Source organism: Vespula vulgaris, chromosome 20 (assembly GCF_905475345.1).
Source record: "Vespula vulgaris chromosome 20, iyVesVulg1.1, whole genome shotgun sequence".
NCBI lineage: Eukaryota > Metazoa > Arthropoda > Insecta > Hymenoptera > Vespidae > Vespula > Vespula vulgaris.
The window spans coordinates 1,966,482-2,027,500 of NC_066605.1; the positions used below are offsets into that span (position 1 = coordinate 1,966,482).

Consider the following 61,019-nt stretch of genomic DNA (forward strand, 5'->3'; position numbering starts at 1 on the left):
CTTTTGTTTCTTTTAAAATGTCTTTAGGATATATATATATATATATATATATATATATATATATATATATAAAACTAAAAATAAATTTACTGTTTAATTTTTCTTTCTTTCTTTCTCTCTCTCTCTCTCTTCTCTCGCTCTCTCTTGCTTTCGTTCTCTATTTCTATCTCTTTCTCACGACCTTTTCTATTCTTTTTCTTTCACTCTACGCACGCGCACTAACGCTACTTTACCGGCGTCGTTTAGTTCGGATTATCTTTTTTCTCTATTCACTTTAATTATATTAATCGATCGTAATTAAGACGAAATAAATCCAAGGAGAAATTAACCTCACGAAAATTGTTGATCGGCCAACAGTAAATTAACAATAAATGGTGACTTTCTTTCTTCCTTGCTTGCTTGGCTGCTTTCTTTCTTGCTTTCTTCTCGAAAAGAACATTTGAAAGAACTATAGACGAATTATTATATATGTACGTAAGATATATGTATCGAAGATAAGAACGATCCTTCTCAGTCGGTTGTCGAAGTGATACTAACGTATACGCCAGTATGAAACATGATTTATCTGTGACTTTGCTCTTGTTGATAATGAATATGAATCGGATGACTAATAACATGGATCGTTTATGTAATTGTCATTATTATACGAGTATATATCCAAGGATTTTAGAAACCATTTACGTACAACACGTATTATTTACTTTTTTTTTTCTTTTCTTACGATCCATCTCATAACACGATAATGTTTATTTTGAATGTTATTCATTTCTTTGTTCTTGTAAAATATTGGACCTTGAGTTTAGATAAACTAATCTTTTTCTTCTACGTTCTTAAGATTTCTTGGATATTTTCACGAGGAATTATATATCAATTTTTTACGTTTAATCTTTCTTTAAATTTTTTTTATCTTTATTTGATTTTACTGTTAAACAAATGTTACTGGAGTATCGATTTTAACAGTAGAGAAAAAGAATTTTTATGCCCAAGATCGATCCGCTTTTTCGACCATTTAAATTTCAACAAATTTATTGTAAATCTATTAATAATCTTTATTAAAAATAATGAAAAAAAAGAAAGACACGAATTGTTTCTCAAAAATTCTTCGTTCATTTTTTTCAAATTTTTCAGAAAAAAGATCTATTATTAGGTGTATATATTAAATTTAAATGAATATACATTTTTATATTATTTTAAGAAATATGCTTTATGACAATCGTTTAAAATTCGTAAAGAAGAAAGAAAAGAAAAGAAAAAAATAGAAAATGGAGACTTTTCATAGAGAGGCATTTTTAAAAAAACGTTACGCCGATCATCTTCTCCGATTAAAGCAGGTAATTACAGTTCATAGTAATCCTCTTCTATGGTTCGAGGCTCACGCTTTACGATAGTTGTTACGGTTTTGATAGTCTTCCGTGCTAGTTTTAAGGATGATAAAAAGTAACGACACGACGTTGCTACTTTTTTCAAAATGGCTCAAGCGTTAGCCAGCTCTTTTTTCTGATTTACAATAAAGAGAATTAATAGCCGAATTACTTCGACTAAGTGCAACTAACGTCTCTCTGATGTTCCTAATAACTAGCCAAATAATTTTACATTTTATTACTATTTTCAACACATACCCATATACACACACACGCGCAAGTACGCATGCACACACACATATATATATATAATATATATACAAATGCACATTATATATAATGTACAATATTCCCTTTTATTTTTTTAAAACTTTGTTCAGAAATTTATTAATTCATAAAACTTATTTTTAATTTTGAAGAAATTATAATTATTTTCTTTTCTCGTAATACAACAATAAATGATAATGCAATTATTTTGGTTTTTCTATAATTTTTTATAATAACATATACATATATATTCAAAGAATATTATTCAATATAATAATTATTTTTCCTTTCTTTTTTATGAGAAAAAAGAAAAAAGAAGAGAAGAAAAATAATCTCCATAATCAATTATTTGATTATAGGTAATCATTCTGTCTGAACGAATCTTTAAAATTTAATTATAAATTAATTAAAACAAAACAAAAAGAAACAGAATAATCGTTTGAAGATCGATATAAAAAACTTGTGAAAAAATCAAACAACAGATAAGATACTTTTCTCATAACGAATAATACCGCTTAATTTACATAAATAAATCTTTCGATGTTTCAACTTAGTAATGCCGAAGCATAGCACGTAGTCTATTTCCAAGAGATACTAGTATACTATACTGCAGTTTGTCGTCTCGATCGAGTATTCGGAGACAGAGAGACGGAGAGACAGAGACAGAGCGAGAGAAAGAGAGAGAGAGAGAGAGAGAGAGAAAGTGATAGAGTATGTGTCGATGAGAGAGAAGACCGACTCAAAGTTTATCGAGCTATCCGTTAGCAGAGTGTCAACGTTTCCGAACGTCACGTAGTCTGTTCAGGATCGTTTCCCGTTTTCGGTTTCGTGTCTCGACGGTCACGTTCCACACGCGAGTTTATTTCCCCAAAAGAAAGAAAAGAAAGAAGAAAAAAGAAATGCGAGAGAAAAATAAAAGAAAAAAAAAAGAATTGAAAAGAAAAAAAAAAAAAAAAGAAACAGAGAAAAAAAATAGAAAATAAATTAACAGATATGACCACTATAATTAATAATAGGGAATAATTCGAGCAAGTGACGTTACTCGAAACGATAAGAAAAAAAATGTGCCCTTTCGTAAAGTTCCTTCGTGAAATCCCTTTATGACTACAACCAAGGATATTTCTTGTTCGCGTTTACACGGACGAGTTTATTTCCTCGTAAGAAAAGAAAGATAAAAAAAGAAGAAAAAGAGAAATGAATGAAAGAATGAAAAAAGGAAGTCGATAGGTATGATCACGAGCAAGTAACCAATAATTTGACCAAGTGATGTTACTCGAAATGATCGAGAGAAAATATCCTCTTTAGTAAAGTCGCTTCGTGAAATTCCTTTATGACCATAACCAAAGATATTTCCTGTTCGACGTTACACTATATACATATAGATACATACATATATATAATATATGTATGTACGTACGTATATATGTATGTATGCAATTACACGTCACCATATTCTTTCTCTCTCTCTTTTTCTCAATGTCTCTCTATTTCTTTTTCCTTCTTTTTATCATCCTCCCATCCCCTATCCTGTTTCAACCCCCGTTTTTCTACAGAAGACATTTACACGCGATATACGAAATAAAAGTTCGTTGAATTCGAACCGATGTCGCCGTTTGGTTTCGATGTCTACACGTAAAACGAGTGTCCAACATCACGTACGTGGTACATATATATAAATATACATATATGTATGTATTTATATATATATATATATATTTTTTCCAGAATGATTTTTCGGAAAGGGCAACGCATATCGCGAACGTGTATATGTATGGATGTGTATGTACGTGTCTGTGAACGTGTATTCACGATATATATCCATAATTTGGGAGGAAAATTTAGAGGAAAATTTTGAAACGCCGTTGAAACGCGACGTAAACGACGCAGACGACGGAAGGAACACACGTTACGGTACTAATATTTCAAACTGGAGTTGGTACTTCAGGCGGGACGCCAACGTTTCACTAATGTTACGTGTAACGTTTTGGTATGACATAGAAAATGTTCGTGTGCCAACTTATCGCGAAGAATCAAATATGTATATATATATATATATATAAAACTGTATATATTTATTTAGTATATATAAACAAATTATATAATATGAATAATAAGATTAGTTGAAGTATTAGTACAAGTTACACTTATAATTAATATTAATATAATACTAGTATTATCATACATACTAGTAAGAACAAGTAATAATACAATATATCATAATATCATTTTTATTTTCTTAGTTTTATTTTTATAAAATAACCATGACATATAGACATACATACATACATACATACATATATATATATATATATATATATATATATATATATCACAAGAAATATCTCAAATTGGTTCTCTCTCTCTCTCTCTTCCTCTTTATCTTTCTATGTGTCTCTCTTATAGAAGAGATAATATTATATATATATATATATTTTTGAAATAAGGACGTACACAGACACACACACACATACATATATATATATAGATATACCGATCTGATTATGGTAATATTGTTCAAACAACGAGTCACGATATCGAATATGTATTTCACAGTACAGAGAGAGAGAGAGAGAGAGAGACAGAGAGAGACAGAAAGAGAGACAGAGACAGAGAGAGACAGAGAGATAGAGAGAGACAAGAGACGAGCGATATCATGTTGGGGCTGGACTGTTGTTGAATACGAAGCGCGGATCACCGCGGATCTAGTTGGTGACCGAATCCGCTCGAGGGCGGTTTACAGGACAACGGGCCAATAATCCGAGGATGAAGCCGAATAGACCAATATTGCTAAACTTTCGAAGCTACCTCTTGGAACGTTACTGCGAAAGAGAATTCGATCGTCTTTCTAAAACCATATTTGACGATACTAGAAAATTTTTATTCGACAACTTCGATAACTCGTCTCAAAAGTACTTACTTTCTTTTCTTTTTTTCTTTTTTTCTTTAATACTTCAAATCCGTCTTATATTACCAACGACAAGGGGAAAAAAAACATGTATAAAAGTAGCTAAATAAGTAATAATAATTAAGATCGAGATAATTGAAAAAGAAATCTTGATATATTTTCTTTTTCCTCTCTTCGCTTATTATAATTAATTAATTAATGAAATACCGATTAGACGCGTTCGATAAAACTTGTTCCGTTTTATTTCCTTTTTTTATACTTCGAATAAAAGTGAAAAAGAAAAAGAAATAAAGTGTCTGAATAATTAATGAGCTTGAGATCGAGATTGTTGAAGAGAAAAAGGAAAGGAAAAGAAAGAAAAAATATCTAACAAACAAGTAGATTAATTCTTTAGTTTCTTTTTTTTTTTTAACGATTCGATCATATTACGAAAATAATTGAAAAAGATATAATCGTGCTTTAAAACTTTCAATTATTCGCGATTGTTATTCGTACGTTCGTTACTTGTTCGACGTATTACTTTAATAAAAGATTTAAACGATCATTATCCTACGATCTACGAATTATCTAAATAATTAATGAACATATACGATTTAGATAATTAGAAAAAATTCTCAACACAATGTTTAATTAATCAATGTCGGTATTATAGTTGACGACAATACCAACAAGCTTGATACATATAAACTAGTATAGAGTTATTCAAAAGTTTTTAAGTGATTAATTACAAATCAATTATTTTTTCTTTTCTTTTTAAACTTTTCTTTCGAAGGATAATTTTCTTTCTTTCTTTTTTTTTTAATCTCTCTCTCTCTCTCTCTCTCTCTCTCTCTCTCTCTCTCTCTCTCTCTCTCTCTCTTTTTTTCAGATCTCATAAAACTACGAGAGTGGAAACTTTTGGTCGACTCTGTGGATTAATTCTTAAAACTTTTACATTGACTATATCACGTGAATGATCGTAATAGATGTAATCGGTTGTAAAACGTCCAAGTATCACCGATCGGACTTGAGAAAAGCTCGTAAAAATTCTCTTGATGAACCGCTTAACGTCGAGATAAAATAGTTCGTCGTCGAACGTGAAGAAAGAACAAGTTCGGATGAAAACTCAACGAGAGTAACGTTAACCCGCATCTATGTGGTCCTTGTCGTTGACCAAAGGCTATAAAAGAGAGCCCCTGTGAAAGGTACGACGAGGTTCGATAAAGGTCGTTAATGTGAATCCTACGGGTGTGAACTATCGAGTTAATAAAAAAAGAAAGAGAAGAAAGAAGAAGGCCTTGCGCTTTTCGGTCAGCGAACAATTTTTTTTGTTCTACTCTTTTCTTTCTCTTTCTTTTTTTTTTTTTCTTTTTATATCCTCCTCTCAGTCGTGTCAAATCTTACGTGAAACTTCTTTCCCATTCTTTGCGAAAGATCGAGCAAGTTTTCTTTTTTTCTTCATTGTCCTCTTTTTTTTTCTGAACCCTCATAATGCGATGTAAAAATTTTTCGTATGTACGTAAAAGTGTATGTGAGCGTGCGTATATATATATTTTTTCTTTTTTAATTTTTATTTCATTTCCTTGAGAGAAATTGTCAATCGAAGTATTTAATGATTTGCTAAATAACAGTCATACTTAGCCCTGTCCTAATACGTTAATATTAATTTGTATAGATATACTAGTAATATTATACTAATATAATTACACTATTAATACATAATAATCTTCGAAATTTATTCCAAACTATGCGTCTAAAGTATTTATCATTTTTATATGATGTATAATTTTCCTGTAAATACGAAAGAAGAAAAATATCGAGTTACATAAATTATTAAATAAATTAAAAACGATACCTTACTCTTGACATCCACCCTGAATATTAACTTCACTGATATATACATACATATATATATATATCCACACACACACATATATATTATCCGTTAAAATAATCGTAGTTTAAAGAAGGAGAGAGAAAAAAAGAGTAAAAAAGGTAGGGGAAAAATAACCCCTAAATAAAGAAATAAAAAAAAATATCGAAATGAATCGAGAAAGGGTAGCGAATCTGAATTGTGTCGAGAGAGAAAAAGAGAAAGAGAAAGAGAAAGAGAAAGAGAAAGAGAAAGAGAGAGAGAGACAGAGTTTCGAGGTATTTATACGTCAATTTCGCCCAGCGAAAAGTTTCAATGCGACCATTTATAATCGAGGCACGTACGTACCGCCCTTCTGCCGTTGCATGCATATACGTACGCAACGCAGACGTATATACTCGGTTCGGTTGTTTCCCCCGTGAAATTAATTCCTACCCACGGGACTAGAGTCGATGCTGGTGGTAAAGAGGTGAGGAGGAGATGAGAAGGGTTGTAGTAATAGCGATAGTGATAGTATGATAGTATTAGTAGCAGTAGCAGCAGCAGTGTAGTAGTAGTAGTAGTAGTAGTAGTAGTAGTAGTAACAGTAGTAGCAATAGTAGTGTTAGTGATAGCGATAGTAATGTTAGTAGCAATAGTGGTAGTGGTAGTAATAGTAATACCTCCAGCAGTAGTAGAGATGGTAGTGGTTGCGATAGTAATGGTAGTAGAAGGAAGTAAGAGTGATAGTAGTAGTAGTAGTAGTAGTAGTAGTAGTAGTAGTAGTAGTAGTAGTAGTAGTAGTAGTAATATCAGCAAAAGTAGAGTAGTGGTAGTAGTAATAGTAACACTAGCAAGAGTATTAGTAGTGGTAGTAATACTAATGGTACTAGAAGTAGTATATGTAGTAGTAGTAGTAGTAGTAGTAGTAGTAGTAGGAGGAGGAGGAGGAGGAGAAAAGGGCTGAGGGGAAAGTGAGAGAAGAGGCAAACAGGGTCCAGCACAGGGGTGATATTTCAAAGTGGTGAAAACCTGCCGATACAATGGCACCAACCGTTCTCCTGCCACAGAGGAACTTGTCTCTCCTTGTGGGCTACTAAATAAATTAACTTTGAGACACGCCCAATCGGGATCCACTGTTCGCAATTTTTTTTTTTATTCTATACTTCTTTCTTTCGCTTTCCATTTGTTTTTCTATTTTTCTTTTTTTTTTTTACTTTATTTTTTCCCTCTTTATTCTCCTGTCTTTCTAACAACAACAACAACAACAACAGCAACAACAACGACGACGACAAACCCCTCTTCGTTCTTATCCCCACCCCCAACGTTGGAAAAAAACGAAAAGAATAGAGAGATAAAAAAATCATAGCTTATCTATAGCTTTTATAGTGTGTTTGTATGTATATGTTGTACGTATATGTTATATATATATATATATAGTGTGTGTATTTGTATATATATATATGTATTCATACGCATTTATAGCTTTTCAACGTTCATTTACATAGCGAAAGAAAGAAAGAAAGAGAGTTCGATATCCGAATAGGAAGTGAAAAGTAAGCTCTTGTTGTCTATTCTCTTATTTAAGCTTTCGAAAGGTTAGATCACCTGTTTATTCCCCAATGGTACCGGAGTCAATGTTCCTTGCTTCCAAGTTACATAGATATCGATCGACGATACATACAAATTTTCTATACTTACACCCCCTCTTTCTCTTTCTTCTCCCTCCTCTATCCACCACCCTCCATCCACCCACAGCTTTATACCACAGGTACCACGAGTTCGCTTAGAGGGGCGTTCTCCTCTTTGTTCTTGGTCCCTTTCTCTCTTTCTTTTTCCCTCTTACTTCCTTTCTTTAGCTTTCTCAGGAATGTAACACAAAGATTACTACCATGTAGACTTGCAAGAAGCATTGGTAGGAGAAAACCGATCGAGGTGAACGAAAGGAAACACGAGGAGGATAGAGAGAAGAAAGGAGTATATCGAGGAAGAAGAGGAAAGTATCTTTTTTTCTATTTCTTTTTCGTTTTCCTTTTTTTTCCCTTTTTTCTTTTTTTTGTTGGATTCGTTCTACGAATCCGTACATACACTCGGAATACGTTCTTTCCATTTATCGTGAAACGATGTTATTTAGAATAAAAGAAAAAGGAAAATAAAAAATAAGAAAGAACAAAATATATATGCAAAAATAAAAATAATAAAATTGAATACATGTATGTACATATGTGTTACGTTTTGTGTTGCATATGTGTTCCATATATGTGTTATAAAATTGAATACACACACGTATATATATATGTGTCTGCGTGTTTACAGAAAAGAATAGTCCAGGCTAATCCATTGCTTCGAAGAACAGAAGGAGATCGGCTGTTTGCAGACCTTGCAAGGCTTAAGGAATTGCAATGGCGGGTTAGGAAGCTTGGCTCGAGAGTCTGAGAGTAACAGTAGCACCAGCACCAGTAGCACCAGCATCAGTAGCAGTAGCAGTAGCAGTAGCAGTAGCAGTAGGAACAGTAGCAGCAGCAGCAAAGGAGGAGGGTGCGGCTGCCTCGAGCATGATCCCCTAAGCCAAGGCTAAGAGGCTATTAGTTAGCTCTGCTAGCTGTGACATAACCCCCAAGACTAACACAGTACTTACACTTCCTCCTTCTCTTGGAATATCCAACAAACCATCGTTCCACGATGTTTGCTTCGTATGACGAATTTCTGGATCGACCTTCTGTTAAATCTCGACTATCATGATAATGATAATGATCATGATCATGATCATGATCAATTTTTATGGGGATCAAAAGTTATCTTATAATTCGTCATGGCAAAGAATATCAAATGAATTCTTGTTTAAAAAGTTAAAGGAAACATATATCTTTGATCGTGATCATGATCGTGATGATCATGATGATGAGGATGATAATGATGATGATGATGATTATTATTATTATTATTGTTGTTATTGTCGTTGTTGTTGTTGTTGCTGTTATTCTTGTTATTCTTGTTTTTGTTGTAAGAACGAGTAAATCTGATTAGTTCTTGATTTTCTGTTAATTAAATTCGATAAAAAAAATCAACGATATTGATACATAACAAGGTTTAAACTTAATAAAAAATTTCATTAAAGTGCTTACTTTGCGCTTACTTTGCATATTTGTTTCAAGTCTCTACGACTTTTCATTCCAAAGATATGCTCATGTAAATAAAAAATGTGACTATTAATGATGTAAAAAGAAATTATTTGTTTAATGAAAAATGCATTTGTTTATTAATTATTTATCGAATTAAGTAACATTACGAATCAATCGCAATCTGAATTTTATTTGTTGAAAAAATAACAAATTTAGTTGATCAGAATTTGTTTAAAAAAATTGTTTATAACAAATTGTTAATTAACAATTAACAATAGATTGAAAAAATATAAAAAATTCTACCTTTGAAAATGGTCTTTGAATCAAATTTCTACGACTTTTAGTTCCAGAGATATCCTCATTTAAATAAAAGCCGTAGTTATTAATAATGTAAAAAAAAAATTATTTGTTTAATGAAAAATGCATTTGTTTATTAATTATTTATCGAATTTAAGGAACATTAGGAATCAATCGCAATCTGAATTTTATTTGTTGAAAAAATAACAAATTTAGTTGATCAGAATTTGTTTAAAAAAATTGTTTATAACAAATTGTTAATTAACAATTAACAATAGATTGAAAAAATATAAAAAATTTCACCTTTGAAAATGGTCTTTGAATCAAATTTCTACGACTTTTAGTTCCGAAGATATTCTCGTTTAAATAAAGGACATTTAAATTGACCCACTGACCTATATAATTTCATTCAAATTACTACAATGACCCACTGACCTATATAAATTCTAAGAATTTACGCATGTCAGCTGAGCGATTTACTACTACTATACTATTACTACGAACAGATGTTTTATATGAATTATGAATGGAAATCTTTCGGAAGCGATATCTCCCGAACGAAAAGTCGTAGAAACTTGAAACCAAGACCATTTTCAAGGGTAATTTATTCCTTATTTATTTAAACAATGCAACAACATTGTTATAATAAAATCGATTTTGTTAATAATTATTAAAATCGAATTTTTTTTTTTCTTGCGCTATAAGTATATAATAGTAATGAAATCGTAAAAATTTGTATTATAATTATATAAATTGTATTTTTGTTTATTTAAAATAAAGTATAAAGATTCTATTAACAATCGTAATTTGTAAAACAAAGTTTTCTCACATTTCTAAAAAGGATGGAGATATTGCAGATGATCAAAGTTACTGCTCAATTTTTCTATAAAATTCTGCAATATCACACAATTCAATAAATACGAAACTTTTTAATCATCTTTATCATGATTATTAAACTAATTAAAAATATATTGCAAATAAATGTTTCAATAATTTCTAAGTCAACGCTGCACGATTAAATAAATACGTTATATTCTAATCATTTCGCATAACTATCAAATTAAAAATTAATTAAAAATTTATTTCAACATTAATTCTAATAATTTATGAATTTTCGAAATCAATAGAATAGAATCGATATCCCGATGAGAAATTTTCTATAAATTATAAATGCAATCGTAAATACGATTGAGAAATTTTATAACAATCTTGCGTAACTTTATTAAAAAACGTTTAGCGTAAACATCGAATTAATTAATAATTTATTCTAACGCTTAATGTTAATCATAATTTTAATTTACGAATATTTCAAATCAATGTACAACCATAGATAGAATGGATAGTGAACGTAATGGAAAATTTCTAATCAAAACACATGCATTTTCTTCGAGAATACAAACTGACCCCTTATCTTGTGAATGTTTGGAGAAGGGAAGATCCAACTAGCTTAGCAGATACTCGATCGCTTTTAGATACTCCTTAACAGCATCCATCGGAAGTATCTACTGTCTAACCATCCTCTCTCTCTCTCTCTCTTTCTCTCTCTCTCTCTCTTTCTTTCTCTCTCTCTCTCTTCTCTATCTATCTCTCTCCTTCATTCCTTTGGTTTAACCCGTACGCCAGTGTTAGAAAATCTTCTCGCCAAGTCGATTAGTAGTCCAAGCACGTTCGTTATTAGCTATTCGCCCGTATAACATCCGCGACCGCTAAAATCAAACTTACCCTATGCAAAGGACAAACTGTTCAAGATAATACACATAATTCACGCGTACCGTGTAATCGCGATCTATTACAAACGGGCATCGTCAAAGGAGAAATATCCAATATGAAATATCAGTTAATAAGGATCAAAATTATATCATGATAATATTTATGTTATATTTATTGTTATCATTTAAATTAATGATCAAGTAATTAATTAATTTATTAATAATTACTAATTAAGTAATTAATTAATTAATTAATTAATACAACGTTAAATATTTCCACAGATTTTTATTAACTTCCGTTTTTTGTTTATTCATTTTATTATTATTACTATTTCTCTTTATTCTCTTCTTCTTCTTTCTTTCTCTTTTTTTTTTTTTTAATTGAATCAATTAAATATGAGATGTGAATAAATTGTCTATCTGTATTTATATCCTTGTATGTGTGGTGTCTCTCTTTTTTTCTTTTAAATATCCATCAAATTCTTGATAATCCTTTTACCGTCTCGTTTTTCTCTCTGTTTATCATTCACGTATTTAAGTTTCACAATTCCGGCTTATTTACAGTTTGATTTACTAAAATTAAAAAACATTAATGTAATATACTATAAATACAAAGTACGTATTTATAGTGTAAAGCTCTAGAAAATTGAATACGAGCACTTAAAAAACGAACTCAAAATTATAATTACTATACCGTAATAAATGATTGATTAATATGATTCAGCTATTAAATTTAATTTTTTATTCAGCTGAAACTTTGAAAAAGACTAATTCAAAATATAATGCTAAATCTCAAATGATAACAACAAATAATAGGAATTAATAATAACAAATAAAAAAAGAAAGAATAGTAACGAATAAACTTGTCAAATATAGTTTTTATTTCTTTTCTTTCTAATTATCCATCAAATAGTAACTCGTCAATTTCTTCATTCATTCATTCTCTCTCTCTCTCTCTCTCTCTTTTTCTCTTTATCTCTCTATCTATCTCTCCTCTTTACCATTCACACACAGGTGCCCGCAATTTTGTCTTATTTACGTTAGTTCGAAACACTCGTTACGGAAACAAAAATAAAAAGAGAAACAACAACACAAAGCTAAAAGCTAAAACAAAAGGAGATCGTTGGTACGAGCTAATGTTGGTATTAAACCACCTCACCCTACCTAACCCACCCTAACCCACCCCAATTCCACCCCTCATTTCAAAAAGAAAAAAAAAAAGAACCGAAAAAAGAAAAAAAAAGGATTACAAAAAAAAAAGAAAGAAATAAAAGCAACAATAAAGGAAATATCAACGACAACGACGACAACAAAAGTAGGAAAAAAAAGAAAAAATAAAAAAAAAATGCAACGAACAAAAAATTAATGTTCAGTGGTTATAGTAACGCTATGGTCGGATGTATATAACGGTGTCTAATGGATCTAATAGAACGCGTGTCGCAAGTACAAGCATATAACCCTTTTTCGTCAAAAAAAAAAAGAAGAAAAAAGAGAGAAAAGAAAAAAGAAAAAGAGAAAGAAAGAAAGAAAAAAAAAAACACAAAAAATTCAAATGGCGCGAAATAAAAGACTTGAAATGGAGCGCTCGCGTGCCATTCCAAATGGATGCGCATTAATTAAACTAATGGTCACTCGTAGTCGATGGCAATGGCGGGTCATTCGGAGTACTACGATCGTATCCATAGAGAGAAAGAGAGAGAGAGAGAGAGGAGAGAGAAGAGAGAGAGAGAGAGAGAGAGAGAGAGAGAGAGAGAGAGAGAGAGAGAAGAGACGGCAAGGATACGTCGTTACGTGCTTTCTCGTTATTGTGCTTTATTGGTTCAACTCTGTCTGTCTCTTTCTCTCTTTCTCTCTCTGTGTCTCTGTCTCTCTCTGTGTCTCTCTATGTCTTTCTCTGTCTCTTTCTCTCTTTCTATTTCTCTTCTTATTTCACCGGAAAAGCATCACGCAACGGCGTTCGCTCGTAAATTCGAAAGAGATCGTAAATCCTGTAAAATATATGCGAGCAAAGTACATACAGAAAAGGACTAAAACGTCGATAAATCATCTCGACGTTTGTTTCGTGTTTTCGAGAATCGAGTTTTAGTTTAGACTATTAGACACCCTTCGTACAATTACCTATAGAAGAATGTTCGTTTTTCTCTTCTTCTCTTTCTTTCTTTCTAGATACGGGGCGAATCTTTTGTTCACGTTTTCTTCTAGTCTTTCTTTTTTTTTTTAATTTGGAAGAATTTCTTTCTTCGTCTTCCAAAGAAATCTAATCAAGGTTTAAAATTTGCAACAAATCTATTTTCTATTCTCAAGAAATATAAATATGGGGTTCAATCTTTTTTTACTTACTTATTTTTTTTTTTGTATTGGATTCTACGGATAAGTAATGCGAGTTAAAGAAATTTTGAATATCTTTTGTGTTTAACTGTCTGTAATAAATTGAAAGGGGTATTCTTTTTTCTTTTCTTTTTTTTTTTTTTTTTTATTGAATAATTAGAAGAAAGTTAATAATATAGTTGCAATTAGAAATGTATGAAAGTTTAATAACGACAATAAAGAATTATTTCGATAATTAATATTTCTTTTCTTAACGTTGCATCAACGTTCGATCGTCGAGATTGAAATTCTTAATAATTGCATCGGGATTATAGTCGTTAACGATGCATTCTTTTATCAGTGATCAATGGAATTCTCGAAAGTAATAATTACTATCCTATTCACAAAAGTAAATTATATATACATACATACATACATGTGTGCGTGTGTGATATGAATTAAATTGAAGTAATATAAATAATCTAAAGTGATATCTTAAGAACGTGGGACGTCGTAAATGTGAAGAAGAAAAGTTGAATCATCAAGACTGCAATTCTTAAAATTGCATCAAGATAACGGTCATAAAAGCTCACATAAAAATTGCATTTCTTAACGTTACTTTCTTTTATCAAGAATCAATAAAAAATAATCACGATCGCTAAGTTCCCAAAAACAGACGATATAAACATTACATCGATCAGATAGAAACGATAATAATATTAAAATGATTTATCATTAAAAAAAAAAAAAAAGAAAGAAAGAAACATGAAACATACGTCGTAAATACGAAGAAAGCTCGACTCGTCAAGACTTCCATTTCTTAAAATTGCATCGACAGACGCGCTCGTATATATACATATATTTTTTTACATCAACTCTTACAACCAATCGTTATCATTTTATTCCGAAAAATTCTGACAAATTAGATTATATGAATATTATTATATCGATTAAACGATCGATATATTTGATATAATCTATAAAATGATATCTTTAGAACGTGAAACATACCTGATAAATATCAAAATCGAGATAGTAGGAAAATCTATGGTGTTGGATCGAGCGTAGAAGATCCCAGGATCGAATCGGTATTCTGCCCTCGATGTCTCTTGCTTCTTCCTTGTCCCTGTTCACTGTAATATACAAGGGGTATAGGTAATAACGGAAGACGTTGTGCTTTCGTGGACGATGCTCCGCATACGCTTGCCCTATTAGCATACAATTATCTTTATGCTTCTTTTATGATTCATATTTAGTAGTATAGTTTCCCTTCTCTCTCTCTCTCTCTCTCTCTCTCTCTCTCTCATTCTCTCATTCTCTTCTTCTTTTACTCTTTCTTTCTCTTTCTCTCTTACACTCTTTCTCTCTATCTTGCTCTTATTTTCACCATCGTGTCCCGTTCAAGCCGAGCGATTTCAAAGTTTGCAACTTTTACGATCGAGCTCGTTTCTTCGAAACTTAACGTCTACGTGCAACTTCGTCTTTTACCATGAATCTTCTTACTATCGATACGTTTGATAAACTTTCTCTCTTCCGAAACTCTTCCTATTCTCGTATCTTTCTTTCTTTTTTTTTTCTTTTTCTTCTTTTTTTTTTTTTCCTTTAAATTCTTCACTCTCTTTCTCTCTCTCTCTCTCTCTATTTTCTTTATTTCTTTCTTTCAAAATCCACCATGGTTTATAAAATCTAATATAATTCGATCTAAAGTTTCCATGCTTAGAAATTTATTAATTGAATAGATATAAGATATTCTATCTTGATAGAAGATATTCTATCTAGAAATTAGGATTGAATTCTAATCGTGTTTGTCTTGTGAATCACGATTATTCGGACTTTATTATACGGATGCAATGATCGTGAAAATATATAATTTTTTTAAGAAAGTTTAGTTATGTTAGATTACATTAGTTACCTTAAAAGTAGATTTTCGTTTTGATATAATTTTTTCATATTTCCAATTTAAATCCTTCAAATTGAATCATTTAAGTGTTCTTGAAAAATTACTCTTTTATATGATTTTTACAATTTTGTAATCAAACGACATAGTTCACTTTTTCATCGACTCGTATAAATATGTATAAATATTTTTATCAGGCTTGATCGATATATGAGTTAAGATCCTCTCTATTTTTTTTTACTTCTATCATTTTATATAGAAACAAAGAAGAAGTAATTTCAGATTCAAATTTCCCCGTATGAACGTATATTCAATCTCAAAGAAAAAAAAAAAAAAAAAAAAACAAAATCGATTTCTTAGATACTAATCAAATTCGATTAAAAAATCTACGATCCTACATTGAATAATGGAAAATGTTAAATACGACGATCACGTAGCTCTGAAGAATTTATCTGTGATGATACCGATGAGGAGAGAGAGAGAGAGAGAGAGAGAGAGAGAAAATACAAAAAAGAGGGGAAAAAAAAAGAAAAAAATGAAGATGATTCCCGAAAAAAAAATAAAAGAAAAGAAGAAGAAACGAAAAAATATTAATTACCGAAATATACGTCTCGAATATCTCGTAGAACGCTCATCGTATCTCGGACTTTTCTACGTAGGAAAAAGTTTAAATCTTTAAACAGTGCGGCAACTCATTAAAACTTCTCTCTGAAAATGGAGGGGGTTGAGAGAGAAAAAGAAGAAGAGGAGGAAGGGGAGAAAGGGAAAAAGAAAAAAAAAGATAGAAATAAGAGAAAAAAGGAAAGAGAGAGAAAGAGAGAGAGACAGAGAGAAAAAAAAGAAGAAAAAAGGGAAAGAAAAAATAGATAAAAAGAAGAGACAGAGAGAGAGAGAGAGAGAAAAGCACAAGTTAAAGTGAAGAATGAAACGTACGATGGAAAGGACGACAAAGTTATCGGTGATAAAAAGATCGAGAAATCGTCGAAGACGATTATGACGGCATTTAAACGTCTCAAGAGATAATCGAGAAAACGAGAAACTTCAAACTTAAAGAGAATAAAATGAACATAAAAATTCAATCATAAGTACAAGTGAAACTCCACCTCTACCCTCATTTCTATTACCTATAACACGAAAATCTTTACAACATATATCGAAAATAAAATATTAATTTTCTCGAAAATATTATTTGTAATAATAAACATGCACTGTAGATGACATTTGATATTTCATTTGATAAAAATCAAATAAATGAATACATTGTTTTAATAATGGTTTTCATAATGATTCGAAAAACTCGTAAGCGTTAAAAATGAATCGTTATAAATATCAATTATTAATTTGATAAATTTTCTAATGAAAATATTTAATAATAAAAGACGAATGATATATAATATTAAAAATTAAAAAAAAATATAGGTATACGCATACACACGCACAGTTATTTATCACAAAAATGTGCAAGTTTACTAAAACACATACAAACTTACACGTATACACACTTTTACATTTATCTATGATGCAAAAATGTCCGGACTTTTCTCAAATTTTTCTCGAATGTAACGTGTCATACGAATTCTCACTGCAAATTTTTAAACGTTAAAAGTAAATTAATATAAATATGAAAGTTCTACCGTGCTCTTTTTTTTTTTTTTTAATAATATTTCAATTTAAAATAATAATAATAAGATGAAGAAGAATAAGAAGAAAGGCAATCAAGGATAATAGTAAACAAAAAAATTTTCAATAAAATTCGAATAAATCGTTCGAATAGTTAGAAACTATTAATCAAATTCATTAATTCATTAAATTTCATTTAATAAAAGTACCCTAAATTCGAATATTCGATATATATACATATGTATGTTTGTGTGTGTGTATAAAATATTTTATACGAGTACTCAAAAGAAAAAAAAAAAAAAGAAAAAAGAATAGAAAGAAAACATTTTGGAACTATTAGATTAGCACAAATATAATTGCGAGTTGGCATGATTTTACTACGTAAAATCCGCAATTATTTTTCCACCGACTTAATTGCGGTTTCTACGTGTTCAATAAAATAATAAAAAGCCACGATTGTTCTTTCACCGATATAATACACGCTCAAAGAATACATATAAACGTACATGCACATACATACACATACATACACATTTATACGTAATTTGAATCGGAGAATAAATACAATAGAAGAATAATATGATTTTTTATAGGTAAGTAGAAAGGATTTTTCATACCACATGGATAAGCAGAGGATAGTTGATTTCGTCGAGCGTTGGTTTGCGCGTTGAACCCTCGAAACTTTTTTAAAATGTCTGAGGGAAATTAACTTTCCCTCGGGGCGGCCCTACTACTCGTCGCGTTTCCGGGGCAAAACTTTCAGAAGGGCACTCGAGTAACCGTGAAAGGTACGGAGGAGAAGCACTGCTTACGATAGAGAGAGAAAGAGAGAGAGAGAGAGAGAGAGAAGGAGAGAGAGAAAGGGGTAGATTGTAGAGAGACTCGAAAGGACTCTCTCGCAGGGGTAGAATTTATTATTTGGAACAAAACCGTTCGTTGAATTGCGAGATTCATGGAGAACGCGAATGGTGTGTCTAAAAAGAATCTTTGTTTTTGTTTTTTTTATATTTTGTTTTTTATTTTTTTTTATTTTTTTTTTAATATAACAGTAACAAAAAAAAAATCAAGAGTAAACTTGAATGAAAAAGTTATGAATTATTTTTTCTTCTTCCCCCTCCTCAAACCCATCTTACCCAACCCCCTCCCTCCCTCCCTCCCTCCCTCCTTCCTGTTCATAACCTCAACGCATTTGGGACATGAAGAAGTAAGCTAGAAGGAGGAAGATGGTGGGGGAAATGTAAGAGCGTCAGAGCTTTTGAATAATAAAATACAAATCCCGAATCTAATAACTTCTCGCTGAAGTTAAGTAGACCAAGTGACTAAGATAGTTTATTTATTATTCACTAGTTATACGCCATTGTGATTTATTTTAGATGGGAACCTTCCATCCCTTTATATTTCAATATTAATCATATCGGTGAAAGAAGATAGAGATATGTAGATCAGGATTTTCAAGAAGATCGTTGTAATTTTAATCGTTCGAGTTGTAATGATTATATGCGTGAATAACGATTTAAGAAAATGATTTTAAATATTGAATGATCCAATCAAATTAATGATATTGAAAATATTTATCGACATTAATAAATGATATCCCTTTCGTGATTCAATCGGATTAATTGATCATTTAATCGAGAATTAAATAAGAAAAGAAGAAAAAGGAAAGAGTACAACAATTTTTAAAAACCAATCGAACATTAAATCCCTCATCACGATTAAGCTGAATCATCAAAAACATATGACAAATATAAACATTAATAATTTAATAATGCAAACATTAATAAATCGTTACGCGACGAAGACGAACGTTTGAAATCACGATTGTAATAAGAACAAATCGAATGAATCAAGAACAAAAAATTATTCAGTAAGTAAAACAAGAAGAAGCAAACGAACAAAAAAGAAAAACAAAGTCCTCTTTGTCAACAAAATCCTCTCTGTCTCTTTCTTACTTTCTCAAGAAGAAAAAAAGGAAAGAAAGAAAGAAAAAAAAAGAAAAGAAAAGAAAAGAAAGAAAAAAGGAAAAAAAAGAAGAAGAAGAAAAAAGAAGAAGAGCTGCGGATTGATCTAACTCGTTAGTCGAAACTGTCACGAATGAAGCATGGCGAAACGATCAAAGTTTAGATCGAGCGATTACGTGGATCAGAGGGAACATTAACGTGCCACGGGGTGGTAAGTCCTTTGTCCGAGCTATAAACGATCGAATGATTTGCCGCAAGGTGAGGTCTCACAAACCAACCCCATCTCCTCCTCCATTCCTCTACCTTTACTCCCATCCCTCACCATCCTCATATCCCCATACCCTACACCTATCCCGTCAACGACCCACCCTAAACCCTAGCCTAATTGCGTTTTGCGAAACTTGTTATAATCGATCGATCGATTCGTAGAAGCAGCTTTCCTCTCTTTGAGTATGGTCCCTGTTCAACCTGTTCCAAGTTCATAACCATAGGGACTAGTAGTAGTACATAGCCATAGAGAAGAGAACTGAAGAGAAGAGTAGAGTAGAATAGAGAAGAGAAGAGAAGAGAAGAGAAGAGAAGAGAAGAGAAGAGAAGAGAAGAGAAGAGAAGAGAAGAGAAGAGAAGAGAAGAGAAGAGAAGAGAAGAGAAGAGAAGAGAAGAGAAGAGAAGAGAAGAGAAGAGAAGAGAAGAGAAGAGAAGAGAAGAGAAGAGAAGAGAAGAGGAGCATACTCGGCCTGTTAAAGACGAACAATGCGATGAAAGCATCGACATTCGCGAAACTATGTCCAACGGAAGTTGGAAGACCCATATTTCGATCGTTCAGAGTCCAAGGCTCTTTAGTCTTCATGATTCTCTTGAGTACAATCGAAAATTCTATCTTGAGAATCAACCAGGCAAATCTTCCTCTCTCTCTCTCTCTCTCTCTCTCTCTCTCTCTCTCTGTGTATCTGTCTTTATCTATTTGTCTCTCTCTCTCTCTCTCTCTCTCTCTCTCTCTCTCTCTCTGCTCTGTTCCTGGGTCGTTGCTTGCTAATTGTCTATAGTTATTAAGAGCTTCTCGATTTAACCCTCATTTCTACTACGAATAGTTCCATCCGATCAATTTTACCCTCTCGTTTATTAAAAATGTTAATATCTTTTTAATAACATCGTGAAACTTTTAAAAAAATATATATATATATGTATGTATGTATATATATCTGAATTGTCAAAGTTTCCCAATTTTGTTGATTTAATTAAATTAGAAGTGTACAAGCAATTATAAGTTATACTTATTATAATATATTCCATATAGTATTCCTAGAATATTTAATACAGTATATTAGTATGAGAGTAATAAATATATAATTAAAAATTGTTGTAACATAGTATAATATATTGTAATGTAGTATACTATAATATTGTAATCGATAATACTGGATATAGGACTTTTATCGACGACAAAATCCACTTTATATAATCTTCGAACCACATTGAATTCTCAAATCGTTTCATGTCTTTCCGTTTTTTCCCGAGAATCGACAATAAATGTTTGAAATCATGAAAAGATATCAAACACTTTTTTTAAAACACCTTTTCTCACGAAAATCAAATCGACTAGTTAAATCCAATCCAATCGATTAGAATTCTTTCTCGAAACTAGAATATCGAAATCGTTTAACGTTTAAAATGAGAGTTAAACTGAGTTTCCACTGATTAAAAAGCAATCCCTAAAAATATTCGTATTGGAAGGAAGAACAAAGAAAAGGAAAGAAAAAAAACGAAGAGAACAAAAATACAAACGTTCAACAATTTTGTTCCCGCGCTATTAATATCACAGATTCAATAATAGCAGGCAATCCGCATGAAAGGAAATGATCTATCAAACTGTATTTCCTGTTGGAAAGATATTCGTGGGGTTAAAAAATAAAAAAAAGAGAAGAAAAAAAAGAAAAAGAAAGAGAAAAAAAACTGCCAGAATAAAAACGGGGCCAATAGTTGTCGATATATTATCGGTGAAGGAAATAGCGTCTAACCGCTTTAATTTACAAAGTCGTTGGATAGGCCGAACGCATCGATCTTTGGACCGTTGATTTATCAGCGGTTGAAAGGGATGTTGGGGTGGTGGGTGAAGGGAACGAGAGAGTAGTAGGTAGAAAGGGAACGGGTTTTGCTAGCAAGTGAATACATATGGTAGGATCGACAGGAAAATCGGGCAAGCGTCGAAGGCCTGCTGTACTCGAGAAGTGGAAGCAGTACAAAGGGGTCACCCTCTTTGTGATAGGAAGCTGTCAATATTTGTCTGTGTCCGGTTACACATTGAACGAGAGAGAGAGAGAGAAAGAGAGAGAATGGGAGGGAAAGAGGTGGTCATGCGATGAACCGTAATGTCATCAATTATCTCTTACATACCATCGAACGAGCCTCCCGTAAAATCGTGCGATTAACTCTATCGTAGTGTAACCTTCAATCCAATAGCTTTGGGAACCTCATCGACACTCTTTCAACACGACATCAAGCTACTATCTGGTTGACCGAGCTAGCTTAGTGATTAGTTGGGTTGACCAAATCCTTTCAATTTCTCTCTCCCTCTCTCTCTCTCTCTCTCTCTCTCTCTCTCTTACGGTTTGATCTTTACCACTGTTGTTGATCTCCGTTCGATAGACATCGAAATAATTTCCAACTGGTGGAGCTTAGTTCGGGTTGAATCTAGCCTCGAGAACAACGATGACACTCCTTTGATGAAAATTGTATTCTATTTAGTATCTTGCTTGAACGAGCCATCTTAGCGATTAAACGGAATTCATCAAATCCTTTCAATATATATATATATATATATATATATATATATATATATATATATGTATGTATGTATGTATGTTTCTTAAGGTTTGATCTATAACGCTGTTCTTGATCTCCGTTTGATACTGTACCAAATAATTTCCAACTCGAAATTCGTCCAGGTTGAATACAGTCTTGACAATAATGACGACACTACTTTGTGACGAAAATACTATTCGATTTAACTATGGTTTACTAATTAGTTGGATCGATCTTCCCATCTCTCAAACGTACGCAGCTTGATCTTTACTCCCCCCATCCTCCCTTTCTCTCTCTCTCTTTGCAACTCTGTTAATTTCTATTCAACACAAATTTATATAGATATCGGCTGGTGTGAAGCTTAAGTTCAAGTTGAAAATTCATGATTCTCTGATCTCAGAATTGAATCCCAATTAACATTTGTTTGATTGATTGATCGATCGATTGATCGATCTTGAGCTAATTTGCTTTTGAACTATTGATCAGTTTCGTTGATCAAATCCTTCCGGTCTCTGCTATCTTTCAAACAATTCGATCTTTCCTCTCGTTAATTTTAATTTGAAACGAATCTAATTATTGTTAACTCGAACCGATGAAACTCAGATAGAAATTGAAATAGACACGAAAACAACGGTGCATTCTATTACGTGTCTATTAAACGAGAGGAAAATTGAATTCCAGATCCGTTTGATCGAACTAACTTACCGATTAGTTGGGTTGACCAAATCCTTCTAATCTCTCTTAGCTCTTACCAAAGAATTGATCTTCCCCACCTAACCAAAATCAATTTAACACTAAATCCAAGTATTATAATTTTCAGCCGACGAGACTCAAGTCAATTGAAAAAGTTGCCGAAATTGAATCCGAATTACTCAGTTTAACTCGGTTTAACTAACTAACTAACAAGGTTTAATTTAGTGATTGATACAGTTAGATTTGGACAAAATCTATTAATCTCAAACGAGTTGACCTTAAATCTTGCCAGTTACGATTATCTCTAAAATCGAAATAATTGACAATTTAATTAAATTGAAATTGAAATATTTTCTATTTCTTTTTTTGATAACTGGTTAATAAGGAGAACGATAATTATCTTTAAGTATGATACAAAATTCGTTCTAATGGTAAATTTTTAGAACGACGAACGACGACAAACGATTATAACGATGACGATAACGACAACGGAATGTCGAGATCGATCCTCTTCATCGTCGAATCGATAACAGGCCTACTTCTCCTACTCTAACCCCGTTCCACCCCCTCTCACCCCTTCCTCACCTCTTCTCCAATCCTCTCCTCTCCTCTCAGGGCTAGTAGAAGCCCGAAGCGTGCTTCATCTTCCGCGATTGGAAGTACTCCGATGCTGCTTCCCATCTCGAGTGTCCTTCAGAGGTTCCCGTGGCTAGACAGATAGATTGGAAGAGTGCAGAGGATCGAAGAGGAAAACGGCATATGGATAGGATCGTCAAGATATTCCTATACGTCATCGAATCCACCATGAAACCTCCATAGACTGACACTCTCAAGATTCGCCTTTTCTATACTTTTCTATAAAATTTTTTCCCTATTGTTTTTATCCCTCTTTCATGTTCAACGAAAGAAAAAAAGAATTCAAAGATAAAAAATTAAGGATTTTGTTTAATAAATTTAATAAAAAGATTATTCTGATACCTCAAAGATTCGTTTTTCTTTTCTATAAAATTTCTTCTTCGTTGTTTTTCTTCCTCTTTCGCAAGGAAAGAAAAGGAGTTAAAAGATAATAAAAAATTAAGGATTTTGTTGTAATAAGTTACGAGATGTTTCTATACGTCATCGAGTCGAACACGAGATCAAATTATTCTGATACTTCTAAGATTCGTTTTTTATATACTTTCTTATAAAATTTCTTCTTCATTGTTTTTTTTCTACTCTTTTGCTACTCTTCGACGAAGGAAAGAAGATAAAAAAAAAAGAAAAAATGAAAAATAAAGGATTCTGTTGTAATAATAAATGACGATAGTGATTAATGGTTCAATTCAAAACGGTTTTATATTATATACGGTTACTATATTATATATCGGTTATATATATTATATATCTTTTATAAATTAGTATTAGTATTTCTATTCTTTCTAAGATTTCTTCTTCTTGTTCTTCTTTTTCTTTGGTTTTGGTTCAACAATAAAAAGAAATAATTTGTCAAATAACAAACTTCAAAAATAATTACTAAGTGTAATTTAAAATGAGTCTACTATAATCTACATAGGATATATTTTTTAATAATTATTAGTATGTAGGATATATAATTTAAATTAATTTAAAATTGTATTAGTATTACTATTCTTTTTAGAATATGATTTTCGTTCAACGACAAAAAAATGTTATATAAAAACTTCGAAAATAATTAGTAGTGTAATTTAAAATTAATATAGAATAAATTCTTTAATAATTATTAGTACGTAGGATATTAAATTATTTAAAATAATTTTACTATAATAGTACATAGTATACAATTTCAAACAGTTATTAATATATTATGTAATAGTATATTATTTTAAAAAAACGGTATATGTAATTTTAAAAAATTAACAGCATATAGGAAGATATATAATTTATACTATCATATACTATAGTAATTATTTTCGAAGTTTATAAAAACCAACCGTTTCAAAAACATAATTTATAATATATATATGTATATATATATATATATATATATATATATATATATATATATATATTAATTATTTATATTTCTCTCTATTAGTATATAAACTTATTATAGTACTATAGTAATTATATATATGTAATAAGCAGAGTAATAACTACTAATACTATGTAGTATAAATACTACCATAGATACCGACTAGAAATTATACTAACGCATATTAGTATAATTATAAAATATTAAGAGAATATGATAATTAATATAATTATACAATACTAACAGTATAAATTATATTAGAATATAAATAATAGCATAACTTTTAATTACATATATGTAACTATTACGTAGACATGAAAAAAGAAAATTAGATAGGATTAAACTGAAATGAGCGATAGATCTACTAAAAAAAAAAAAAAAGAAATTAATAAAATAAAACAAACAAACAAACAAACAAAAAATATAGACCAGACGAATTAATTTTGTAAAGTAGTATAATATATTTTTGTCTCATTTCTCCTCACTCTTATTTTCTCACAACTTTCTGCAATGTATTTTTATTAACGTGACAGCGACATTTTGTGACATTATAAGACCGTTTGTTCCTTTTTTTATTTTATTATTTTTTTATATATATATATATGTATATGTATGTATATATATATTTTTTTTGTTCTTCTTCTTTTATTAATAATTAATTTAACATTCGCGTATTTGGGATACGATTAATGGCTCTACAAAAATCAAATGTATTTTCCTTCTTTTTCTTCCATTTGTACGCTTATATAAGGGAAAAAATACTATTTCGTGCTTTATCACTATACTACAGCTATACCTATATGTGTGTATATGTGTGTGTGTATATAAATAAGCATAATACTATGCATATATAGTTTACTAAATGAAAAGAGTTTCGCATAAGTTTTTGAGACGATATTCTTAGTCTCGATACTCATCTATAGTATTACATATAGCAAACAAGAGTATCGTTCAATATAGTTTTTAATAAGATGGGGTGTGGGGGGGAGAAGGTATTGTGATGGTAGGATAAGGTGCTACATTTGATTATAGGGAGAAAAAATAAAAAAAGAAAGAAAGAAAAAAAAATAGGAAACGGATTTGTGGTGATCGAAAATGGTTCTATCGAAAACTAACTAATAATTTTTTTTCCACTTTTTCCTTTTTTTCTTCTTTTTTTTCCCCTCTCATTCACACAGCATCGATGTGTTAATACATTTATGAATATAGTCATGACGTAACATCGACAAATTCAATATCTCTGCTACGTATTATATAATACACGTGTAGCACATCCATATTTTTTTTTGTCTCTTTTTTTTTGTTTTTTTTTTTGTTTTTTTTTTGTTTTAAATATAATATTATAGTTATAATAAATTTTAATATAATAGATTATTAATTATTTAGATTTAAGATATCTTCGCGAAGCTTCAACCACTTTCAATGATAAATAATAAACTTTTACCTCCCCTGATATGACCCAATTTTTTAAAACGAATTATAATGATATATTTTACAATTTTTTCTTTCTTTCTTTCTTCTTCTTCTTCATCATCATCATCATCATCATCGTGTTCGTCTTCTTTTTTATTTCATTTATTTTTCCTTTCGAATTATTTATATCAAACCGATATACGATTATATTTTTACTAAGTCAACTTTACAAAACGAAAACGATCGATGGATCTCAAATCGTGATCGAATTTTTGTTTCGTTTTGTTTTGTTTTTTTTATTTTTGTTTGGTTTTATTTTATTTTTATTTATTTACTTCTTTTTTCTTTAAACATGCGATGCGAAAGACGTAAGGAAGAGAGACAGAGAGAGACAGAAACAGATAGAGAGAGATACAGAGAGAGAGAGAGAGAGAGAGAGAGAGAGAAATATATATATTTTATGTATATATATATACATATATATAGGGAGAGAGATAGATAGATAGATAGATAGATAGAATGCAACACACATTCGCGACGACGTAGTTTCATTTCTCTCATTTGTACCAGGGGACACCATTTGTTTCCACTCAAATGTTTGCTACTCACGAAAGGTGGTGGTGGATCGAGAGCCCGGATAGAAAATGCCATAAATAATTCATCCTTTATGGTGTACTACTACAAACAACGCTGGTCGTAGCTTGATGGCAAACGACGGACATAACGGAAACACTATCAGATTATATTAATTTATAGTGTGTCTGTGTGTGTATGTGTGTACACATAGCATGTGTGATGCATATACAAACACAAATACACAAACACAGATACGTATATATGTACGTACGTACAAATATACATAGATATCAAAATTAGTAAACTCATATATAAATAGATAGATGGATGGATGGATGGATGGATCGATAGATCATACACTTTTTAAAATAATCGAAAAAACTCAATCATCCAGATAATTATCGAATTATCGCGTCCTACATTATCAACTTCGTTTGAAGAAGAAGAGAAGAAAAAAAATACTAATTTCTTTCTTTTCCCTTTTGTTTTCTTTTTTTCTTTTTGTTTCTATAACCTCACTACTATAGATCTTTTAGATTCTACCCTTTACCCTTCCTCACCACCCTTCTTCATTCCCCTTTTTTTTTTTGAAAGAGAAGCACGTCTGCACATCTGCACGGAATGGATGATCCTCGAAAAATATCGAAGGCACACAGAAAGAAACCCAATCAACGTCTGGGTTGCGTGTTTGGGTTGCAGGTTATTTTCCTTATTTTTTTTTTTCTTTTTTTTTCGCAAATTCGATCCACCTCCCTTTCCCCTTCTCCCTCCACTTCATCATCCTCATCCTCGTCGTCATCGCTGTCATCATTATCATCCTCGTCATCCTCATCATCATCATCCTCATCATTATCATCATCGTTATCATCTAGTTTTTATTTAATTGAAATCAATTGAAAAGATTGAAGCTAACGCGAAACCATAGCTAAAATTTTGGCATCGATTGGGAAGAGGGTGAACTCGTAAGATTGTGAATCTCGTCGAATGATTTTATAGCACTTTGTAAATCGTCCATTCCTCGTCTGGTTTTCGACGTTAAATCGTCAAATTGACGGACCGTTTGCGTTAGAAGATCGTCGAATTCTTCCAGATGCAACTTCTCGATGACCCACTCCATCGCTTGACGACCCTACGCATCGAAATCGTTATTTAAAAAAAAAAAAAAAAGAAAAAAAATTATAACTATAAAGTAAACGTTTTCGATGTATCTTTTTCTTTTTTTCTTTTAAACTTACAATTAGAGATCATTATTACTCGTTAGATTTTTTTTCAGAAGAATTTAAAAAAGTTCAGTGAAATTTTTTTGAAAAATAAATCTAATAGCAGTTGTAGTAGTAGTAGTTGTAATAGTAGTAGTGTTGTAGAACTAGTAGTAGTAGTAGTAGTAGTAGTAGTAGTAGTATAGCAATAGTAGTGGTAGTAGTAATCTATTAATAATATTTAACTCTCTATAACTAAATTATTTTTTTACTACATTTGCATAAAAATTATGTAATTTGAAAATTATAATATTATTTATACTAATATACGTATTATTCAATATTATAACTCTAATATTATAATTTCTTAAATTATAAAAGTTAAAATTATAATATTAAAGTTACAAATTTTGTCGACTGAAAAATGCTCCTCTCATTGGAAAACTTTCATCTCTCTTTTATATTCCCATTTAAAGGGATATTGTCGATGATGGACACTTCGTTACATACCGTAAAAACCAATAAAAATCACGAGATCGATTGAATAATAATAATAATAATAATAATAATAATAATAATAATAATAATAATAATAATAATAAAAAAGGAAATCTTTTTTACATCAATCCTTTTAAATAAAAATATTATTTATACCCAATCTATTACGACTCACAAATTTTTCTCTTTCGATCATTAATTTTTTTCTTCTTTATATATCCATTTATTTATTTATTTATTTATTTATATCGTTGGAACTTACCATGCCAGAATTAAAACAAATTTTCGACGTCAATAGTTCCTCCATGTAATGTGTAAGAGGTACACCACTGACCGTTACTACGGCTTCCTGTTGTAACAAAGTTTTTCCAGGATCGTTTGGATGGGGTGTATATCTGACGGTCTCATCCACCGCTATGTGATTGCAAAAGGTTAACTGAAAAAGAATAGAACGAAATGAAATCGTTAGAGACGGTCGATTAACTTCTCACAATTCTCGTCGTTAGAGAGGGGCCAAATCGTTTTGGTTGCTTTTCGGTTGTTCCTGCGGTCGCGTTACTATCGACCGCATTGTGTAACTCGCGATGGTTAGTAGCAGCGCGCAACCCTTAGTTAGAGAGATGGTCACTCCAAATTATCGAGATAGAACGTGTCGTTTAAGCTTACGTGTCGTTAAATTATCGATCCTGACAAATGAAACGATTAATTGGCATTTTTGTCTTTCTTTCTTTCTTTCTTTCTTTCTCTTTATTTTTCTTTTTCTTTTTTACTTTTTCAATCTCGTTTCCAACCCTACTTCTCCACTTTCTTTCTAATTTTTAATATTCCCTCTTTCTTTTTTTTTCTTTTTCTTTTTCTTTTTCTATCGTTCGATCTTCGAATTACGATTTAATGTTTTATGTATGATTCGATTTATGATTCGATTTGATTTGGATTAATTATGAATCAATAGGAATATTCGATTTATTCAATTATAGAAATGTATTATTACGAAATGATACTTGTTTATGAATTAATTCGATAGTTATGTTAAATGATTAAGTAGATCGTATTGGTTAACAAATTCTGTTGGTACAATTTAGTATATAAAAATTAATATACCAATTCGATCGGATGATAAAAGAAAATGAAAAAAAAATTCACATTTTCTTTTCTATTTTAATAATATATTCTCAACGTTGAGAAATAGTGACAAAATTGTTAAGAAAGTATTTTTCTCGCGTAGCAAAATGTTTATGCTCTGCACGTACGAAGGAGCAGAAGCGATGCGTTTTCAATAAGGCAATGACATTTCGCGAGTGCATCGTCGACACGATCGGAATATTCGTCCATTTGACAAGCAAGCTATACAACGACAAGACGTACAATAATATTTCATATCTATGATATTTCTATGTTTATTTTTCAATCCTCGTATTCGCAAAGTAATCATTAATAATAATTTTCACCATGTATATAAAAAAAAAGAAAGATCATTTTTCTCGAAAGTGACGGACTTTGAATATCATTTAGTCACATTAAAAAAAATATATATATAATAAAACTGTCAGCCAAGATATAAATTCCAATATATTAAATGGAATAAAAAGATGATTGTAATCGCGAGAGACAATCGATGATGAAACAATACACGCATTTATGAACTACCTTTAAATCCTCGTCAATCCTATTGAAAGGTATAAACTTTGAATTCTTTGATCGTATCAAATAAATTCTGAAAGAACCTATTATCACATTTTTGTATTATCTCTACAACAACATCATAAAATCCAATGAAATGTGATTCATAATAAGCCTGAATAATATTTTTATTAGAAATCAACTTTGAATATTCCTCAGTTAGATTAAATCAAAACCGTATCGCCACCCGATGCATCATCCATCGTATCATCAATTTCAATATTTCAATATATTGAACAGAAAGATGACTATAATCACGATAGACGATCAATGATGGAACAATACACGCATCTGTGAACTGTCTGTAAACCCTCGTCAAGCCTATTTAAAAGTATGAATATTGAATTCTTTGATGATATTAAATTAATCTAAAAGAACTATTATCACATCGTTGTATCGTTATTAACGCTATCGTAAAATTCAATTCGATGCAACTAGCAACAAATCGACAAAAAAAAAAAAGAGAGAAAAAAAGAACAGAAACAACGATAACAAAAAAAAAAGAAAGGAAAAGAAAAGAAAGGAAAGAAAAAGAAAATCAAATAAAACAGTGTCGCCATGGCTTTTGTCGCATCCATCATATCGATTCGAACGTTTCAACCGAATAGAAAGATGATAACAATCACGACAGAGAGACAATAATCGACGATGGTACAAATCCATAGATAGATTCACAGAGTATCCACGAACTCCATCGACAATCCTCTTGGAAGATATGGACTTCGAATTCCTGGCTTACACGCATACAGTATGCGTAACGCCTCGAGTGATGTATCTCGTGGGAGTAAACAACGTTCCTATCCCAAACCGATAATTGTACGGTTTGCCAACAACACGTGATTAGCAAACGAAATAAAGTCGAGGCAAAAGGAAGATGAGAACGAAGGGACAACGCTGATGAAATAGTATTGTGTATCGATGTATTGTATAATAGAAAAGAAAGGAACGGAAATATGCTCACGTATCATTACGAGATGGTACTATAACGATTCCTCTCACCACCATCGTCAGTACCACCATCACCATATACCTCTTTTCTCCGTTTCACCCCAGTCGGGCCCCAACTACCTCAACTCCAGTTCTCCAGAATCTTGGCAATGCAGTGCGAAACACTCTGGTCGCAAACCCGGAACAATTGAATCGCAGGTGCCGGGGGGAGGGGACTGGGAAAGGGTATGGGTATGGATAAGGGTGGAGAGGGGAGAGGAGGAATAAGGGTGGGTGCAATGCGTTTCACGGGGAAATTAACGCCCGCGGCATATTGTGGACCCAACGACCGAGCACATTGGTGGGGGGAGGAAACCCGAACCGGTCCTACTCTCTACGCGTTCTGCCATATTGGCAATCAGTGAAGCCAACTGTGTTACATAGCGCGAGAATATCTACCGTGCAGCTTCATCATTGCGTTCATACACTCTCTCTGTCTCTGTTTCTGTCGATCTATCTATCTATCTATCTTTATCTCTCTCGCATCTCGACAAAACCTCATCGCCCGAAGCTTTTTTGAATACCTCTTTCTTTTTATTGTTCAATGAAAAAGAAGAGAAGAGAAGAAAGGAAGGAAGAAAAGAAATTCGAAAACTGTGGTTCTTCATTCGACACAATTTTTATCCTTAATGTTATTATTATTCCGACGCGGGTATAATTTTTGAAATGGCTAAAAGAGAAAAGTCGGATGGTGCGAATTTAATCTGAGAAATTTTCATCTTACTTTTGTTATTATTGTTATTATTTTATATATGTGTATATATATATGTGTGCTTTATACTGATTAAATTATATAATTTCATTAACATTTTTAATTATATATTTGTAAACAAAAGAAAAAAGAGAAAGAAAGAAAGGAAAAAAAAGATGGAAAAAATATAAATCCAACGTATCAAATTATTATCATAAATTTATTATATATCCCTATGTTATATCGTTTTGCATAATTTCACATAGTATTAATATTAATATTTAATATTAATATTAATATTAATATTTAGTAAATCCGGCTGAAATTTCCTTTTTTTTTGTGAGAGAGAGAGAGAGAGAGAGAGAGAGAGAGAGAGAGAGAGAGAGAGAGAGAGAGAGAAAGGGAGAAGGGCGAGAGAGAAAGGAAGAAGCGGAAGAACGAAATAAATAGAAATCGTAGGATCGCGTTAAAGAAAGAAATGGAACTTGTTGGGGGAGACCGGTCGTATTTAATCTTCTTCCCGTAAGTAGTATCTACGAAATACTACGATTCTTTTACGCTCGAGATAAATCCTTTTCCAACGGAAAATGCCTTGGAAAGTTTCCTCGCAATATCACCGACCTAACCGTGGCTTCTCTTGAACAACGAGCTACCTAATCTCCTTCGAAGAGAGAGAGAGAGAGAGAGAGAGAGAGAGAGAAAGAAAGAGAGAGTTTTCATCGACGAGGTGAAAAGAAGAAGAGAAGAGAAGAGAACAGAACAGAACAGAACAGAACAGAAGAGAAGAGAAGAGAAGAGGAGAGGAAAGATAAGGATAGAGAGAAGAAACTGAGCACGAGTGTTAAGTAAAAAAAAGAAAAATAAAAAAAAAAATTTAATAAAAAAGAAGGAAATAAAAAATAAATTAAAAGCAAGAAAAAGTAAATAAAAGAAAAATAAAAGAAAAATAATAAAAGAATAGAAGAGAAGAAAGGGAGGGGAGAGAGGAGCGAAAGTAAAGAAGAAGAAATTTGAGGATGTAGAAAACGAGAGAGAGAGAGAGAGAGAGAGAAAAGAGAAAAAGAGAAAGGGAAAGAAAAAAAGAGAAAAAAGGGGGAGAGAGAGAGAGAGAAGGAAGACGTGATTTAATCGCATCAAGGGAACGCGAGCAAAGCCCATCCATCGATCGAACTCACCGTTCGACCATAGCGTCGATGCGAAAGTAAGTAATTAATTTTCGCTCTTTCTCTCTTTCTCTCCTACTCACTCGTTAACCCAACTTTTACTAGGCGCGAACGAAAGAGAGAAAGGAATATATATATATATATATATATATATATATATATAGAGAGAGAGAGAGAGAGAGAGAGAGAGAGAGAGAGAGAGAGTACCGATGCATCGGTTAATTGAAATTTTTCTCGTCAACCGCGCGTGCAAACCACTGTTTGCCAATCCCTCGACCTTCGTAGCAGTAGCAACGGCAGCAATAGCAGCAACAGCAGTAGCAGTAACAGTAGCAGAAGCAGAAGCAGAAGCAGTAGCAGTAGCAGCAGTAGCAGCAACAGCAGCAATCCTCGCCGCGTTTGCTTTTCATTTATCGCGGCATTGCGGTGCCGACCGAGCGCAGCAGAATGACCACACACGGAATAGTGCGTGGTCGAGAACTGCAGAATTTGTAATCGTTGCTCACTTTCGAAACACTGAACTCAAAAGTCTCTATTAAAAATGATTATTCGATTTTATCATCACGTAGATATATATAAGGATAGAAAAGAAAAGAAAAAAAATAAGAATCTTTCAATCGACGAAATTGCCTGATAAATTGGTAAACAATTTAAGGAAAGAGCAAAAAGAAAATTGTAGAACCAATAAATTATGGCATTTAATCCCTTTACTATAAATAACACGAGTTTGATCATTTACGATAATACTACATTTCAAGATACGCAATGACCACACGCTACAGAACCACGTACTCGTCCCTTGTGTCAAATAAGAGTCTCTTGAGTTAAACAATATTGACCTAAAGAGTCTAGAATATACTTCGATAATTCAAAGTTATCATTATTTGGAAACGTGAAAGATCTCGTTCTATGAATCATGAAACTATGATATTCGATTATGGGCCAATTATATTTTCACGAATCATACGCGACAAGTATGCTGCAATAAAATTCATAACCATTAAAAAAAAAATAATAGAAAAAAATAAAAAAATGAAAAAAGAGAGAAAAAGGAAAAGAAAAAGAAAGAAAAGAAAAGAAAAGCAAAAAAGAAACACACACACATGCATATGCACATGACATGCACATATGGATACACAATTCTAACGATACCTATCATCGATATTAGAACGTTTTATTAGACAAGAAATTACAAAGAGAGAGAGAGGGAGAGAGAGAGAGAGAGAGAGAGAGAAATGGATAGACTGAGATAGAAAGGAACATATTATCATCCCATTCATCACACTCCTTCCCCCTCCTAACCCATAAAGGTTCTCATGATACGGTTTTGCCCTTTGCCATTATAACGAGGAACACAGTAAGGTAGAATGCGCTTAGGAGTGGCCCGTTATAGGGCTAGAGAGGCCTTCTTCACCGTATACTACTAGCGCGAGTAATTAGCATCGGCGCATAATTGAAAGGACTTTGCGGATCTGGCTGGAGGCAGCATTGTTCATTGAGGTGTGTTCTCGATTCGCCCGGCCATACCACGCGATTTGATGGCTACGAGAGAAGGGGGGTTAGGAATAGTGACTAGTGTACCTGCCCGAATCCCCAAATCTACGACGATGCATAGCCCGAAGCTGGATCGACCCTGATGCAGTTTAGGTATGGACATCGACCATCTCTATCTATCTATCTATCCATCTATCCATCCATCTATCTATCTATCTATCTATCTATCTATCTATCTATCTATCTATCTATCTATCTATCTATCTATCTATCTGTCTATCTATCTATCTATGTCTCTTCCTCTGCTTAGTCTCTCTCTCTCTAGCATGTTTGATGTAGCACTGTCTCACTTACTCTCCATCCTCTATCCCCCACTCTTTGTCCCGCCTTCTCTCTCATACACATATACACGTACACTCTTGCGGTAATCGCCGATTTCAGCGGATTTCAGGAGATAGAGAATCGCATGCTGGCAAATCCGTATTAGATCGTGTAAACGAGAGCTTCGTATCTACTCTACACACTCGGATCAACGAGTGAGTGGAGACTCTCTCTCTCTCTCTCTCTCCTTCACTTACTCACTCATTCTCTTTCACTAACTCTCTTTCTCAGCTATTTCTTTCTTTCCGCCTTTCACGATATTACCTCATACATCTACAAAATTCATAGAATAGGTATATAACTTTCCTACGTACATATCAACCGACTTTCATGCTAAAGAGTTTCAATGAGTATACCATGAGTAAAATACCATGGGGAAAAAGAAAGATAAGGGTTAAAGAAAAAGATAGACAGACGGATAGACAGAGAGAGAAAGAGAGAGGGAAAGAGAAAGACAGAGAAAAGAGAGAGAAAAGAAAGGAATGAAACGGTAGGAACGTTTTTCCAAAACGTTCTTTTTGTTTCTTCTCTCTCTCTCTCTCTCTCTCTCTCTCTCTCTCCTACTACCACTGTCTCTCTCCCTCTTTCTCTGTAAAATTGGATGGAAGTATTATCGCTCGGTTCAACGAGAACGTTCTTCTTTCTATGGGCATTTAACACGAAACCAGACGGAAGTTCGGTTTTAGGCGCTGCCTGGTTGGTTGGTTGGTTAGTTGGTTGGTTGGTTGGTTGGTTGGTTGGTTGGTTAGTTGGTTGGTTGGTTGGTTGGTTGGTTGGCTAGCTCGAGTTCACGGCGCCTCCTCTCGTTAAGAGTCACGAACGAGTGCTTTGAGATGAAATTCGTATTTTCAGTAGAGAACAAAGTGCCCGAGGATTAGACGAGCATTTCCGTATCTGCATAAAGATAAAGGGCAAAAGCGCATTGAATAATACATGAAAGGTATTAGCTGCTAAAGGGACTTTCGTAATCGAGTAAATGTCGAAAACATAAGTTGATATCGCAGACATACGCTTTCATTCGTCCACTAGCGCGTGAGTATGCGCGTACGTACGTTGGTGATCGGACGCGAATATATCAACGAAGATATTATTTATTGTAATTAACAATAATGTATATGTGTATATATGTATGATTTTAATCCAATCTGAGAGAGAAAATATTCTACGTAGTTTTCAACGATTAAGTATTATATTATCGTATACTGTTAATTGACGATTAAAATTAAATCAGATTTGTCTCAAAGTCGTACGAAATATAATACGCTGTATTATATTTTATTAAAAAATAACATTTTATTGACGATTTAGTTTATTTCTTTATACAAAAAATTAATTCTCTAAATAGGGAATATATATATATATATTTGCATAAGAATGTAGTAACAAGACGATTATTAAAATTTCATTATATATATCCAATTGTCTATCAAACTTATTAAAAAAATCTCATATAACGTAAAAACCGAAAGAGAGACAGGGAGAGAGAGAGAGAGAGAGAGAGAGAGAGAGATGCGATTTGCGATTTTCCGCATGACAAGGTTCTTCCTGCTGAAGGAAAAAAAACGTATGTACGTTTTCGACGAACGAAAAAGAGCAGTGTAATAAATTTAACGAAGATACACAGAGAGAGAGAGAGAGAGAAAGAGAGAGAGAGAGAGAGATAGGACGAGAAAGTAGAGAGAAGGGGGATAGATACTTTAAACGAAAATACACACCGTGATGTCGTTACCAGCCATTTTTCAAAAGTGTCGCATAAAAAAAAAGGAACAACCCCGAAAAACAACATCCCTCAAAAAAACAAAAAAAGTAAAATAAAAAAAAAGAAGCAAAAAAACTCGTTCCAATGGACGATGTCACAGGACATTGGCATACTGGACTAGCTTAAACAGGATCAACGATGATATCTAAACCCGAAAGAGTGAGAGAGACGAACAGACAGACGAACAAAGAGGGAGAGGGAGAAAGAGAGAGTGTGGGGGTAAAAGTCGAAGAGAGAAGCGAAAGGATATACGTTGTCCGACACGTCGCTCCGTTTCGTTTCGAAGTTACAATTTTTCATTAAGCCGACCACCATATATCCACCATATAGCTACATACTATTCCATATTTCAATCGATTCAAAATCTGCTACCTTTGTCACGCCAACAAAATTCGCGCTTTCCTATATACATATATATATATATATATATATATATATATATATATATATATATATGCGCACAAAAAAAGAGAGAGAAAGCTATTCAAATATTTATATTAGAGATATGTACATTTATAAAAAAGAAGTATTAAATTTTTATCATTTTATATAAAGTATGGAATTATGTCAATCATTTTAAGTAATACAAGTCAGATATTCGTGTATAATAAAATATTTAAGTAGCACAAGTCAGTTATCGTATTTCAGTGGTACAAGTCAAGCATTCCTACATAGTCGAATATATAAGTAGTAAAGGTCAACCACTCGAAAAAGAATCAATGGAATATGAAGATAACGAAGATAAATAAAGTTCCAAAGTATCGATCTCGATCATTCCTCGCTAGGACCATATATCGATTGCTTCGTATGTATCTGATTTGCATAGTAACATCTCTTTATCAATGATTAATTAATCGGTGTGTCCAATATGTCTTTCAATTTCACTCAATTTCACTATTTAATATAATTGTTCCCTCCTTTGAAAGTTTTTGAAGAATAATTTGTTGGAAGAAAAAAAAAAAAAGAAATGTTTCGTCTCCCAATTTCTGTTTATACGTTCATACTTTGTTTATAACGTTGTTATAAGTTTTATATGAAAGATAAAAAGAGATAGAAAATTCTCTCTCTCTCTCTCTCTCTCTTTCTTTCTGTCTCTTTCTATCACATATACATACATATATAAACGCACACGTTGGCACCATGCAATTTGTTGTTTTTATGATTTAGAGGAGTGCACGTACAATAATTCAGTCCACGACGTATCCAGCGAGTTCCAGGCCCTCCACTATCCGCCATCTCTCTCTCTCTCTCTTTCTCTCTCTCTCTTTCTCTCTCTCTCTTTCTCTCTCTCTCTCTGGTTTGCTTCGCGCAACTCTCTCGAGCCCTCCATCATCAAAGTCCGCGGGGAGTCCACGAGCTCGACCAGGATACATCGCCGATACACGCGTCCGTTATTAATTCTCGTCTGATGGCAACCACCATCCCACCAACGCGAAAATGCGAGAGACGACTCAGCCTCGAATTTTCGCGCCTAACAACGCACGGATATTCGTGTCGAAATGAAGTAACAGGGATCGTTAACCCTTCATAAAAATTTTTTTTAAATACTTCGTAATTTACGAATTATATATATATATTTTTTATGTAATTATTTTTCTTCTCTTTCATTTTTTCTTTTGAATTCGATATCAGTTAATTGACAATTTTTTATTCGAAAGTTTATACTTGCTATTATTGCATTCAAGTTGATTTATTCTTTATGCACATATGTATGTATGAATGGTAACGTTTTATTGTAATAAAGTATTTACTTATCATGGCATTTATATATTTAGAAATATTTATTATTGCATGATTTATTTGCATGAGTAATCTGCAATCGTATAATTTTTCTTTTTTCTTTTTAATAGATATAATAATGAAACAGATCTGTATATAAGGATCATTCTTTTTTATTTCGACTTTACTTCCATAAATTTCTTTATTTATTTATTTATTTTGTTTTTTTCTCTTTTTTTTTTCCTACTAAAATATTCTTTACGTCATAATATTTGTGCAAGGGAGACTGAGCGAGAGAAAGAGAAAGAAAGATTGCATCATAAATAAATGCAATTTAAAATCTAACACACTTTTTACTTATTACTACATCATCCTATTTATTTATAAATTAATTCAATATTTAATATGTACGATATATAATATAGTATAACACGATATAGTATACTCTTATAAATTCTGCATTGTATTGGATAGATTCATAAATAAATACTATTTTAATCTAATACATTTTTGACTCATCACTTGTCCATGCATCAATGCAAAATTATGTATCATAACACGTATCATAGTTTGCTACCTACGAAAATAAATATCAATCTAAATTTATTACAAACAGTATTAATAATTAAGTATTCTGAATTCAGCCTCGATTACATCACATAATAATATTCTGTTAAAAATACTAACTTGTACACTTAAAAAAAAAAAAAAAGAAAGAAAGAAAGAAAGAAAGAAAGAAAGAAAGAAAAACATAGATAAATAAAAGAAATGAAAATAAAAATAAAACAAAGAAACTACTGACCCAATATTGACCACTAATACCAATTTGAAATTTAATTCAAGCGGAGAGAAGATTGTACGTACGTATCTATGTACATATGTATATATACATATATATGTACGTAGGAGAAGAACGATAATAGGAAAGAGACTGTAACGCAACAACGTCCACGCGTTCCAACGTTTAACGTATGCAGGTCGTAGGAGTTGTACACGAAGAGAAAGAGGAAGGGAAGGAAGGGAAGAGAAGAGAAGAGAAGAGAAGAGAAGAGAAGAGAAGAGAAGAGAAGTGAAGGGAAGGGAAGCAGGCAAATTGCTAAAAGATATATCCCCTTTGGGATTCGAGGCAGGATAGGTTATAACCCAGAGACTGGACTTGTAAGAGCTTTACGTAGAATACATTGGCCTTCTACACGTACGAGGAAAAGCTTGGTGGTCGGTCGTCTGTCCTTTTCTCTCTCATACCTTTCGTTTTCCTTCGCGAGTACACATTGGATAACACGGAATAAGAGGAAGAGGAAGAGGAGAATGAGAAAGAGGAGGAATAGAAGAAGAAGAAGAAGAAGAAGAAGAAGAAGAAGAAGAAGAAGAAGAAGCTTCAGGTAAAGAGAGAGAAGGAGTAGAGAGAGAGAGAGAGAGAGAGAGAGAGAGAGAGAGAGAGAGAGAGAGAAAGAGAGAGAGAGAGAGGATATCGTCTAGGAGCCGCAGGGAATTGTTCAATTTTAGTTGAAGCTCCGAGTGGAGCTCTTCTCCTTCGAGAAAGGTGGTGTATGTCCCAAAGTTATATGTAGTTAGAAAGACCCAACTTCCTAATCGTCTAAACGCTTAATTAGAACCATTGATGACTTTAGAATAACGTGACTTACTTCGCTCATGCCAAATCGTCCGTATGATTCATATGCGCGTGTTTAATGTACCGGGATTATTCGGTCTCATTAATAATCACTATGTGTTCTTTTTAACAAGTTATAGATTGGTAGATATATATAGATAGGATATATATATATATATCTGGTATTTTATATTAGATATATTAGAATTGTATGAATTAATAGAAATCATATTCTTTCTTTACTAATCCTCATTATATAATAACATGATTATTTAAAAATAATTTAACCAAAAACATCTGCTGGTAAGACATTAATAATGATTTAAACATAATAATGATTTAAAAATAATAATGATAAGACAATAATGATTAAAGACATTAAAAATGAATTAATGATGATTTAAATGATGATAAAATTATTAAATAATGAAATATATATATATATATTAAGAGTTTAATACATACACACGTGCACACATATACACACGCAGAGAGAGAGAGAGAGAGAGAGAGAGAGAGACAGATGAAGTAAATACTCCCAAGGTACACCAAACGTATCACAAAACAGGAAGTAACAAACCTCTAATATTCGTATCTAAAGGATTCTGAATATTTTAAAATACACACAAATACACACTTCTCCCTCTCTCTTCTCTATCTCTGTCTCTGTCTGTCTTTCCCTGTCTCTCAAAACACATTTATCGAATAATGTTATGGTGTTTTAGATAGAAAGCAAGTAAGCAATAGATAAGAATGAAAGGTTGTAGGAAGGAGTAGACAACGAAAGAACATCTCATGCTACTTGCTGGCTCCTGCCTCTTCTTCTTCTTCTTCTTCTTCTTCTTCTTCTTCTTCTTCCTTTACTCGAGACACACCTGCGGATCGTTCATCACGCCGGTAATGCATCTTGCCTCTCGATTTCTATCCATTTCTTTTTCAACGATAAGAAGGAAAGAGAGATGCTACGAGGAATACTGGGAGACCTTCTCCAACTAACAACATCACCACCAATACCAATACAAATACCAACACTATCACTACCAACACAAATAACATCACCATCCCATGAAGGAGAAGGAGGAAGAGGAAGAGAAGGAGGAGAAGGAGGAAAAGGAGGAGGAGGAGGAGGAGGGATGGAGGAGTGGAGATCTGGGAATAGCTATGCAGGGTTGCCGGTAATGCTCGCATCAATAACCTATCATATCTAACTCCTTGAATAGTAGTGTTAGTGAACCGACCTCCAACAACCTTCGAGAGCCCATCTTCGAGTCTGCACTTTGCTTACCTTCGAGTATCTCCATCCCCCTCCATTTTCACTTCTCTCTCTCTCTCTCTCTCTCTTTCTCTTTCTCTCTCGCTTACCCGTTCACACATCTCAAGAGAACTCTCTAATTCTCCGAAAGCTTCCACCAAAGCTCTCCGATATTCTCTTCGTTATGGATACCGGAAGGAATTTCAAGAGGGTAACGTAGTAAATCTACGTGAATTTTCAATGAAAATGTTTATATATATATATACACATATATACACATACATATATATATATATATATATATACACGAAATGAAATGAAATAAAAAATAGAAGAAAAAGAGAGAAGCTCGAAGGAGAGTCGAAGGCCGAGGAGATACGGAGGCTGAGGTAGGAGGTAGGTGATAGGAGGAGGAGCAGGGGTAGAGATGGGGATGAAAAAACGTGTGAACGACGACGAGACTCGTAACTTTTCCACAATGGCATTCCACCAATTCTTTTACGCAACAAGAGCGTCTGGTTATGACGTAGCATTTTCGATACACGCCAACGATTGATACATGTAACACCAAACGTATATTGTTTTCGAAAAGAGACAGAAAAAGAGAGGGAGAGAAACAGACAAATAGAAATATATATATACATATACACATCATATATATATATATACATATATACATATATATATATATATGTATATATATAGAAAGAGAAAAAAGAGACAGAGAGAGACACAGAGATAGGTAGATAGACAAAGAGAGAGTTTGCGAATGGTGGACGAACGCCGAAATTGCATCAGCCAATTTTCCACTTACACTATGAGTCTACGGTTCGATCGAAATTGAGAGTGAGTAGTAGAGATCGACGTCGAACACACGTTTCATTGTATTTCGTGCTGGTGTCGTCCTTCCGCGTATGCTCTCTCTCTCTCTTTTTCTCCCTCTCTATGTGTCTCTCTCCTTCCATATACGTTCTGCGACGAATATGCAATTTTCGTTGGATACTCTGTTTCTAAAGGGAGAGGGAGAGGAGGAGGAGGAGGAGGAAGGGAGAGTTCTATGGTTTCTACTATTCACTCTCTCGCTCTCTCTCTCTCTCTCTCTCGCTCGCTCATTCTCTTTTTCTCTTTCTCTCTTTCTATTCCCCCTCTCTCTATTATATATCTCTCCTTGTCGATTTCTATTTTTACTCGTAAAACTATTTACAAGTAAATATCCAGTTGCTTCGATTGTTCCAAGATTTATCATTTTTAACTACGTTTTAATCAATTTTATTAATATTACACGTTGAATATCATATTTGGAATGGGGAGGAGTCATCGGTATTCAATTTAATTTTATTTTCAATGTTTCAAAGATTACTTTCATTTTTGTTCACTCTTTTGTTTATTTTTATAATAAACAAAATGGAAATGTAATAAAAAAGTATATACACTTTTAATAAATAAATATATATATATATATGTATATGTATATTTATTATTATTTATAAACATATATGTATGTATGTATAAAGCAAAGAAAAAATAAATACTCTTCCTAATAAGAATAAATTTCTAATGTGAAAATAATGACAATGAATTGTCTTTTATATTTTATATATAAAAAAAAAAAGAAAAATGTTATAGATGTTATTATACGGTTATTTTAATTTCGTGGAAAATTCGTTTTCGCAGGTCAATGTAATTAACACTCAATGTGTTAATTATGCTACTTTTATTGTAAAATAAATATATACGTATGTGTATATTAATTCTTAAAAGCTATTATCAAATATCAATTACAATTAATTTTATTACTTACGTATTTGTAATATGGATTCTCTTTTACGATAACTTTATCAAAATTGAGATGGTCCATATAAATACTATCAAAAAATTATTATTATCGAGCGTCACATATTTCAATAATATTAAAACAAAATTTACATAAACGTTGAAACATCGGAGATTAAATATTTTAACAATATTGATGTTATACCGGTCGCTACATTTTCAAATAATATTGTTAAATCCAATTTGCATTACATACAACGAAGAGGGGAACGGTGGAGGTGGCTGAAATTTCTAAGAATAAATATTTACGAAATTATTATTATTATTATTATTATTATTATTATTATTATTATTATTATTATTATTATTATTATTATTATTACCGATTCTTAATTTTTCTTTTTTCTTTTTACAGAAAAATTCTAAGAAAATTTTCATACGATAATCTCTCCTATACGAATACTTAAAAAATTAGTATTGCCGAAAAAAAAATCGTCAGTAATAATACCGAAAAAAAAAATTGTCGAGGGTTAAAATTTCAATGTATCACCATCCATCCGATTCCCCATAACAACGATGTCGATGATCATCAAAATCCTAAGGATATTATATATATATATATATATATAAAAAAAAAAATTCACTTACGTTCCTCGTTTTTAGGACCATCTCTCGACTAACGGGATCGACCTCGCTTTTCTCGCTGGCATAACAGATCTTCGCATGACCGATCAACTATAACAAAAGAAACAGAAGAAATAAAAAAATTATATTTATATTTCTTCAATTAAATTAAATTACAAAAAAAAGAAAAAAACAGCTAAAAATACAATCTATTAATTACAAATCAAATAAATATCTTACCATCACGGTTAAATCGTAAACGTTCTCGCGATATTTATATTAATGACGAATTAATATAAATAATCAGGCAATTATTAAAAGACTTTAATTGGGACGGTGTTAAGTGCTCTTAAATTATAGTCCTCTTTCGCTATTAATTATACATATTCCAATTACGTTCTGGCTAAACAACTTTCAACTACCATTTAATACCATCCCTCATTCATCCACCACCCTTCCTCACTCTCAATACTATTACATACTACTACTACCACTACTACTACTCCTACTACTAGTAATACCATTACTACTACTACTATTTACCAACACTAACATCAAAGACAAGATTATATTCATTTCTAATAAAACTACGAATAAAACTACTATTACTACTGCTATAGTATTCATTCATTTATTCATTCATTCATTGTCTAAGTCATATATGCATATATGTATTCATTCAAATACATACATTCATTCAAAAATTAATTCATTATATATATATATTTTCATTTTTAAGATATTCACTCATTATCATTATATAAATATATAAACAAACTCTTTTCAAAGTTACTCTTTTATCCTCCTTATATTACCATTCGAGTTCATTCACTAATTACGCCAAAATTAGAGAAAAACCGAAAGAGAGGAAGATAAAAAGAAAGAGAGAGAGAGAGAGAGAGAGTGCGAGAGTGAGTAGTGATGAATTTAAAAGAAGAAAATACAAAAAAAAAGGAGAGAGAGGGAGAGAGAAAGAAAAAGATAGAGAATCGTAAGGATCGCGAAACGTGCCTTTGCACTTTCCCTTCCGTTAAGTAAATTTTTCTCTCTTTCCTTTTCCTCGCTACTTCTCTTTCTCCCTCTTTCTCTACCTACCCTTCTACATCTTCTTTTCAACCATCCTGGTAGGCACACGACAGATATATGCACACGCAAAAGAAGGGGATTCGAATCGTTCGAGTGCGAGGAGAACAGAGGGTTCTCTCTCCCTCTGTTTTCCTCTCCCTCTCCCTTTCTTTCTCTCCCTCTCCTTCTTTCTCTCTCTCTCTCTCTCTCTCTCTCTCTCTCTCTCTCTCTCTCTCTTTCTCTCAGCACAACGCGAAACGGGCTTTTGCGAAATAGCCGAGCTTATAGAAAATCCTTCCGAAAGGAAGCGATTCGCTCGCTCGAAAAAGGATTCGACGTTGAAATCCCTGGTCGAGTCTTTCCAGCGATTGCCACGGTGAACCAAGGCCGACGAATACGAAGGAAGGAAGGAAGGAAGGAAGGAAGGAAAAAAAGAAAGAGAATACGAAAGAAAGAAGCTGGAGTTACGCTTAAGGGTGAATGCACGTATTTATGTGTATTTCTATCCGTATGTGAGAGTAACGTATAAGAAAGAGAAAAAAAAAGAAATACAGAGAGAGAGAGAGAGAGAGAGAGAGGGGGAGAAATTCATGTATTTCCAACGACTCCCTTTTGCTTTCCAAAACTAACTGGACGATTGCCAAATGGTGTAACATTGAGCTTACTCATTATGAAAGTTGATACCATTGCTATTGTTGTTTTGCAATTCTCTTGATATTCAACCATCTCTATCTATTTCTCTATCTCTATCTATCTCTCTCTTTATCTCAGCAATACCTCCTTTCACCTTTCTCCCTCTACTACTATTATACTACTACTACTACTACTACTACTATTACTACTACTATTATACACCCTTCTCTTCTACTATATCTACTGTACAAGAAGGGTAAACGTGGCACGTCTTCTTGCTCCACTTCCTCGAAAGTTTCGAATTTCCGGTACTGACTGATGTTCGGGAGCGTTTGTTCATAGAGCGCTGATTGCTCGCTCGGACGATAAAACAGCTTCTTGCACTTCTCTTCTCTCTCTCTCTCTCTCTCTCTCTCTCTTCTCTCTCACCCTCTCACACTTTTTCTTATCCACTCTCTCTCTCTCTCTCTCTCTTTCTCTTTCTCTACCATTCTGGCCCGCCAGCCAACCTCAGTCACCCTTACGCTATCAACGTTCTCAGTCATCTCGCTCGCTCGTGTCGGCTTAAGTCAAATTTTCTAAAACGTTATCGACCTCTTCCATTTTTGTTTCTTTTTTTATTTTATTTTATTTTTTTTGTTGTTTCTTTTCTTTCTTCTCCTCTAGCACGTTTCACTTAGCATCGATAGTAGTAGCTCGATGTATTTGAATATTATTGAATTCGATGGGATACGATATGATTGAATATTTTGTTCGTTTTTCTCGATAGAGAAAACAGGAAAAGAGAGAGCGAAGAGCGAACGCTGATAGAGAGAGGAGAGGGAGATCGAAATCTTTTTAATCGAATTTTTTTAACATGAATATGTAACGAACAGTTGTTTCTATGAATACATTTAAACGGAATTGCTTTTATTTTTACATTTAACTTTCTCATATATGAATGTGAATGAATGATAAAAAATTTACTCTTTTTTCTTTCTTTTTTTTTTTTTTCTTTTCAATTAATGAACTTTGATTAGAGATAAGTATGTGAGAACACAATCGTATTATATAAGTTAACGTAATAGTATTATTGCTTTCGTCATTCCTACGAGAAACTGGATCGTAATCACGTGAACGTGTGACACGAATCTTACTTAAAATATATCGTACAATTGATATAACAGAAAGATCTAAAAGGTATGAAAGTGTTTTTCTATCGATAGCCTTGAACATTCGTCGATAATTTATTATTTTACATTATCGACTTGACGAAGAGTCGATGAGATAAAGTTCCAACAAAGGTCGTTTGAAAGTGTTTTTGGTGAACACCGCGAGAGGGCAACCTTGTAATCGATGACCTAAACTGCGATTAATTTTTCTATTGATATAAAATCTTCTTTTAAAATGAATTAATTATAGAAAATGACCTTGTATAGGTCGGATATACTCATGATACATAGTTTTTCGATTGATCAAAACTTTCTTTAAAACGATGTTACTTTTTATAACAAAGACAACGTATAAACATCATTTAATATCAAATGAAATTCAAAGTAAAACTAACTCGCATACATTTTTATCCTTAACCCGAATAAAAATGTTCCTGTTTGTCTAAGGTCATGTTTTAATACATATATAAATATTCTAAATTTACTACCCTATAATTAAAGTTTCTATTATGCGTTATGAAATATTTATAATAAAACATCTTCGATTACTACATGCAATTCTCATTGCATGTTTAATTTGCCACAGAGAATGACCTTGTATCATTCCAATACTTATCACTAATATTACATACTATTTCAATTAATTCAGATGTTCTTTTATATGATTTTTATAATAAAAACAATATATAAAATTATTTCACATCGAATCAAACTCGAAGTAAAATTAATTGAAGTATATTTTTGTTTACTAAACCGTATAAAAATGTCCTTGTTTATCTCTTCGAAGATCATACGTTGCTATATATACATATATTAACTTATAAACTCACTGCATTATAAATAAGATTACTATTACGCATTATAAAATATTCATAATAAAATATCTTTGACTAACAAACATAGATAACTTTTATTCTATATTTAACGACGTCTATAAAGCTTACTACGAACTAGTAGAATAACGTATTTAATGTACGACGTATTAAATATTATTATACATTATTTATAAAATCGGATATTAAATATTTAAAAATACGTAACAATGTTAAAACAATTAAGAAGAGATCAGATGAAATATAATTAATAAACATTGCGTTATGGATGATAGAAAAATTGATCAGAGATGAAATAGGTTAGGTCGGATAAAGCGTAATATACTGTTCATAACCGTGACCAATATGTGCATTCATTTACGTCACATTTTGGCGTGCTTACTGTAATACCAACACAAATATACATTTCAAATTTAATGTATATTTGCAAGATCTTCTCTTATGATGCTTACTTAAACATACACTATTTCGTCATATACTTTTCGCACACAGAAACATCGTTATAATTTTACAACGTTTTAGAAAGAAAAAATTACGTTTTAAAGTCTAAAAGATATTAATAAATAATATTGTACTTACTGCTTGAGCCCACTTTGGAAAACCGAAACGAGTCGAGACAAGTCTGTGCGTGTGTAAGATTCCATCGATGACTTTCCTATCGATGACGTCTGTTCCAATAACGGAAGAATTTATTGGATTAGGATATTTTCTCCAAGCTGCCTGTGTCACGGTTTCCCATGAATGACTACAAAGAAATACCATCAATTTATTTCCAATAAAAAAATTCTTGCTGCACCGTCTAATTATATTCTTCGTAACGATAGAAAAAAAAAAAAAGAAAAGAAAAAATGGCAACTATCGAATGCATTAAAAAAATATGAGACTTACTTAAATGTGTGTTCCGTTCTCCAAATCCTCATACTGTTTATTAACGTGATACAGAACAACGATGAATAACTATAATTTTAATATTAATTGTTAGAATGATACATAAAGGAGAAAACAATTACGAACACGACACGATCACGAAACACCACCGATATGACTTCAAGGCCCCCAAGCTGAATTCTGCCGTAATATAAGTTTCTAAGAATAGCAGATGGCGCTGCGATACGTCGGTATAATATCCGTTTTCTTTCATTCATAAAAATAAATATTGATTTATTTTTTGAAATTTCGATTTTTTTCTTTTCTTTTACGTTCATATTTTTCTAATACAGTATTAGAAAAAATACATACACATACATATACACATTATATATATGCATAGATCGTATAGAATTTATATTATACCGACGCGACATCTAGCTTCCTAAATACACAGTTGCTTTTGTAGCAATCTTCTACACGTTTGATCTGTGTGACGAAAAGTTCTATGTAAATCTGAAATAACTTTTACAACATTAGAGTTATATTCGTTGATATTTGAACGTGTTATACTTGAAAAAGTAAACAAATACGAAATGAATATTACTAAAATGTTATTAATAAGGAACTTTAGTAGTTTTACAGTATGTATTAATATTGTTACTTATCATTCAAAAAATGTACCTTTTTATTATATTATATTACTTTATATTGTTTTTTTTTTATAACAGAAGCGAACATTTTTGAATCGTGAAAGTGGCCTTCGTAGTACGTTATATGCAGCAGAATATATCAGACATGCATCTGCCGTTACACCATTGAATACAATTATAATGTTTGTGCCGCAACAAGAGGTTTGATACACCTATCTAAATTTAACTACGAAATTAATTATGAATAATATATTGATAATTTAGAAATATTATTCTAGGCCTGGATTGTAGAAAGAATGGGAAAGTTTCATAAAGTTTTAGAACCAGGTTTTAACTTACTCTTCCCAATAATCGATCGAGTTAAATACGTACAAAGTTTGAAAGAAATTTGCATACAGGTACCGAATCAAAGTGCAATTACATTTGGTATGTTGGATATAATAATTGTCTTAAGTGATTTATAATTAAAACAATATATAATCATAGTTTTAATTTGATTTATTTTTTACTAGATAATGTAACGCTTGATATCGATGGAGTGTTGTACTTAAAAATAAATGATCCTTATTTGGCTTCTTATGGTGTTGAAGATGCTGAGTTTGCCATAATGCAATTAGCACAAACTACAATGAGGTCAGAATTGGGAAAAATATCTTTAGATAAAGTATTTAGGGAAAGAGAAGGTCTGAATGTTTCTATTGTAGAAAGTATTAACAAAGCTAGTGAAGCATGGGGTATATTGTGTCTTCGATATGAAATCCGTAAGTTAAAAAAATATTTATATTCTTTACTTCAATTTTCTCATGATGTATATGTAATTATGATTATTATTAATTATTACAGTTGATATAAAGTTACCAAATAGAGTGCAAGAAGCTATGCAAATGCAAGTTGAAGCTGAACGAAAAAAACGAGCTGCTATCTTGGAATCTGAAGGAGCCAGGGAAGCTGAAGTAAATATAGCAGAAGGCAAACGGCTGGCTAGAATTTTAACTTCTGGTAATCTACTAAAAAATTTGATATAGTATTTGTTATCATTAAATACAACATTAATATCTAAATACATATTACGTAATTAAAGAGGCTGCAAGACAAGAACAAATAAATAAAGCCACTGGTGAAGCTACCGCATTAATATCCGTAGCAGAAGCACGTGCAAAAGGTTTACAATTGGTAGCCAATTCTCTTTCTCTTAGAGATGCAAAAAATGCAGCTGCTTTAAGTATTGCAGAACAGTATGTAAATGCATTTAATAAACTAGCAAAAGTTAATAATACTATAATATTACCAAGCAATGTAGGAGATGCTACATCATTGATAACACAGGTTAGTTATTTTTATTTCTCTGAAATACATTGCATTATATACAATAAATAAAATTTCAAATATTTGTTATTATATTCCAGGCTCTCTCTATTTACAAACATGTTATGCCTCAATCTGAATTAAAAGATCAGAAAGAAACAGATAACCAATTCCAACAAGCTGTTTCAGTTGATATTGATTCCACGGATGAAGCCTATGAATATTTTAGCGATAAAGAAGAAGCAGAGCAGCATAAAAGAAACAAAAAGAAGCCAAAAGCATTGTAATATATAAATCTTGAGAACATTAAAAATAAATATTGAATATTTCTATTATAATTTCTTAATTTGCTAATTCAATAATGCAATATATAAAAGAGGATAAAATAACCTTCTTTTTAGATGTAAGATTAGAAGAATTCTTTGATCTTTAATTATAAATTTACAAAACGGAATAAGAAATTAAAACATTATTTTATATATCGGTAATACAAGAGTATGACGCGATAAATAGAATACTCATACCATTTACTTTCTTTTTTTTGAATGCATTGACATTGTTGGTATAGGTGTGGCATAGGTTTCTTGAGATATTCGGTTCATATAATAGAGCGCTATCATAGAAAATAAAAAACAGGTTGTAGTAGCCACACGATGAACCAATCCTGATGCAATCAAGCTAATAATTAACGAGAAGATAACTATAACATAAAATAATACATTTTTCTTTATATATATATATATATATACACACATATATACATATTATGTATCCTTGTAAAAATATAACCTGAAAGTTAAACAATTTTAGATTATTAATTAAAAAAGGATATAACTAACCTTCGGGAAATAATTTTTGTTGAAATGATTTCCCAAATACAGTGGTCTCCAGATTCCCTAATGCTGTTAATATAAATATAAATAGTAACGATCCGATATAACCTCCAAGAATAATATGCAATTGCGAAGACGTTAACCAAGCTCTATACATTTGCATTCCAGAGAATAAAAGTACAGTTAAAATGGAAGACAATAAAAAGGATATTCCACTGGTAACAGCTAAAACAAATCAATTCTTATTAATATCTAATGCATTGAAATGGAAGAAAAATCTTTTACAGGTTAAGATACGCCCCAACGAAAAATAACCTAGCTCTTAACTCGTATAGTACGTAAAAATAAAATTTGTTCTTTATAAATTAAAATAATACAATAAAGTAGCTACGATAATAAACACATACACATTTTAAATATATATGATTTTATCAAAATTATGATATGTTCGGCTTTGACATACGCCAAAAGATCCAATGACACGTTGCTTGTACTACGAAGGTAGTTAGTCAATGATTCCAAATATAATCTACGAAATAGTTCGTCAACGATTAGCGAAGTATCGATAAAAAGTTGTAATTGTCAACGTTATTAATCGAAATTAGAATTAAACAAACTCGTTGTCGTATAAACAATTAAATGAATTCGATTGTTATAAAATTATTACTTATTACGAAATTAGAATTTATTAGTAAATTATTATAGTACTGTGAATTGTTCGAATAAATGATTACGTTAAACGATATCGACAAAATTAACCAACAAAATGGACGATTAAGAGAGCTACGTAGATCTTCTCTGCTTGGTATCCAAAGGTAAAGTGACTTATTTACTCGAGAAATCTCAGACTTTTATTATTGTTTATATTACGGAATACCAATTACTCTTTGACTTTGAAATTCTTAGTTATTGAATTACTTCGGTAACAATAGTACTACGTATGTCTATTTGAAATGAATGGAGGAATAGAAATAGAAAAGTAAAATATATGAATGATAAAATAACGATATAAATCATTCCTCCGTTAAAAAAAATAATTTGATACGATAAAAATATTGGAGAGGAATTATAGCCAGCTTTCACATATAGGACAACCTTTATTACTTATAATGCCTTTTGCTAGTCACAATATAATACTACGAATTATTACAATATATTATTAATATTATAATAGTTTATAATAGGTCATAATATATATATATATATAATATATATATGTGTATATATATATGTATATATATTTATAATATTAATATACTTATTTATATATATATATATATATATATATATATATATTAATATACTTATATATATATATATATATATATATATATATATATATATATATACCTTGTATTACATAATACACGATTCTTTTTCTTATCATTTAGCCCTTAGCATATACATATAATGTATGTATATAGATATATATTTATATATATCATCAGGATGGTATAAATAATATTGTATTTCATAAAAGCACTTCTTGTTGCTTATAATATTATCGTTTCCATATTGTTTCTCTATCTCTGTCTTTTCTTTTTTTTTTTCTTTATTTTTAATGCCGCTCACTTTCTCCTCTCCTCGCATTTTATTTTATTTTATTTTCCTTCTTATTCCCATTCATTTAATTTTCTTTTCTCATTTGTTTTCTGCACGTTTCCAATAAAAATTCTTTTTATTTTTATTTTTTTTTTCTTATTCCTTTTTACTGTCTATCGACACAATTCGCGCTTATACTATCATTCAGGTTTTATTTTTTTTTTTTTTTATATTCTCGTAATTCACTACCAAACGTAGACAAACCTACGATTTACCTGTTCCATTGCGTTTATTAATCATCATTTTTAATATGTTCGTAACACGTTTCGTTACTTATTTATTTTTTTTCTCTTTTCAATCCTTTTCTGTTCGTTTTTTCTTTTTTTTTGTTTTCTTTTTTTTTTTCTTTTTCTTTGTTTGTTTCGTTAATTACATATTAAACTTGCTGTTACGATACTTAGGTTCTTGCTGCCTGGTCCACTAACGTTCCTAGAAAAAATACTCTCCTCCTCGTCATTTTATCAACTATACTGAATGTATGTACTATTACAATGGATACTCAAATCCTTTGAATGTGTTTTCATTTTCTTTCTTTCTTTCTTTCTTTCTTTTTTTTTTAATCTTGTCTTCGTCACGCTCTAACTTTTCCGAGAAATTCTTTCCGAGAAGGATTGATAAGATTTGAAATAAAAGAAAAATCATTTCTCTCTTTCTCTTTCTCTCTCTTTCTCTCGATTCCTTTTTTATTAACAAATAAAAGATATATTTTTCGTGCATTTATTTTTTCTTATAGAAAAGATATATATTCGGAGACACTCACATACACGACATACGCACACATGCACACACACACATGGAGACATACATACACTGGTCACTTAAAACATGTGTTTAGAAAAGTAATTCGATTATTATTTGACGGCTTGAAATATCGAGAGATTTTGTTCGTTTATTTTATCTTTTTTTTTTTTTCTTTTTTAAATTTAATTTTTATTGCAAATCTTAAATCCTTCGTTGTTTGCAATACGATTCATTTCTGTACATCCCTTATTTTTTATTTATTTATTTATTTTGTTTGTTTGTTTGTTTGTTTGGTTTTCAAAATCACGACGATTCATTCCATCGGAGGCCACGAATAACTCGGCTCCTAACTAGCGAGATTTTCGAAATAATTTTCGATTCGAGCTCGTAAATTGTCTATTTCAAATTTCAATTATTTTCATTATTTTTAATTAAGAGAACAGAAGAAAAAAAGAAAAGAAAAATGAATCGAAAATCGAAATTCTCGCAGGTTATATCGCATAAAAGAGATCGTATTGCCTCTAAACGGTTGCTAAGCTCACGTATTTCATTTTAGTTTTACTTTTACTTTATTTTATTTTATTTTTTTTTTTTTAGTTTATTTTAATTTATTTTACTTTATTTTACTTTATTTATTTTCCCTAAACTCCAATCGTATTAATGTGCCCTTTTTTATTTTCATTCAGATTTAATACAACGAAAAGCCAAAAATCGAACGAAATTGCCGTGCGTCTTTCGTTTACACACGTTTACCTCTTTTTTCTCTGGTTTTTTTTTTTTTTTTCTTATACTCTTCTCCGTTATTATTATTAATATTATTATTATTAATTTTATTATTATTATTATTATTATTATTATTATTATTATTATTATTATTATTATTATATTTTACTTTTTTTTTCTTGTTTAAATATTTTTATTATCCTTCGTGAAGATTTTTAAAACGTGCTTACGTACACAAAAACACTTTCATGATTGTTGCCGTTTCGCAGCCAAATTCATTAATGACTTTTTCCTTGTTTTTTTTCTTCTTTCTCTCTCTCTCTCTCTCTCTTTCTTTTTTCATTGAATTTCATTTGACTTAACAATTAAAAAAAAAAAAAAAAAGAAAGAAAGGAAAAAAAAATCACCTTACGTAAATCTCAATTGGTAGTGTCTATATCTTTTGATTAGCCAACGTTACGCGGACGTAAAACTTTTGTTCGCGTTCATTTTTTGTCTCTCTTTATTTTTTCATTCGTTATCGACGTAGAGGGGAGAGAGATTTAATTACATTTAATTATATATATATATATACAAATAAAAAGAAGTCAAACACACATGCATATACACAAACAAAATGTCATCAAATTGTTACTTAACCAATTGAGCGTTAAATATTGACTTTTGACAAAAGCTATGGGCGATCGAACAACATTTCTTTTTGTTTCTTTTTTTAATGAATTAATTCATTCAATTATTCACTCTTCTTTTCTCTTTTTGCTTTTATTTCTTTCTTCAAAAAGATTCATCTGAAGAATTCGCTCTTGGATGAGGGAGAGGTGTCGAGATGTTAAAAGCGTACTTTTTGTCTTATAGAAACATACATATACATATCAATCGTCGTTTATGCGTTCGACGATAAACGAAAAATCGATCCATTCGTTTGTTTCTTTATTTCCCGAAATATTTCGAAAGACTTTTCCTTTTTTCTTTTTTTTTTCTTTTTTTCTTTTATGTTTTCATATAATCGGGTACAAAAAATTTACTCGACTTCTTTCGTTTTTTCTAAACGAGAAAGAAAAATAAAAAGGCTTTTATTTCTTTTCGAACAATTGCCAAAATAAAAATAGAGAAAAAAGAGAAGAAACAAAAAAAGAAAGAAAAAAAGTAGTAAAAGAGAGATAATTTTATTTCCTTTCGAGCAAATGGAAACGAAAGAAATTTATCTCGTTATTTTTTCCTACGAAACGAACGTTCGACTTTTTCCTTGAGAAGAAGAAAAAAAAAGAAAGAAAGAAAGAAAGAAAGAAAGAAAAGGAAAAGGAAAAGAAAAAGAAAATAGATCCGTACGAGAAGAACGGATTTCCTGAGAAAGAGTTCGTAGGTAACGACAGACCCGACGTTTCGTTAATCGCACGACCCTTTCCTTCATTTTCATTCTTTTTTCTACTTATTTCCTTTCTCTCCTGTTTTTTTTTTTTTTAATTTCTTATTTATTTATTTTTTTTCCAATCTCAAATCATCAACCTCAAACTCTATATACTTTCGATTGAAACGTACTCGTTAATTCTCTTTTCTCATTCCCATTTCTTTCCACTTGTCGTTTCTAGGTTTTATTTATTATATTCATTTTTTTTTGTTTCGTCTTTGTCTCCTTTCTTTCTTTCTTTCTTTTTTTTTCTTTTATTATGTTTTTTTTTTAAACGTCGAGATGCTATGTAAAGTGTGCGTGTTATAAAATGGCGAGGCAAAAAACGTGGTGGACCCACTTTGTTCATGTTCATGTTCATGTTCATGTTCATGTTCATGTTCATGTTCTCGGTTGTTACTTTGTTGTTGTTTCTGTTGTTTTTGTTTGTTGTAGTTATTCCTGTTGTTGTACACATTTTTGCGATTCGGGAAGAAAGTTCCGTAAAACGTGCAAAACGTGCAATGTAAGAATATTATCTCACTGATAAAGACTATCAAACGAGAATGAAAATTCTTCTAAATTTTATCACCTCTCCCGACATCATTTTCTCCCTGTTTTTACCTTTATCATTTTTAGAAAAATTTCTCCTCACTATAATATTCTCACACCATATTTACCACCATAACCACCATTGTTCCTCCCAACCCATCCCTTTTTCTTGTCAGTGTCCGATTAGTATTCGTAAAGACGCGATAATGATCTAATAAATCATCATCGTTCATTGTCTTCGATCAATTCTATCAAACGAAGGCAAACGTTTATCGTGGAAGCTTCGTTATTAGAAATCTGAGATTAGAGGGATTAGAGATTAGAGATTAGAGTTGATCCTTCTCTTTATTCTTCTTTTCTGTTTTCCATTTTCATCTCTTTTCTTTTGTGTTTTTTCTTGTTTCTTTATTTTTTCTATTTTTGTTTCGTCGTTTCTTTTCTCTTCGATTTTTTTCTAACCTGCGACTAAGATATTGGACGAATCACGATACGTAATAAGAATCACAATACCGAAGGAGAAGCGTTATTTTAAAATATTATAGTGAAAATATTCGTTAATATAACGAAACGATCGGTTCCGAATGTTTGTTTGTTTGTTTGTTTGTTTCTTTGTTTCTTTGTTCATTTGCTTTTTTCTCTCTCCCTTTCTCTCTCTCTCTCTCTCTCTCTCTTTCTCTTTTTCTTTTTTGTGTCTCTTCACGGAAGACTCTATAATTATTTGGAATGTATTAGTTAACTCTGCTGTGTGTCTTTTTTTGTGTATGTGTTATTTACTTATTTATTTATTATTATTTATTATTATTATTATTTATTACTATTATTATATTTATACAATTATTATTATTATTATTATTATTATTATTATTATTATTTATCATTGCACAATTCGTTTCTCTGTATTTCGAAAAAAAGAAAAGAAGAGGAAAGTACAAAAAAAAGACAAGAAAAAAATAGAAAATTACTCTTCGATGGAGTTAACTTTCTAATTATTCAGATCATTATTATTTAGATCGATCGTTTGATTGATTTATTTAATTATTAATTCATTAATTAATAAGTAAAGTATAGAAAATCGTAGCTTTAATGTATGTCGATGATAATATTTCGAAAAGCGTTTATTAATTTCTAAACTTGTCACAGTGAATTGTTTTTTTTTTTTCATTTCTTTTCTTCTGTTTTTTTTTTTCTTTTTATTTTTTCTCTTTTTCCCTTTTATTACGGAGATATGTATATACGTGTTTATGTATTCATGTAGGTATTGTATGTATGCATGTATTTAATGCAAACGATCACTGCATCGATTCTATTATTTTCTTTACCAAAAATACACTATTTTCTTTTTGTTTATTTATTTGTTCGTTTGCTTGTTAGTTAGTTAGTTAGTTTGTTTTTTGCTATTTTTTTTGCACTCCACCATTTCTCGAATCCTTTCTCTCTCTCTCTCTCTCTTTCTCTCTCTCTCTCTCTCTCTCTCTCTCTCTCTCTCTCTCTCTCTCTCTCTCTTTCCCTCTCTCTCTCTTTCCATCTTTTTTTATTAATCATTAAAAAATAGATATTATCGTATCTGTTTAAGAGTCAAAATAATTATGTATAGTCTGCGTTTTTTAGCACTACTTAAACGTTGCGTTTTTTGGGTTGGTTTCTTCTTCATCTTCTTCTTTTTATTGTTTATTATTATTATTATTATTATTATTATTATTATTATTATTATTATTATTATTATTGTTGTTGTTGTTGTTGTTGTTGTTGTTATTATTAGTAGTAGTAGTATAATTACTATTATTATTATTATTATTATTATTATTATTATTATCATTAGTATTATTATTAGTATTTTTTATTTTATTTTATTTCATTTATTTTTTCCGGACCCGATCGATTCCGTTTATCGAACTTTCGACGTGACAGATACGTTTCAAGTTTTCACGGATATTTCTATAACGAAGCTTCCACTGTTTCTTTTTGTTTGTAAAATATATATATATGTATATGTATATATATGTGTTTTTTTTTTTGAATTAATTAATCGATCGATTAATTAATTAATTATCTCTAGGCACGACCACATGGAACAACGAGATTACATATCTCTTATCTATCGAATTGTAAGAACGATTTTTTTCTTTATCTTTCTTTTTTTTTTTTATTTTATTTATTTGTTTATTTTTTAAAACTTTCTCAATGATTACAAACGGTGGACATTATCGCAGTTGTTTTATTTGGTTTTGTTTTTCATTCATTCATTTATTTATTTATTTATTTATTTATTTATTTATTTATTTATTCATTTATTTATTATTTTTCTGTTTTTTTCTTTCTTTCTTTTCATTGCAAAAAATTGACCTACAGTATTGAAAATTTTTATTTTCAAATAATTTCATGTAAAATCAAGGAGAAAATATTTTCGATATTTCGAAGAAGGAAGAAATTGATTGGCAGGAAATAAATGACGCTGTCTTTTTCTCTCCCTCTCCCCCTCTCTCTCTCTCTCCCTCTCTTTCAACGACCTAAATTCTAATAAATTTTTGCGGTCGTGCCAGAATTTTTGTTTAGAAGCACCAAACGACGATGATTATTTTCTTTTTGATGTCGTTTTATGAAATTATCAATGTCTCCCTCTTCCGCATGCACATTTTTTTTTGTTGTTTCAATTATTTATCAGTTTATATCATAGACGCCATTTTGCAGTAAATAATATCACTTAAAAAGTTTACAATCTAATTCTAAAATGAAATAGCTAATTCATAACAAGAAATATATATCACTGATTAATATATATATATATATATATATATATATATATATATATATATATATATCGATTAATAATGACGCTAATATAAAATTTGAATGAACAGAGAAATATGATAGCTATCACTATTTTAAACATTTGTGAAAAAAATAATTACCATTCGACATGTTTAACTTCCTGATGTTGAGTTGAATACATCCAGATAATATTGTTGAAACTTGATTTTGCATAATGTTTTTTTTCTTTTTTTGTTATTTTTTTCTCCACGGCTCCGACAATGTTATTCTTCACCCTACGAAGATTTTATTCGTTGGTGGAACTCGCACACACACATACACATAGGTATTTAATAATTTGTCAATATTCCTCGTTTTTTTTCTTTTTTCTTTTTTTTGCAAACTATCGTCAATAAAGAAAAACGTAATTCTTTTAAATATTGAAGTGTTATAAAAAGAAATATTGAATCAAAAGAAATGACAAATTCAATTATTAATTTAATTTAAAATTTAATCCAAGTCATACGTTTCATTCTCGATGTGAAAAAAGGAAAAAAGATGCGATTTCTTCAAATTGTCCTAATAATAATAATAACAATAATAATAATTAATTAAACCAATAGCGTATATAATTAATTGTATATATAATTAATTGAATATATAATTAATTGAAATAAATAATAGTTCTTTGAAATATGTAAAATCGCTCGTTTAATACATACGCACTTCGTTCGCGTAGCATCATCTTTGATAAACTTCTTACGAGATATCTAAATCATAGCCCGTTTTTTTCTATTTTGTATATGTGTGTGCTATTATTATTATATCTTTTCTAATTTTATTACATTTCATTTTATATAATTTTTCATTATATTTTCGTTTCTATTTTGTTTTTTTTTTGTGTGTTCTTTTGGTTACAACATTAAAATATTATTTCGGGTATCGACGAATTAGTAATTAATAATTGTTGTTTTTTTATTTTCTTTCTTTTTTTTTTAAGCGAGACAAGCATAGAGACAATTTTCTTTTTTTTTTTTTTTTCGTTTTTTGGTTCTCAAAATTTTTCGATACTTCACGAATTCACTTTCATCTGATCTGTAACTCAAGAGGAGAATATAATTTCTACGTACACCATGATTAACAATTTTATTTTGTGTATACGTGTGGTTACGTATAAGTGCAGGTATTGGTGTAAAAAGTGTTGTAGCTTTAACGCGTATTTGTTTGAGTGAACGAGTGTACGATCATATTATTCTTTAGCGTTAGGGTCGATATTTTTTGGTTTATATTTTTTACTTAAAAATTATCATCGTCTTTTTTTTCTTTCTCTTTTGTTATCATCTTTTTTTCTTCATCTTCTTAAGAGTAATCAATAGAACGGCCATAGAATTATTGCTTCTACTTTGGTTTATATTTTTCGCTTGATTTACTTTTACATTTCCTTTCTTTTTCTTTTTTATTCCTTTCTTTTTTTATCATCCTAAATTATTAGCGTATAAGTTGTATTAGAGGTACATAATTAATAATGCTACGTAAACGTAAGTCACATGCATTTTACTTGTTTCAATTATTTATTTGTTTATTTATTTATTTATTTATTTATTTATTTATTTATTAATCGATCGGAGATAACTATAATCGTCATTTCCGATCGAAGTATCGTTGATCGATCGCTTTACTTTTGGTTTTTTAAATACCGGACAAATCTTTCGATCTTTTCCTCTCTTTTGTTACGTTTACTTCACTTCTTCTTCTTCTTTTTTATTGTTATTATTATTATTATTATTTTATTATTATTATTATTAGTATTAGTAATAGTAGTAGTAGTAATAGTAGTAGTAATAATAGTAGTAGTAATAGTAGTAATAGTATTATTATTATTATTTTATTTTGTGTTTTTGTTTTATTTATTTATTCATTTATGTATTTAATTATTTTCTTTTCTCTTCTTTTCTTTTCTTTTCTTTTCTTTTCTTTTCTTTTCTTTTCCTCTTTTTGTTTTAAATGTAGGTAGCGCTGTATGAAAGGAACACGGCTAAGATCGTTCATCAAATTCAGAGATACGGAGTGATCACGATCTCTCTTTTTAAATCGACTTTTGTCTTGTCGATCGAGGAGAACGAACGGCAATAATTTTTCTTTCTTTTCTCTCTCTCTCTCTCTCTCTCTCTCTCTCTTTCTCTCTCTTTCTCTCTCTCCCACCTTTTTCTTTTTTCCTCTCTTTCCTTACTTTTTTTTTTTTTACTTCGTAAAGGCAATTTACAGAGGTAAAGTCAACGGAACCGTTGTCCTACGAATCGAGATAACGTACGATAAGAAATTGGATAGAAAGAGAAAGAAGAT

General features: G+C 31.1%; 4 protein-coding genes across 8 annotated transcripts in view; 1 reads left to right on the top strand and 3 right to left on the bottom strand.

The window, feature by feature from the left end:
- The window catches only part of LOC127071053 (diacylglycerol O-acyltransferase 1), a 135,621-nt gene extending 120,248 nt beyond the window's left edge, over positions 1-15,373 (bottom strand). For 2 of the 4 annotated variants that reach the window (XM_051009864.1, XM_051009866.1), the window contains exon 1: positions 330-542. The gene's annotated coding sequence lies outside the window, so the exon portion shown is untranslated. Of the gene's footprint in view, positions 1-329; positions 544-14,810 lie in introns of those variants that run through there. The other 2 variants (XM_051009868.1, XM_051009870.1) reach the window with 2 other exon arrangements.
- A 9,830-nt stretch (positions 15,374-25,203) lies between these two features.
- LOC127071057 (protein slowmo) lies at positions 25,204-48,341 on the bottom strand. 2 transcript variants are annotated; one of them, XR_007784818.1, is made up of 6 exons: positions 48,154-48,341; positions 47,845-48,010; positions 43,608-43,694; positions 28,711-28,884; positions 27,987-28,178; positions 27,738-27,880 (listed from the first exon to the last, which is right to left on the bottom strand). XR_007784818.1 is itself a non-coding variant. In XM_051009875.1 (5 exons), the coding sequence occupies exons 1-5, from the start codon at positions 48,183-48,185 to the stop codon at positions 27,677-27,679; spliced, it is 663 nt and encodes a 220-aa protein (XP_050865832.1). In that variant the 5' UTR covers positions 48,186-48,338; the 3' UTR covers positions 25,204-27,676. The 2 variants fall into 2 exon arrangements, 1 of the variants encoding a protein (XP_050865832.1); XM_051009875.1 differs by lacking the exon at positions 27,987-28,178 and having other exon boundaries at positions 25,204-27,880; positions 48,154-48,338.
- Positions 48,342-48,580: 239 nt separating this feature from the next.
- LOC127071054 (stomatin-like protein 2, mitochondrial) lies at positions 48,581-50,428 on the top strand. The gene is made up of 7 exons (XM_051009872.1): positions 48,581-48,776; positions 48,864-48,986; positions 49,064-49,211; positions 49,298-49,546; positions 49,629-49,784; positions 49,867-50,111; positions 50,192-50,428. Exons 1-7 carry the CDS (start codon positions 48,729-48,731, stop codon positions 50,375-50,377), a joined length of 1,155 nt encoding a protein of 384 aa, XP_050865829.1. The 5' UTR covers positions 48,581-48,728; the 3' UTR covers positions 50,378-50,428.
- A 116-nt stretch (positions 50,429-50,544) lies between these two features.
- LOC127071058 (protein KRTCAP2 homolog) lies at positions 50,545-51,517 on the bottom strand. The gene is made up of 3 exons (XM_051009876.1): positions 51,331-51,517; positions 50,930-51,148; positions 50,545-50,790 (listed from the first exon to the last, which is right to left on the bottom strand). Exons 1-3 carry the CDS (start codon positions 51,332-51,334, stop codon positions 50,618-50,620), a joined length of 396 nt encoding a protein of 131 aa, XP_050865833.1. The 5' UTR covers positions 51,335-51,517; the 3' UTR covers positions 50,545-50,617.
- Between the last annotated feature and the right edge of the window lie 9,502 nt (positions 51,518-61,019).

What these genes read in the sequence shown, in the direction of transcription:
- LOC127071054 (XM_051009872.1), top strand. Translation starts at nt 48,729, where the DNA reads ATGAATATTACTAAAATGTTATTAATAAGGAACTTTAGTAGTTTTACA. An exon ending in GGCTAGAATTTTAACTTCTG is followed by an intron (nt 49,785 to 49,866) that starts GTAATCTACTAA and finishes ACGTAATTAAAG; the next exon opens with AGGCTGCAAGACAAGAACAA. An exon ending in CTACATCATTGATAACACAG is followed by an intron (nt 50,112 to 50,191) that starts GTTAGTTATTTT and finishes ATTATATTCCAG; the next exon opens with GCTCTCTCTATTTACAAACA.
- LOC127071058 (XM_051009876.1), bottom strand. An exon ending in ACAAAAATTATTTCCCGAAG is followed by an intron (nt 50,791 to 50,929) that starts GTTAGTTATATC and finishes TTTATGTTATAG; the next exon opens with TTATCTTCTCGTTAATTATT.
- LOC127071057 (XM_051009875.1), bottom strand. Translation starts at nt 48,185, where the DNA reads ATGAGGATTTGGAGAACGGAACACACATTTAA. An exon ending in AGAACGGAACACACATTTAA is followed by an intron (nt 48,011 to 48,153) that starts GTAAGTCTCATA and finishes ATTTCTTTGTAG; the next exon opens with TCATTCATGGGAAACCGTGA. An exon ending in TTTGTTTTAATTCTGGCATG is followed by an intron (nt 27,881 to 28,710) that starts GTAAGTTCCAAC and finishes TTCGATGCGTAG; the next exon opens with GGTCGTCAAGCGATGGAGTG.